The sequence below is a fragment of the Cynocephalus volans genome, chromosome 4 (assembly GCF_027409185.1).
Source record: "Cynocephalus volans isolate mCynVol1 chromosome 4, mCynVol1.pri, whole genome shotgun sequence".
NCBI classification, from domain to species: Eukaryota; Metazoa; Chordata; class Mammalia; order Dermoptera; family Cynocephalidae; genus Cynocephalus; species Cynocephalus volans.
The window spans coordinates 51246060-51316571 of NC_084463.1; the positions used below are offsets into that span (position 1 = coordinate 51246060).

The 70512-nt window shown below is 54.0% G+C and overlaps 1 protein-coding gene and 1 non-coding gene across 2 annotated transcripts; both read right to left on the bottom strand.

Annotated features, from left to right (window-relative positions):
* Nucleotides 1–10812: 10812 nt before the first annotated feature.
* WNT3A (Wnt family member 3A) lies at nt 10813–52277 on the bottom strand. The gene is made up of 4 exons (XM_063095271.1): nt 52207–52277; nt 36518–36759; nt 13404–13669; nt 10813–11292 (listed from the first exon to the last, which is right to left on the bottom strand). Exons 1-4 carry the CDS (start codon nt 52275–52277, stop codon nt 10813–10815), a joined length of 1059 nt encoding a protein of 352 aa, XP_062951341.1.
* Nucleotides 52278–62264: 9987 nt separating this feature from the next.
* TRNAI-GAU (transfer RNA isoleucine (anticodon GAU)) lies at nt 62265–62340 on the bottom strand. Its single transcript has one exon. It is a non-coding gene; the product is annotated as a tRNA-Ile (tRNA).
* Between the last annotated feature and the right edge of the window lie 8172 nt (nt 62341–70512).

A 70512-nucleotide genomic window follows, 5' to 3' on the forward strand; every position in this document is an offset into this window, starting at 1 on the left:
CTGCCAGCCCCGCCAGCGTGTGCCCCACCCCCATCATCTGGGCCCGAGGCCTGGGCCAGGGGCATGGGCAGGACCATTCTCATGGGCTAAGTGTCCCAGGTGAGCCACCCCCCTCTGGTCTAAATATGAAGGTGAGTATCCTCGGATACGCTGAAGCTCTGATGTGCCTCAGTATCCCTACCCTTGGGGGTCTAGGTGCCCTGCCCCTCTCAGCCTTCCACCGGCAGGCCCAGCTGGGTACCCACACCTAGGGAGCCCCTTTGTTTTGGGAGGGGGCATCTCCAGCCTCTGTTTTCACTGGGCACCACCTCTCAAACCCCACCATTTAGGACTGTAAGGAAAGAAGTGCCCAGGGCCAGGGAGGGTGGCAGGTGCTACAGGTGCATGCAGGGGGTGATAGCCCTGTGAGGGAGGTTGGGAGGGAGAGGAGGGGAGGGCGGTTGCACTGCCTGCCTGGTGAGAAGCCAAGGATGTCGGGATGTGCAAGCCTGGGGGCCTCACCTCCACCAGGCACGGCCACAGTGAGGAAGACGGGTGGGAAGAAGAGAGGGCAGAGGGAGACACACGCACAGAGACAGGTGGGCCTGGTCCCACCCTCAAAGTGGGGAGATGGCACAGCGTCCTGCCACAGCCTGCAGCATGGCCACCCGTGCAGATCCTGGGTGCCCATCTGGGTATTGCGTGGGTTGCGTTCCAGGCCTGGAGGTCCCCATGTGGCCAGGCTGTGGGCTGGGGGAGCAGGTGGACCAGGCCACCCGGTGCTGCAGGGTTGCTTCTGATCCTGTACAAAAATTATCTATTGTCAACAGGCAAGAACAATCTGAAAAACCCACACCACAGTGGCACGGACTCAGGGCTGGAGACAGTGCTGTGCTGGGGACCAGGTGGGGTGTCCTGCTAGGTGGCCCACTGCCTGCAGGCCTGGGAGCTGTGCTACACTGGCAGCAGAGGGACCCGGACCCCTTGTCCTGCAGGATGTACTGGCAGTTCCAGGACCCTAAGGTGACCTTCATGCTGAAACCAGGGAGATGCTTATGGATTGGGGGCCCTTGAGGGAAGAGGCCAGCATAGGGAGCAGTTCAGAGTGGACGGTGGCTTGTCAGTGCCAGGCCAAGATGACTGGGCCAGAAAAACTAGTGTTAGGCCAACACAGGGGGATTGCCAGGCCTGAGGAGAGGAGTGAAACTCACATCTTTACTGTGTTCTCTGCCAGACTGTGACAAGCACAGGGAGGAAGGGTGTCAAACTACCTATTTCATCATGGCCCCCACCTGCCCTGTCCCCGCTTGCACTGTCCCCACCTGCACTGTCCATACCTGCGCTGTCCCCACCTGTACTGTCCACACCTGTGCTGTCCCCATCTGTGCTGTCCACACATGCACTGTCCACACCTGCGCTGTGCCCTGGAGTAAAAACAAGCTTTTGCTATTTGTGATTAAGCATCTGGCAGAGCTGTGGTGCAGTCAGAATCCTGGGACAGCTCCTGGGTAGCCTTACCGGTGCCCAGCCATCTGCCAGGTGGGTGATTTGTAGATCAGGGGCTGCCACTCATGGCTGGGGTGTCCTGGAGCCTCTGCAAGGCCACAGCTTGAAGGACTTCCCTTGTCGGAGGTGGTGAGAAGGCCGTGGCAGAGGCTGGGTTGCGTGAGGCTGTGGGGGTCCTGGCAGGGGGGGAACTGCAGGTGGGACCAGAAGGTATGAGATGAAGTTCCTGCCCAGGGCTCAGTTTCTTGCTCTTTAGATTGGAGGCTCCCCTGCAGGCCAGAGTCAGACTAGATTGTGAGACATGCAGGCTGGGTCGCTTGAACAGGAGACATGGAAGGTTCCTGAGCAGAGGAGTTGCAGGCTTAGGACTGTACCATAGGGAAAGCTGCATGACCTACATCCTCCACAGGGCCCTGACCCAGACCTGGGCAATTAAGAATGCATTAGGGGAGGAAGCATGTGTGATCTCCAGGGCTCGTTACAAACTCCAGACATCAAATGGCCTTCCCCGAACTCCCGGCCTTGCCTCTCTGTGTGCCACAGGCCTGGCAGGGCTGAGCAGGAGCCAGCCTGCTTTATAAGGACCAGCACGGTGGTGGCAGGGCATTGCATGCCCATGCCAGGGATGGAGGGGGGACAGGGCGAGGCCACCTTGGCATCCCGGACTGGGCCGGGCAAGGCGAGGTGAGCTTTTTCAGCTGAGGAGCCTGGGGGAGAGGCTGCTGAGCTGCAGAGGTTCTGCACAGGCCTGCCCGCCTCTCCACGGCCCCGGTTGTCAGGTGAGGGGCAGACAGCTGGGGAAGTCCCCTTCTCCCAACAAGACCTCCCCACCCCCTGTCTGCCCATGCCTGGAATTCCACCATTCACTCTCCTGCATGAAGCCCTGGGCCTCCCAGCATTCCAGGTTTTAATTCTGCAGATGGCCTCTGGGGTGGGGATGGGGTGTGTGGGCAGAGGGTCCTGACACTGGCCTGCGGAATGTAACCGAGGCCTAGGAGGTGACGGGGGTGGCCAAACTCTGAGAGCACCCCAGGGGCATTGAAGGGCACAGGTGAGCCTCTAGAGCTTTTTAGATTCTTCCTGCCACAGAAACCTCACCTCTTCCTGGAAGTCCTCCAGGATTATGTGCAGTTCCCTGCCCTATGAACTGACTGGCCTGTCAACAGCAGGCTGGCCTCCCCCTTTAGAATGGAGAGACAAGCTCCCCCAGAGCTGGGTCTCAACGGGGTAGGAGGGGTGCCCCGTCCCTGCCCGTCCAGCGCCTCCCTCCCAGCCAGCCTGTGTTTGGGTGGAGGAGTCCTCCTGTCTTCACACCATAAACACCAATTTGCAGCGCCCCAGAGCCAAATGACTGTTTACTGTGTGCTACGGAGGCTCAAATAAAAAAAAAGAGGGAGAAAATAAGACCAGAGCAAGGAGTCAGTTTGGAGCTAAACAGCAATTAGCACCTTAAGATGAGCTCCAGCTCCCAGCCCAGCCACTGCTGGGTGGGCGGGGGCGGTGGCTCCTGGGCTCCTGGGCAACTTGGGTCCCTCCACAGGGCTTCCCTTGGCACCCTGGCCACCCCGCCTTGACCTGGCATCTGCAGGGATGGAATCTCAGAATTAAAGGAGGATGTTGGAGCCGTAGAAACAGCACCCCCATGCTCACCTCCTACAGGAAGCCCTCCCAGGTGACTCAGAAGGTAGCAAAGGGGCCAGAGTCCAACTCTCCAGGACCCCTTCCCCAAGCCTTGGATGTCACCCTGGGAGGTCGTGCACCGAGGGACTCAGGGCTCCAGACTTACGCTGGACTCTGGATATTGTCCAGGCCCAGAAAGGCTGGAGGGGCAATGTAGGCCAGGCGGGGGCCCAGTTCCTTTTCTGAGCCTGGGAGGCCAAGCACTGAGGGAGAGGGTGCTACTGACCCTGAAGGCTGTGACCTTTGGGTGCCCTGCTCTCAGGTGTCCCTCCCGAGGGGGTTTCTGAAGGGAGCGTGGAGGGTCCTTCAGGGGCAATCAGCCAGGCAAGAGGGCCCAGCTGCTCAGGGGAGGATCTGGGGACCTGTGGCAGGGGCTGCTGTAGGGAGAGCTGGAGGAGAAGGGCCCGTTCCAGGCTACCAGCCAGACCCCAGGCAGGGTCATGTCCCCCAGACCCCAGGACAGGGCTGTGTCCCCCAGACCCTGGGATGGGCCAAGTCCCCCAAATCTCAGGGCAGCAGTGGGTCCCCCAAACCCCATGATGAGGCTGTGTCCCCAAGACCCCAGGCAGGGCTATGTTCCCCAGATCCCAGGACAGATCAGTACCCCTTAGCCTCCAGGACAAGGTGTGTTTCCCTTATTCCTCAGGACAGGCCATATCCCCCAGTCCCTGGGTCTGAAGGCTCCTCTGGAAGGTCCTACTTCTCTCAGCCCAGCCCTTCAGGAACAGCACCTGCCCAGGCCACCTCTGCAGGGAAGAATCAGCCTGTTCTGTGACATTGGCTCCCAACCCAGGGCTCTCTGGGAACACCTTTCCTCAAACTGCTGACAGCCTCTCTGCATTAGCACAGGGAAAGCAGGGGCAGGGGGCAGAGCTCTGGGCAGACGGCAGGCTCAGGGTCCCACGCAGCTCATCTCTGGGCCCCTCTCTGGTGGATTCCCTCTAGTGACTCTTCGGCTCTAGACTTCAACCCCAGCTGGATTGTCCACTGCCGAGCCCCACCCTGGCCCTCTGGGGGCCTTGGGCCCCACACTCTGCAGATGCTCAGCTTGAGCACCAGGGCTGTTATTCCTGGCAATATGCTATCTGCAGGGGAAAGGGCCAGAGGGATCCACTGGAAGCATTTGGGGGCCAGGCCAGGCTTGAGAAGGCTCTGGGCTGCAATGTTGTGGGATCACCATTTCAGTGGACCCTTGTAGCCAGGCATGCCTTGCCAGGACTCAGAGGTGGGCCAGACGAGCTTAAGGACACACCAACTCCATATATTTTCAGAAGGGTAAACTGAGGCCAGAACAGCAAGCTGGGTCTGGCACTGCCTGCAACATCGTGGTCCTTGGAGGAGGTGTCCCCTGGGCTTCCCCCTTACCCCAGCAATAAGGTTCTACAGGATCTCCTCTCCAGGAGGGCCCAGGGACTGCAAGGTAAGCCCTGAATTTCCTCCTGCCCGGGGCCCGTTTGGGTGGGGGCTCATCTCTCCACTTGGTGCCCAGCCCTGCTGACTGCCCCTCTTCTGCCGTCCACACTCATGCAGAACACCATCCCACCAGACCGATGGTGGTGCCAGGCCCCCACTGGGTGTGGGCCTGGTCAGGAGGGGGAGAGGCTGCCCTTTGCTCCACTAATTGGCCTTTCACATCCTCACTGATTCAGCCCAGCCCACCCCAGAGGGCTGGCAACCCAGTGACCAGGCAGCAGCAAAGCCCAGGTCAGTGGAGCCTCGGAGCACACCCAGCCCAGGCCCAGCTGCCAGGAGCCATCGTTATGCAGGGCCGGGTGCTGGGTGTGGGTGGGCAGTGGGTCCTCAGCACCCTGTGACAGGTATGGGGATCTGGAGGTGGCCCCATACCTGCTGCCCTGGGGTCTCAGCCTTGACAGCAGCCTCTGGACTCCTCCCTGAGGGGAAGACACTGAGTCCCCAGGACGCAGAAACTGGGAGTCCAGGGGAGGGGGTGACAAAGAGAGGGAGGGCCTGTGGAGGCCCCAAGGTGGGGGCTGGCCACACCTCCTGCAGGACTTCAAAGCCCAGAGTGTGAGATTTGCAAGGGGCTGGGCCCAGGGGAGCGCTGGTGGGGTGGGGCCCCACAGCCTCTAGGCCTTTTATATGGTTATTCCTGTCCTGTCTCAACTACCTGCGAACAGGCCCACCAGGCCCATTTCCTCCCTCTGCAGGGTAGGGGGAAGGGGCTGTAAACTCCCTGGAGAGGTGGCTTCTGAGGGCCAGGCCTGGCTGCCGCGGGCTCTGGGGGGTGGGAGTGGCAGGGACTGGGGGCCAAGACTCATATTGAGGTGCCAAACCCATGGCAGGTGAGGGGGGTCAGGCCTGAGCTCCAGAGAGGGCTCTGATGGAGCAGTCCAGGTCAGCAAAGCCCTGGTCAGATCTCATCCTGTTTTCTGTTGCACAAAAGGGAAACTGAGGCCCAGAGAGGGATGGGACTTGCTCCTGGCCAGCAGTGAGCTGAGGCTGAGGCTTTTACCTCCCAGCCCCCTTCACCTATACGCTGGGGTCTCTCCTTTGACTCCATGGGCTGCTAACGTCCCCATTTTTCAGAGACACATCCAGGCCTTCTTGTGTGGTCTGCCTTCTGTCCACCCCCAGGGCCATAGTGGTGGGAATGGGGTGCAACTGAGTGGTCCCTCATGCTGGGCCTATAGGGGGGCTCAGGGCCCTTCACACAGATGCCAGAGATTTCTGGGACCCTGGCATGGTACGTACCCTCAGGCCAGCATCGCACCTTCTCTGGGCCCTGACAGCAAAGACAGCCTGGATGCTGGGGTCCTCCAGGTCCTACCATTCATAGATGTCAGGGTCTTTGTGCAGAATCTCCTCTTGGCCTCCAGACTCCCAGGGTGGCCCTGCCTTGTGTCTGGGCGTGTGAGCCCAGCCCAGTCCTGCCCTGCCGCCCTCTCTCTCACCCACCATACTCTCCAGCTCCTCAGGTCCCTGTGACCTGGTGGACATGCACACACCCTTGCCACCCCCTCTGCCCGCCCTCCCAGCCACCTCCCAGGCAGGCAAGTCCTTTCATCTGTGATGCCCCTGGCACCGGGGCCCCAGTAGGTGCCAATTAGGGTGGCTTCTGCCCAGGGCCCTGACTCAGAGGTGCCACACACCCAATCCTGTGGGGCGCCCATCACTCCCCCAGAAACTGACCCTTTACAGCTGTTGCCCAGGATGGCCTGAAAGCCTGAGTGGGCTCTGGGCCCTCCCCACTGCTGGTGACTCACCCCCCAGGGGGAAAATGGGTGTCTGTCTTTGGGCCTTGGCTGGGTCTGGGCCATTAGTCACCAGCTCCCTCTTTATAGGGCTTCCACCTGCAGCCCAGGCTGACCCCTGGGCCGCACCTGGGAATTACTTGGTGGCCCTGCTTGGTGGTGGGTCATGGCCAGACCGCACATACCCTGCAGCTTCAGAGCAGGAGGTGACCCAGCAAGGGTGCAGCTGGCCTCAAAGCCCCTACCCAATGACACCGTGGGATTGGGGTGACACTGGGATGCCCACCGGCACACCAGGGTGCAGGGGAGATGAGGGGGAAGGGTGCTGAGAGTCCAGAGCCCTGGACTTGGTCCCTTCTCTCTGCTGAGCCCTGACAGGCCCCAGACAGCTCTGTCCTTCCATTGCTGGTGGGATCCAGTGATGTGCCCATTTCTGGGACCACATGCAGCAGACCATGCCCCCCCGGCCGTAGTCCCCTCCTGGTCCTGGCCTCCTCCAGCTCCCGCGGGGAGGGCCTCTGATGCCTGAGGGTCTGCACCACTCCTGGGCCTGGAGGGGTGGGGAAGTGGGAAGCACAGGCCAGTGCAGATCCCCTGCCATGTGTCCCTCACCCATGTGCATTCCCCTGCCTAGCTGGCCATGGCTCTCTCTTGGCAGAGGGTGGATACTCTTTCCTGCACCCTCATGGGACACTGTGAGGCCTTCTACCCCAGAGTTGTAATGATGTGTGCAAGGAGGCCCTGGTCACTTGTTGTGGACAGAGATGATCCAGGGCCATGGGGACCAGAAGACTTGTGGGGGCTTGGTGGGATCCTTGCCCCAGAGAGGTGGCAGGGGTCCAAGGCAGTTGGCAGCAGAGCTGATGGGCTGAGGGGACAAGAGGGACATAAGGTGAGGCTGCAGGTGGGGGCTGTGATGTGGCCAGCGCAGGGGACTGACCTCCCATCCCCAAGATCCTGGGGCTCCTCCCAGGGCTCCCCTTAGAGGGCGGTAAGGCCCAGAATAACCCAGAGCATGTGTCACGCCGGCCCGACCCCATGGGCACCCTGGAGTGGGTGTGTGTGGGAGTTCAGTCCTAGCTCAGGCCCCTGTCTCCCAGCCTGAGCCGTTGTGCACCCCGTGGACAACAGTGTGGTGGGCAGAGTGGAGTCTGGAGAAGCCCTGTCCCACCCCTCGTCCCGGCTGGCTCTCCTGCCAGCTCCTGGGGCCTGGGGCTGTTGTCCCAATCTCTTCCAGGCTGGGCTCTCACTGCCCCCTGGCAAGGATCCAAGGATGCTGGACTGTGCCCCCATCCCCCGACCCCACAAACAGCTTCCTTCTGGCTTTCTCCCTCTGTCCCCGGCTGGCCAGTGAGGGCTTCCCAATTCCAAGACTCTTGGTGAATTGTTATAGCAAACAGACACCCAGGAGGTCCAGGAGGCTCCTCCTGCCCTCCTGCAGCCTGCTGTCTTCCAGCCACCTTGCAAATGGCCCAGGCAGGGTGGTTGTGCTGGGCTGGGGCCTTGGAGAGGGTGGTGCTGGGCCTGCAGCTGTTAGCCACCCTGGCCTCCTCAGTATGCTCCTCTGTGTGGTCTGGCTGGACATCAGGGTGGGCCCAGAGGTGGGGCAGGCAGGGATAACCACAGAGGAGAATGGGGACCCTGGGCAGGGCTCAGAGAGGTGAAGGTGTGGCCTCGGGAGAGACTTCTGTCTCCTGCAGCCTCAGTTTCCAAGGTGCACCCTGCACCCCAAGGGAGGCTGGGCATGGTTATGTGAGGCATCCATCCAGCCAGAAGGCTTGCTTGTCCTGGGGGCTCTCCCTGCCTGGCCTGGCTGAGGCCACAGATCACCTGAGAAGGCAGGCAGGAGTGTGGGGGCTCCCACAGGCAAGGCTACCCCTGCCCACAGCCCCAGGAGGGCCCTGCCCACTGTTGGGAATTTAAGGGACTCCTGGTGGCTGGTCGCATTGTCAGGTGCAGTGTATGTGACTGGGATCCAACTGATCCTACACTTAGAGGCCACCAGCAGCCAGGCCACTGTCCCCAAAGCCAGAGAGCCCAGACACATACATAGCTGGTACTTGGATGTTGGCTGAGTGAATATGAACTTTTGGGAAAGTGACTTGGCTGATGTCTTCCATGAACCACGGACTCCTATGGGGTCTCGGCCTGCCATCCGTGCACTGGGGATGTCATGGTGTCCTGGTCGCAGCAGAGCTACCTTACCTGGCTCCTACCTACCACCCTGTTTTAACTCTCCCATCAGAGGCTTCTGCCCTGCCTCTGGTATAGGTACAAGTGGCTGTCCCCTTCTTCCCTTGGTCTGGCTGTCCCTATCCCTTCTCCCTGAAATTCTGGCCACCTCCGAGGCACGCTGACAGCCTCCTCCCCACCATGGCCTGCAGGCAAGCCCGGTTCCCCCGGACCCAGCCCCTGAGCTGAGCCAACCCCTTCTCCACATCCCCAACACCATGCCGACCCGCCACCAAGACACTGGCAAAAACCACAGGCTTGTTTGGTTGCTTCTTCTTTTTTATTTTCCCCATGTTCGAAACTCACAAGCTATGACTAAAATAACTTCTTTCATAGAAAGAAAAGGGAAAAAAACAACACAACTTTTCGTCTAACTCCAGTGTATGGTAGACATAGCAGCATCGGAAATAAAATTAAAACCAAAAATGCAAAATTCGAGGCAGAGGACGGCTGCGTCCCCTCTTCGGGGCTCTCAGGGCCGTGTCTCCTCCCCCTGGCTCGAGGGTGGGAGCTGGTTCACAGTGGCAGAGGCTGAGGGGTGCTCTCGGTGGGGCCCCGGCAGGGTGGGGTCAGCGGCCTCTCCTTCCCTTGCCGGGAGGACAAATCGGATGTTCTCCCGACTGGAGGTTCCAGGACAATGGCTGGTGGCAGGTAGGTCTGGCGACCATCGCCTCAGCAGCAGGACCGAGGGTCAGTCCCGGCCACGAGGGGCGGAGAGGGACACCACCTCGCCTCGGGGCTGTGGGTCCTCTGTCCGCAGCATGGTCGAGGGCTGATGACCCCCAAACCTCACAAACAACCTCAAAAGAGGCCAGAGGCCCTGGGCAGCCTTGGGGGCTGGGGCTGTCTTCCTGTCTTTCCCTGACAAGGGGCTGTGAACAGAGGGAGGGGCTGAGGCCCAGAGAGGCGGGGGAAGGATGGCACCAGAGGAAGGAGAGTCGGGCACAGCTGGCCAGGCAGGGAGCTGGGACCAACCGTAGGAACATTCCCTGGGAAGAGGAGCTGGGTGTCCGATGCCAGGGCAGAGGCAGACCTCAGGGAAGAGGCCCAGGATTGCAGGCCCCTCTGCAGCCTGCTTCTCCCAGGACTGACCTTGGTCATTGGAGTTGGGGGCCGGGGCGGCTGGGGCTCTGAGGCTTTCTCTGAAGGGTTCCTGGTCGGGAGCGTGGGCAAATCCCAGGCCGAGGGAGGGGGTGCCACAGGCCTCCCCATGCCTGGATCACTCCAGAGCGCGGGACTTGGAGAGGGGCTCTCAGATCCTAAAGGCACGGGGTGGGGGTGGGGGGCCCGACCCCGCCTCATGGGATCTCCGAGGCTCATTCCGCCAGGAGATGCTACGAGGTGGCCGGAGGGAACCTTACTGGTGGGCTGGGAGCAAGGAGATGGTCGGCTAAATCCCCTGCTCAGGAGCCTCGCCCCACTCAGGACCCAGAGAGGAACCGTGCCCCCACTGTAGCTCCACCCTATCCAGGGAGAAGCCCCCCCCAAAGGAAACCCCATCCCCACTGGAGTCCAGTCCCACCTCGGAGCCCTGCCCGCAGAGAGAAGCCTCACCCGCAGGGAGTAGCCCACACCAGAGCCAGGCCCCATCCAGAGCCCCACCCCCACTGGGAGGGACCTCGACCCTTCAGGAGGAACTCTGTCCCATCCAGGCAGAAGTCCTGCTCCCATTGGCGCCCTGTCTCACCCAGGAGCCCCACCCCCATCAGGAGGAGCCCCACCCCTAGGTGGCAGCCCTAGCCAGTCCAGGGAGGAGCCCCGCCCCACCAGGGAGAAGCCCCTCCCCCAAGTAGGAGCCCCACCCCCAAGTAGGAGCCCCACCCCCAGGGGGAGCCCTAGCCAGTCCAGGGAGGAGCCCCGCCCCACCAGGGAGAAGCCCCACCCCCAAGTAGGAGCCCCACCCCCAAGTGGGAGCCCTGGCCAGTCCAGGGAGGAGCCCCGCCCCACCAGGGAGAAGCCCCTCCCCCAAGTAGGAGCCCCACCCCCAAGTGGGAGCCCTGGCCAGTCCAGGGAGGAGCCCCGCCCCACCAGGGAGAAGCCCCACCCCCAAGTAGGAGCCCCACCCCCAAGTGGGAGCCCTAGCCAGTCCAGGGAGGAGCCCCGCCCCACCAGGGAGAAGCCCCTCCCCCAAGTAGGAGCCCCACCCCCAGTGGGAGCCCTGGCCAGTCCAGGCAGGAGCCGGCGCCAGGTGCGCCGCCGCCGCCTACTTGCAGGTGTGCACGTCGTAGACACGCGCGCACTCTTGGCAGCTGACATAGCAGCACCAGTGGAAGACGCAGTGGCACTTCTCCCTGCGCCGCTCGGTGCGCGCGTTGTGGCCACGGCCGCAGCACAGCAGGTCGCAGCCGTCGATACCGTGCGAGCTCACGTTGCAGGTACGGTCGCGCGTGCCGAAGGAGCCCGTCTCGGGGTTGGGCTCGCAGAAGTTGGGCGAGGCCTCGTAGTAGACCAAGTCGCGATCCGTGGGCACCTTGAAGTAGGTGTAGCGCGGCCGCAGCGTCTCCACCCAGCCGCGCGACTCGCGGTGCTTCTCCACCACCATCTCTGAGGCGCTGTCGTACTTGTCCTTGAGGAAGTCGCCGATGGCGCGGAAGTCGGGCTGCGACCACCAGCAGGTCTTCACCTCACAGCTTCCCGACAGCCCATGGCACTTACACTTGAGGTGCATGTGGCTGGCGATGGCCTAGGGGGAGGAGGGGAAAGCACGCAGGAACGTCAGGATAGCCCCCCCCCGGGGGTCCCTGCACTTTGCCTGCATCCCACCTGCTCCATAAATCCTTGGGGATTCCCAGGCAGAGCAGGGGCCCTATCCGTGGAGCCCCAGTGCCACTCCCCTTCCCATGGTGCAGGTACCTGTGCCATGTGCCTCCCCTGCATACCCAAAGCCTGTAGAGGGCAGGAGCTGGGGGGGGGCCCCTCTCTCTATCTAGCCCTATATCTACCATGCAGTGAAGGAAGGAAGGTGCTGTAATGTATTGCTGTATACAGGAGGGGAGATATTCATCCAGACCTGAAGAACCCAGAAATGCTGACCAGGGAAGTTGCATATGAGCTGGGCGGACAGGCTAGGGGTCCTGAGCATGGGTAGGGGGACTGGCCCAGGAAGCTGGTCCCTTTATGGGAGGTGGGAGGCCTTGGGGGCCTGAGGACCTTGGGCAGGGCCTGGGTGAGGAACCCATGTTTTTTCCTGCAACAGTGGGGAAGAGGTAGAATGGAGGGTCCCTTCTCCTGGCTTGAACCCCTCCTTCTCACACTGGCTTTTTCTCATGTGCATCTGTAAAGTATCCCCTGCCCCCACCCAATCCAGTTTGTCTAATATCCATTTTCTTCTTTCTTTTGTGGCCAGGTTTTGGCAAAGAGGAGCCATCACCACCTATTTCTGCTTCCTGGGGAGCTCTTTTTATCTCATAGCCTTGATATATTTGTTGGATATATATGAGAACGTATCCTCCCATGTGGGTAGCCTTTTCAGTCCTACCGTGGTGTCTTTCTATGAACAGAAGTTCTTAATTTGAATACAGCCCATATTATTCCATTTTTCTTTCACTGTAATTTTTTTTTTTTTGGCTTGTTTAAGAAACCTTTGTCTACTCTAACGCCAAAAAGATATTCTCTTATGCTTTCTTGTAAATGTTTGATTGTTTTACCTCTCCCATTTGGGTTTTTAATTGCTTTTTACATATGGTGAGGTGGGGGTTCAAAGTTAATCTTTTTCCATATTGCTACCTGTCTTAGTCTTTTCTGTGCTGCTAACAGAATGCCTGAGACTGGGTAATTTATAGAGAATAGGGGCTGGCTGGTTAGCTCAGCTGGTTAGATCCTGGTGTTATAACATAAAGGTCAAGGCTTCAGATCCCTGTACCAGCCAGCTGCCAAGAAATAAAATAAAATAAAGAATGGAAATGTAGTCTTTCACAGTTTTGGAGGCTGGAAAGTACAAGATCAAGGTACTGACAGGTTAGAGCTTGGTTTTTCTACTTCCAAATGGCATCCTGAAAGCTGCATCCTCCAGAGGGGAGGAACACTATGTCCTCACATGGGAGGAGAAAGAGAGCAAGCAAGAGAGAGAGAATGCCCAATCCCACAACACATGTCCTTATATGGCAGGAGAGAGACAGAGAGACAGATAGAGAGGGAACTGGCCTCAGCAGACACCGAATCTGCCATGCTGTGATCTTGGACTTCCCAGGTCTCAGAACTGTGAGCAATAAATCCCTGCTGTTTGTAAATCACCCAGTTTAACATACTTTGTTATAGTCGTCTGCTTGGGCTAAGACACAAGGCTCACAAAGTGCTTCACAGGTTAGTTGCTGACAGTCTTTCCAGTTAAATGCTTTGTTCTTTGGCACTCCATACTCTCCCCAGACTATATCACTTGCAGTCTTTCACCTCTGGGCTGCCTGGGGGGTTCTTCCTCCACCCACCTAAATAACTGTCACATCTTGGCACCTTGTGTGTGTGCACTTTCTCATCACAGAACTCCCCATGATGCTCTGTAGCCACCTCAATGTCCCCCTCCCTGTAGTGTGCAGGGGCTTCTCCTTCCTGATGAACCCAAGTCCACAGGTGGGCTTGCTGCCCCCTAGGAATACACTGGATGCTTGTGGAGCAACTGGACAGTGCTGAGCTCAAACAGCCCTGGGCAGGAGGTGAGCAGACCCCCAGCCTGGCCACATAAACAGCCCCACTGCCCTCCATCCTTCTCCACCGGGTCACACACCTCCAGGGACCAGGGCTCACACCCTGCTGAGGAAGCTCCTATTTCCCTAGGGCCCTCGGGGGCTGCACACATACCTGGCGTCCAGCCTCATTGTTGTGGCGATTCATGGCTGAGCGGGCATCTGGCCGGTTCTCCCGGGCATCTGCAAACTCCCGAGACACCATCCCACCAAACTCGATGTCCTCACTGCAGCCACCCCACTTCCAGCCCTCGCCCGGTGAGCCCTGATGGCGGCTACTGCAGCCACAGATGGCAGCCGAGCCCTCCGCACAGGAACGCGTCACTGCAAAGGCCACTCCGGCTGAGGCAATGGCATGGACAAAAGCGGACTCCCTGGTGGCTGTGGAGAGAGGGGAGACATGGAGTTAGCAGGGCCCAGTGTGGATAGCATGGGGTGGCGGAGCCGGGGATTAGCAAGGGCTTGCCTGGGGGAGATGGCTGCACTTCTTTTTTTTTAAAAAAAAGATGACCAGTAAGGGGATCTTAACCCTTGACTTGGTGGTGTCAGCACCACGCTCTCCCAAGTGAGCGAACTGGCCATCCCTATATAGGGATCCGAACCCGTGGCCTTGGTGTTATTAGCACCACACTCTCCTAAGTGAGCCACGGGCCAGCCCTATGGCTGCACTTCTGAGCTGGGCACTGGGCACCCACGTTGGGCATGGGACAGCTGGAACCACACCACAGGAACCAGGAGTCAGGGAGAGAGGGCTGCAATGGGGAGGGTGGGTGTCCATGAACAAGGACCCAAGGAGAAGGGAGAATGTCGTCCAAGAAGGACATGAGGGGCCATCCAGCTCGTGGAAGGGTGCTCAACATCATACGTTGTCTTAGTCTGTCTTGTATTGCTCTAACAGAACATCTGCACTTGGGTATTTATAAAGAAAAGGGGCTTATTTGGCTCAGGACTGTAGGCGGGGAAGGCCGTGACTGGGTAGCTGTGTCTGGCAGGGCCACAGGCTGCTTCCACTTAAGGCGGAAAGCAGAGGGGAGTGGGCGCGTGCAAAGAGCTCACAGGGTGAGAGAGAAGCCAGAGGGAGAAACCAAAGAAGCCAGACTCTCTTTAACAACCTGCTCACTCACTCACCCCTGAGGGAGGGTATTAATCTATTCACGAGTGGTGAGGGGTTTGCCCCCATGTCCCAAACACCTCCCAACACTGCCACATGGGGATCAGATTTCAACATGAGTTTTGGAGGGGACAAACATCCAAACTGTAGCAGGCGTCATGGGGCCAATGCAGATTAAAGCCAAACACGGTACCACTTCACACCCCCTGGGAGGAATCATAAAGTCAGACTAGCAAGTGTTGGGAAGATGTAGAGAAACTGGGACCCTCGTACGTGGCTGGGTGGAAGGAAAATGGAATTCGGTTTAGCAGCAAGAAAAATAGCATAGATGGATCTCAAAATAATCCCGCTGACTTCAAAAAGGCAACAACAACAACAAAAAACCCAAAACAAACACAAAGATCCACTCTCCTGGTGCCCGGATGGCCCAGGTGGAAACCCCAAGTGTGGCGCCTGGCCTGGCATGCTGCCAACTTCCACTGTTCTCCACTATTCCCTTCCTCACCCTGAACACTAGGCACCTGCCTAGCCCAGCTGTAGGGCTGCCTCTTCTGGAACCTTCTCAAGACCAGTGGCCTCCAGCGTGCACTCTGCCCAGTACTAGCCCCATGTGACCCAGGATGCCCCCAGCCCCAAGCTTGGGCCTGCAGACTCTGAGAGCTGCAGGATGCCCGCCGGGGGCAGTGGCCACTACTCACCCCAAGGACAGGTGTTGAAGCTTCCTCCTTTCCCAGATGTGGAGACAGACTGAGAGGGGGATGTGGCATTATTTTTGCAAAAGTGTATGGAGTGGGGAGGGTGGCTGGAGCTTGGGAAGAAGTTGGTGAGGCCAGGATGACAGGGAGGCACAGGGCGTCCAGGCAGCCTGGGCTTTGCAGATGTCCTATCTCAAGCTGGGTTTCCCCTGGCATCATGTCTCTGTGGGACATGCATCTGCTCTGGGCAGGAGGAGGAGGGGATGGGCCCATGCAGGGCCCAGTTTTTGCAGATGGAAGGCACTCCTTCCTTGACCCGCCATCTGACATAGGTGTGCGGAGCCCCTGCTGTTTGCCAAGCGTTGTGTTCCTTGCGTTCAGAGCTGGGGAGCAGCAGGGAGCCAAACCTGATCTGCTCATTAGCAGGGACTTTACAAATGTAGCTTAAAAACGCTCCAGGCTTTGGAGACTGTAGGCCCAGGTCTGAACCCTGGCTTGCCCTCCGGGGATTGGTGTGCCCTTGGGCAGTTTCCTCGAGATTTCTGCTTCTGTCATGAGGGGTTCTGACCTCCACCTTTACTTGACTCTGACCTTCTATCTTCCCTTAGGGCCCTGGGCTGGCAGGAGACAGAAGGGAGCAGAAAGGAGGTCCCTTTGATTGGAACAGGAAGAAGGCCACTGAGGCTCTTTGGATGAGGCAGGGGTCTGAGTGTGTGCCCTGCCATGTCCCCCAGCTCCTCCTAGACAGGGGCTCCCAATGGGCCCCTCACAGTTACAGGAGAGTCATCACAAGGGGCCCGTGACTCTTTGCCCTACCGGGACATCCAGGAAAATTTTGTCCTGGGTGGGTAGGGACGGGGTAGGTGGGTTGCAGGGCTGCTCTCCACACTGTCTCCATCTGAACCCTGGGAGAGCAGCCCCCGGGGCTCACAACTGAGCTGAGTCCCAAAGCCCAGGCAGGCAGGGCGAGTGTGCACAACGAGACACACCAATACACAGCCATCCCTGAAAAACGCACATTTACTCCCGCACAAGAACACAGCGGAATGCGTTTGAGGCTGTGTTTTGTATCGGCTTCTCCCCTGGTGGGCGGACACAGGTCTCTTTGAGCCCCCCAGGCCTGCTTTTGGAGACACCCTCTTGACAGCCCTCTGCAGGCCCTGGCCACCTCCCCCTCTCCCCAGGGCCCTGTCCCAAGCAGGCCTGCACACCCCCAGCTGCAAGCCAAGAAAGGAACTCTCCATGTCATCTGTATCCACCTCCCACAATAGGTAAGGCCGGAAACTCGGCCTTGTCCCCACTGGCTTGCTCAGGCCTACTGAGGTGGCCCTGGGAACTCCCAGCCCATCCTGCCCCTCCTGGTCCTTCTCAGCGAGCCCATCTCCCACCTGGACCTGAAGAGGTTCCTAGTTGGGACCCTCACCCCTAGCCTCCTTCCCCAACCCCAAACCTCACATATGCACACACATGCTGCAGGCTGAGCTCTTTGCCTGATGCCAATCTGGCCGTGCCAGGCCCCTTCCTGAATTCTCAAAAACTGTCTCCTCGCCTTACCTTGCTGCCTGTGTCCCCACCCGCTCAGTGGGGTAGCAACTCGGGTCCCTGGTCTTGTCCACGTCTGGTGTGTGGCCACAGCAGTCTTTGGGGCCCTCCCAGGCCCTGATGAGGGCTCCCTCCGACACCAGCCTCAGCTGCTCCTCAACTGGGAGGATTTGCCCTCGTGAATCGTTCCCCAGCTGGACGTTTCCTGGGGCAGGGCCTGGGTCTTGCTCACCTTTTACTTTCACTCTGGAGCACAAGGCCCACTCCCTAGATGTTCGCTGGGGTCAGAGGAAAGGGCGGAAGCCCTGGCTGGGGAGGGACATCAGGTGGGTCTGAGCCCAACTTGGCAGGGACCTCTGCCCCTCCAAGGGGTCTTTGGATGGGTCCTTGGATGGACCCCGGACAGCCCTCCTGCCATCTCCTTTCCCAAAGAGCAGCCAGGCAGCCACGTCCGCCACACCACCCCGAGACACTTGAAGCCCCTAGCCCCAGCCCTGTTTTCCTTTCCTAATGTAATTCAGCTCACAAGCACGACTGGAGTGGCCTTTGGCTGGGCCCAAGGCACCTGAGTGAGTAAATGCTGACATGGGCTGGACACAGACCACGTCCTTCCATCCCTCCATTTAGGAGCCCCTGTCCTTATTTTGTTTTTAAAGGACTCAGGATGCCTCCTCCCTAGTCCTCCACCTCAAGCCTGGGTTAGAGGCCATGAGCAGGGCTGCCCGTCAGCCCCTTTTCCTGGACACATCCTCCAGGCAGCTCAGGAAGTACAGCTGAGCTATGTCCTGGGCACTCCTGGAACCATTCTCAGTGCCAGGCATCCCAAGCCCTGAATACCCTACCCTGGCCAAGCCTGCCTTCTGCCTGACTCCCAGGAGTCTGCCCCAAAGGCCGGCTCCTCCTTTCCCCACCCTTCTTTGGCTTTTGAGCAGACCCTGAGAGATAAGGGGAGAGCCAGCCTGGGGCCAGGCCTCTCTCGGCCTCACCCATGCCCAGAACAAGCTTGGAGGTCCCTGCTTATCAGAACAGCAGGGCTGCCAGACACACTTGAGGGGAAGGGTGTGCAGAGGAGGGAGGGTGGAGCTCGGGGCTTAAACTTGGAGAGAAAAGGCCTCATTCTTGCCCAGCTCTGTCACCACCGAGCTGGGGGATCCTGCCTCCCTGCTTGGCCTCAATTTCCCTTTCTGTCAAATGGGGAGGTAGGGCTCCTTCCAGATCGAGTCCTGGCAGCCAAGGCGAGCCAGCACAGCTTCAATTGGCTCATTAAAAAATTAAAACAAGAAGTCTCTGCAGTGAGGCTGGGACTCCCAGGACATAAAGCCCCCCTCTGTGAGGCCAGGATAGAAGCCATGGGCTGCAAGACCATAGGTGAGAAAAACTGAGACAGTGTGTTCTGATGAAAAGAGTCTGTTGAAGAGCTGAAGCTGCAAAGTCTCTAAGAAATTTCCCAAGATATTGATAAACTACGAGGGAAAAACTGTAATTGCACTGCAGAAACCTGGCAGACACCACCTTAAGCAAAGGATCGAGGTTAACGTACCAGGAATGGGACAAACAGACACCGTGTGCTTCCCGGATGATGCACAGAGAAGGATACCATATTGCCATCGAGGTATTCAACGTTAGACAAACCCACATTGAGGGCCGCTCTGCAGAATACCTGACCACACTCCTCGGCAATCGATTTTAGGGGCAGGGAGAGGGGAAGGCTGGAGGAGCCTGAGAGATGTGGTGGCTGAAAGCAACGAAGGACCCAGGATGGGATTCTGGGACAGAAAAGCGACATTGGTGGGAAAATGGGTGAAATCTAAGTCTGGAGAGTAGCTCATAGAACGGACTCTTAGTATTGAGGGATGTGGCACGTTATGTAGCATATCTGCAGTATGGGAGGCTGGGAGAGGGGACCCAGGACTCTCAGTACCACGCCTGTAAGGTCTCTGTAAGTCTAAAATTATTTCAAAATAAAAAATTTAAAGAGGTCCTAAGGCCATGCAGAAGGAAGACCACCAGAATGTCCAGGTGACATCTCACGGTGGCAGAGGGTGTTATTTTATTTTATTTTTTTGGCACCTGGCTGGTACAGGGTGTTAAAAGGTGGTATTCTAACCGACTGGGCTAACCAGCCAGCCTCACAGAGGATTTCAATCCCAGTAGGACTCTGCCCAGGGGTCTCTGGGCAGCTTTGGGGGGTTCATAACCCCATCATAATGAAATCATGAGCAGAAACGACAGGTTATGTCTGGAAGTGCATGCATTTTTCTGGAGAGAGAATCCATTGCTTTTATCCTGTTTCCACAGGGGTTTAAAACAAAAAGCTTATGAACCACCACCCTGAAGTCATCTCCCTTTACAGAGGTGCTGGGGGCAGGGCTCCCCAGAAGTCCTAGCAAGCAGGGCACAGCCAGAACTCACACCCAGGGTCTGGAGGGCTGGAGGCCTCCTTAATTACAGCCAAGTTCTCTGCCACGAACAACACCTTTGTCAGAGGTTTCTGCTTTTGTTGACACAACAGAGCAGCTAGGGATTGGGGTAGGGTGAAGATTGGGATGGAGGCATCCTGCCCGTGGGAAGTGCCAGCTGCCCAGGAAGCAAGGCAACCATGCTGGTCAGCAGTAAAATGCCTTCTTTCGTGAATGGGCTGTCAGAAGAGGAGGAGGGAGACAAGGGCTACCAGGGGATAGGGTGCTTAGAGACAAAGGCTGCAATGTGCCTAGTCACTGGGGCGGAGCCTGGATGAACCTACCAAGCTCCATAAAGCCTACCCTGCTCAGTCCCAAGATTCTTTCCCACACTGCAGTCAGGTGTTGGGGAAAGGAAGCATTAAGGAAATTGTGTGATGAAATTGCTCTATAAGAGAAGTGAATTCCACCCGGGGAAACCATCTTCCCCAGAAACTTCTTGTGGTCTCATTTAGTAATTATTGATTGAGTTCATGCAAAGGATGCATTATCTATCCTTCCTTCCTTCCCTCCATCCATGTATTACCCATCATCCATCCCCCATCTGCATCCATACGTGCACACATCCACCACCCACCCATCCGTCTATCCACCCACCCACCCATCCATCGTCCATCATCCATCCATCATCTATCCATCCCTTCATCCATTCTCCATCTATCCATCTATTCATCCATCATCCCTTCCCTCTATCATTCACCCATCCTTCTATCCACCCACCTCCCATCCATTCATCACCCATCATACATGCATGCATCCACCCCCTATCCACTTATCCACCCATCCAGTCATCCATCTATCCATTCAGAATCTTTTTTTTTTCTTTTCTGGAGGATCCGAACCCATGGCCTTGGTGTTATCAGCACCACACTCTCCCGAGCGAGCCACAGACTGGCCCCCATCCAGGATCTTATGAGTCCATAGTGACCCAGGCACTAGGCTTAGAACTAGGAGATGAGATGAGTAAGATGCAATGTGCCCTCTTTCAAGGATAAGAAATCTTTGAAAAAGTGTATTGTTGCTCAAGATGATGAAATTTCTAATACCTCAGGCTTTCTGAAAGTTGAAGGAGTTACCTCTCCTGGTGGTAATTAAGTAGAGGCTAGATGACCCACTGTCAGGTGGAGGGAATCCCTACCCTGGAAAGGAGGAGGATAAATCAGGGGAAGCCTTCTCTACCTGTAATGTGAGGCTCTGCTGATGTAGTCAGGTTCTTGACACTGGGCTGTGCCAAGTGGCCTGCCTTTGGGAGCTTACAGTTCACAAGGGAGAGAGTAAGGGGAGCAAGGGCACACCGCAAGGCTTGGAAACATGAGCTCTGGGTCAGGTCTAGGATGGGTGGATGATGGATGGCAGATGGATGAATGGGTGTATGGATGGATTGATTATGGATGATGTATTGATGGATAATGGATTGATTAATAGAAGGTGGATGTATATGGTGGATGGATGGATGATGGTTGGATGGGTGGATAAATGAATAGAAATAGATGATGGATGGTTGGTGGATGGATGGTAGATAGTGGATGATGGGTGGATGGTGGATGAGAGCATGAATGGATGTTTAAATAGATGGTGGATGAATAGATGAGTGGATGGAAGGAAGGTTAGATGGATGAATGAATAAATGAATGATGGTTTAGATCCCCATACTGGCCAGCCACCAAAAAAAAAAGTAAGACAAGAAAAGAATGATGGATGATGGATGGGTTGATGGTGGATGGATGAATGGATGATGGGTGGATAATGGATGGTGGAGGGTGGGTGGATGAATGTGTGATGGATAAATGGTTGGATAAATGAATGGATGATGGGTGAGTGGTGGGTGGTCGATAGATGCACAAATGCATGTATGAATAGATGGTGGAAGAATAGATGATTGGATGGGTGGGTGGTGGAAGGATGGATGGATAGTGAATGCTGGAGAGAGGATGGATGGATATGTGGGGAGATGAATGAATTGGATGGATGGATGGATGGATGATGGACAGTGGATGAATGGTGGATGGATGGGTGGGTGAGTGGGTGGATGGATGGATGAAGAACGGACAGTGGATGGACTATGGATAAATGGATGAATGATGGGTGGATAATGGATGATGGTGTGTGGATGGATAGAGGAAGGATCCTGGGGCAGGCAAGGGAGTCCTGTGTGGTGGGAGCTGGGCATCTAGGGGAGGGCAGTAGAGATGCTCAGTGGGGCTTCATCTCAGCTGAGGGCAGCCCTCAAGTGCTGGGAACCACGAGATGAGCTTTGGTAGTTACTTCTTCCTGGCTCTCAGAACTTTTGAACTGGAGGGATCTTAACAAATCCCTGTTTCTAGATTTAGATTTCGTAGGTGGTCAAGTACCAGAGATCATTTGGGGACTGAAGGAGGACTGCCAAGTGTTATTTTGTTGAGAGATGCTAAGAAATATAAAAAATGACTATCATCACAATTTCAGAGAAGGACTTTTGAACCACAGACAGAAAGGATGTATTTCCAGATTCCTATATGTTGAAGATCATTTGCACAAATCATTCCAAGGTCCTTGTCTTTCACATATCACCATGAAGCTCGTTGGTTGTCCACTGTTTATTAAGCACTGACTGTCTTCTACGGGGACAAGCAGGCCATAGCCTCTTGTCCCCTGGAGCTGACCTTCTCCCGGGTAGGTCACCCAGGAGGCCATTTCTGCAGGGATGGATGTGTTCTCAGAAGGTAGGTGCTGAGGGAGCACAACCTGGAGGCTGCCCTGCCTTGGGGCAGCAGTGGGGAGAGGGGGTCCAGATGAATAGTTTTATTTACCAATGAGAGAACCAACCAGCCCAGACAAGAAGATTCAGAGAGGGTCAACCACAGGCCTCAGGCTGCACAGCAGTGAGTACAGAGCCCAGACAGAGGGGTCCTGAGAGAGGTTTCTGCACCAGTGGGCAGTGGCTCTTTGGCCTGATCTCTACCCGAAGGCAGATCCCTGGGGCTCAGCCTGAGCAGGGGGATGTGCCTCTGCCTCTCTGGCTGTGCCTGGGGGCAGCTGATCTCCTTCCCTGGGAGCTCAGGACGCTGCCTGCGTACAGCTTTCCCCTTGCCACTGGCCCACGCTCACCTGGGCGTCCCTCCCCAGCCCTGTGACTCCATCTCTCCTTCAGGCAGTGCTAGCCAGCTGGCTGGATACCCCAGCTCCAGTGGGGGTGCGCAGATGGAGGGCAGGACAACCACGATGGCCATCCTGGCCCAGGCACGAAGGCTCCAGCTCCTATGTATTTCTCCACTGCCAGGCAGGGAAGCTCTGCAGAGTGCCCTCCTGGCAATTCTCGTCCCTGCCCATGACGACGGAAAGTGCATACTCCGCTTCTCACTACCCACGCCACTGGTCTGACCCCAGCCTGGTCTGAGAGCCCCTTCTGAGTCGTCCCCCAGTCCCGAATGCTCCACGCAGGGGGTGCACCTCCCTGTTGTAACTGCTGGTGCCCAGGGGCTGGCCTTCAGGAGTCCCAGTCAGAGGAGGGTCACAGGGAACTCAGGCCCCCTCACGGCTGCTGCACTGGCACAGTTACAGCACCCCCTCCTCACGCCTGGCATGCGCCAGGCCTGAGGGGACAGTGGCAGTCCCTGGAGGCACTGGGTCCCTTTCTCCTGGGGGCACCCCCTGTCTCCAGGACTGGGGGCTCGCTCAGGCTCCCGTCTGCCCACCTCACACCTGCGGGTCAGAGCCCAGCCACCCGCCGCCTGCTCAGACTGGTCAGGGGCCTGCAGGTCACTGTGGGGGCGGCCGGCGTGGCCGCCTGGACCTCTCGTCATCCGGGACCGTCCCCGCCCCCCCCCCCCCCGGAAAGGACAAACTCAGTTTTCCCCATTCCTGTCGTGAGGCCTCGAGGAGCTTCCAGAACATTCAACAGGTGGTCACGGCTTTCCCCACCCACGCCGAAAGCGGCCGGCCGGCCGGGCATCTCGGGCGCCCCACCTTCCCTCGCCCGGCGGCCCCTCCCAGGCGCGGCGGAGCCAGGCGGCCGGGAGGGGGTGTCGCGGTGGCATTGGGTCATCACGCGGCGGCGCGTCGCGCACAAAGGCCCGGAGCCACCTGAGAGCGGAATGCGCTCGCGCCCCGCCGCGGCCGCGGCCCCTGACACCGCCGGGCGGCGCGCGCGGCCGGGAGCCCAGCCTTCCCGCTGCGGCCCGGGAATGCGGCTTTGTGCGGCGCTGTCACGCCGCGTCAGGCCCACAATGGCCGGCGACGTTTTGTATGAGTTTCCCCCCGGCCGGTGATTAGGCGACGCCGGCCCGTCATAGCAACCTGGAAGCACGCGCCCCCCGCCGGCCGTCGGGCGCGGGGGAAATCCCTATTCAGACGCTCCCATTCAACGGTCCCGAGGGCGTGTGAATCGCCAGGAGCGCTCTCACTTTTCCCTTGTGCTTAATCTTGTCGTCGTCGCCGGGGATATTGTGCTCCGAGCGGGGCGCGGCGGGGTGTCGGCCGGGGTCCCCGTCCCACTGCGGAGAGTTAATGATATACTGCAGCGGCCGCTGGAACCAGGGACAGCCCCCACCCCCCAACGAAGTCGAAACGGCAACACTTTCCGATGGGGGGTCAGGGGTCGCAACCTGCGTTTGGGGACGCCGGGCCCCTAAGAGCCGCCCTGTCCGTCCCCGCCTGAGCCCGGGGCTCCGCCGCGCTGGCCGGCCGGCCCCACCCCCTCTGCGGACACCCCGGGAGGCGGAAGGACCACCCCCGAGGGCTCTGCCAGGGGCGGGATGAGGCCGGCCGGCTCCCCCCTGCTCAACCCCCAAGTAGAGTGGCGGTTGTTGGAAGTCGGGGAGACTGGGGGGCTTGTCCCAGGACTGACCAAGGGCTCGGCGGGGAGAGAACAGGGGTCCTGGCACTCAGCACACACGTACTGAGAAACTGCTCCGGCCTCACTGCCTGCCCTCCCTTGGGGCTCGAGGGACCCTGCGGAACCAGCCGGGATTCTGACCCTGATGTGCTTTGGGTGGAGTCAGCCTGGGGTTCCCAGCAGATGCAGGGCAGCCCCAACTCAGCCGCGGGACATGAGGTGGAGGCTGGACATACCTCACAGCACGTGAGGGCCGGCCCACTGCACAACCAGAGCTCCCAGGTACTGCTGTGGGACAAGTGGAGAGGGGATGCCCCACCCCAGGGTGCAGAGAGGGAACCCTGAGCCTGGAATCGCTCTGGAGGTGTCCTTGGGGAGTCTCACCAAGTGCATGGATGTTTGGATCCCCTATAACAGGGGAGCTGCCCTGGCCCTGGGGCCCGTGGGTGACTCTGGATCTGGCCAACATCAGTGGGGGCTAAGTGTGTGGGCACAGGCTAAGGCCGCAGCATCCGGGGCTTCTGGACTCTGAGCCTCACCCCCTCACAGCCCCCGTACCCTTTTCTAAGGTGCAAATGCCCCATGCAAAGCTCGTGCCACCTGAGATCCTGGCCTGCTGCGTCCACTGGTCTCCTCTGGGCATCCAGGCCCTGGCTGGCTCAGCCACTGTTTTACCTGACTGCCATCTGTGGGCCCTGGGCTCTGGGCCCCACCAGCCTTCTCCAGGCAGACCCACCCTGCCCTGCCTCTGTGCCTGCTTCCTCCCCATCAGCTTCACCTTGCCAGGGGTGAAGAGAGGGGTATCGCTGGCTCTGGAGGAAAGCAGGTCCTCCAGGTGCCCGGGGCCTGCCCTCGGGGACAGATAAGCTACACTCCATGCACTCAAAATTCTTCAAATGCCTTCTGCCAGGAGGCAGATTGAGTATGTCCTGCTACCTTTGGACGCGAGAGGAAAGACCTATTCAGAGCTGGGCTCAGCTTCTGTGCCAGAACCCCACGTTCCAGGGGCTGACAGCTTCTCTCAAGTTCAGTCTGCTGGAGCCGGCCCGGCCCCAGCCCCAGGCCCGACAATGGCAATGGGGCTGGAAACAGGAGGTGTGAGCGCACACTCCTTCCTTCCATTTTCACGCGCCCTACACACACACACACACATGCTCACATAGTGCACACACGCACGTGCACATGCACACACGTATAACACATTACGTGCATGCACACACGTACTAAGCATGCCCACATGCACACACTCAGGTGCATGCACACACACACACACACACACACACACACACACACACACACACACACACACACACACACACACACGAGGCTGGGCTCCTCTCCTCACAGCTGGCTGGGCGGTGTTAAATTCTGTTCAACGAGGCCGCCTCAGCAGGGGTGGCCAGCCACCCTGCAGTCCCTGCTACAAAGGCCAGGGTGACCTTTGACATGATTAGGGTTGCCCTGACCCTAATCCAATCAGATTGATTATGGTGGCGGGCAGGCCGGACCTCCACAATGGCCTCCCAAGCCAGCTTCTCTCCGGGGCACCTGGTGGGCTCCTTCCTCCCCCAGCTACCAGGAATCCAGCTGTTTCTGAGTCCCCATGGCAGGCAATGGGGCAGGAGCCAGAGCTTTCCCTTTCCTATTAAACTGAGCAGGGTGGGGGTGAGGGGATGTCTGAGACCCTGTTCATCAGTGGGAAAGAAGGAGGCATTCCAAGGGAAGGGGAAAGAAGAGAGGGCAGCCAGAGATGCAGAGGGGAGGACAGGTGGGGAGGGAGCCTGGAAACCGGGGTGGAGCTCAGATACATTTGCAGGGGGACAGTGGCCGGAATGCATCAGGGAGCTGGGACGCAGGCAGCTTTCAGAAAGTGAGGGGCGGGCACAGAGTATCAGGGGCTCCCTCAGGCCCCTGCCCAGAAGCTAGTGCTCTGCAAGGCCACTTGTCCCTGGTGAACTGCATTTATCTAAGAGCCCCTTTGGAAAACTCTCAGGGATCCTGAAGACCCTCCTCCACCGCGACCCCAGACACATGATGGGGAGGGCGTCCTCAGGAGTCTTAGCCCATCCCCCTCCCTCCCACCTGCACACTGCACCTGCCTGGTACCTCCTGTAATCCCTAAACTATGCTGTGTCATCACTGGTACCCACCTGGGGGGTCTGCTTGCCCCCACATCTGGTCTCCCCATGTCTGCCCCACCCTTTGTTTGGGCTGCTCCCTGTGCCTGGGGACTTTGGAACCAGGCTGTCAGGGTTCGAGCCCTGGTGCTTCTGTGTCCTCATTTGTAAAACAGAGTCACCACAGTGCAGGTCTTGCCAGATGGGTGTTAGGATTTGAATGGCTACTGTGCATCAAACAGTGAAACAGTGCCTGGAAAATATTATATATGTGTGTTTTACAGAAAGAAGGAAAGGAAGAGGGGGAGAGAGAGAGAAAGAGAGAGAGAGAGCGAGAGAGAGAAAGGAAAGGAAGGAAAGGAAGGAAGGAAGGAAGAATATCCTTCAAGATCCAACCCAAGTGCCACCTCCTCCAAGAAGCCTTCCCAGGATTCCCGAAGGCATAGCCCATTGACTTTTAGTCACTCACTTAACACATCCTTACTAAGCACCTGCTACTTGCCAGAGCACACTGTATGTGATAGAAGGATGCTGTCACACACTGACCCATGGGAGACCCCCGCAGGTCCCAGCTCTCATTCTAGGGGACTACTGGATCTTTCTGGAGCATGCCTAGCTCTGGTGTAGTGCCGGAAATCAAGAGAGGGGGCCTTCCATCATGACTGGGCCTTGTAAAAACTCAGGCACTTCCAATTCCATTTTCCACAAAATTTAAGGAGGACCTAATTGACTCATGCGCTGACAGATTTTAAAACCTTTTTTTAAAAAAAGTTATTTTGGTTAGCTCATGTGGTTAGATTGTGGTGCCGATAACACCAAGGTCACAGATTTGGAACCCCATGAAGCCAACTGCCAAAAAAACAAAAATAAAATAAAATAAAATAAAATTTATTTATACTTGTACATGTTTGTGGAGTACCGTGTGTTGTTTCAATACATGCATGTCCTCTACAATGATTCACTTAGGGCAGATAGCATTTCCATCACCTAACATTTGTTTTTTCATTGTAGGGATTACAGTCGAGATGCTCTTTTGTAGCTGTTTAGAAGTACACGATATAATATCACTAGCTATCATCAGCCTAGAACACCAGAACTTATTTTTCCTATCCACCTGTAGCTTTGCACCCACTAATCCACCTCTTCCCCTACCCGACTCCTGGCCTCTGGTAACCATTATTCTACTCTCTACTTCCATGAGGACCACTTTTTTTTAGATTCCGCATACGACAGAGATCGTGCGGTATTTGTCTTTCTGTGTCTAACTTACTTCACTCGACATAATGGTCTCCAGTTCCATCCCCATTGCTGCAGATGATGAAAACTTTTTGATAGATCACTATGTGATTTTTGGCACATATAACTCCAAAAAAAGTTCAAAGAATTGAGAGACGCATTATAACAAAGCTCTCCTATTGTACCTATTTATTTACTCGAATGAGGTTTCTCACACCTAGTCCTATAAAATTTTAAAAGAGAAAGGGCCCACAGAGAACTTTATACCCAATGGTGAAAGACTGAAAGCTGTTCCTCCAAGATTAGGAAGAAAACACAGATGTCCCCTCTCAACACTGTTATTCAACATGGTCTGGGTCTCCAGTGAGGGCAATTTAGAAAAAAGAGGATCCAGATAAGAAGAAAGAAATAAAACTATCATATATAGAAAGTCCTAAGGAATCCACAAAAAATTTATTAGTACAATAAATGGCTTTAGAAAGGTCATGGAGCACAACATCCGTATTAAAAATCAGTTGCGTTTCTATACACTAGCAATGAACAGTCCAAAAACAAGATTAAGAAAACAATTTCATTTACAATAGCATCAAAAAAAAAAAATGCTTAGGAAAAATTTTAATGAAATAAGTGCAAACTACAAAACATCATCGAAATAAATGAAAGACCTAAATAAAACAGATCAATATTCCATGTTCATGGATTAAAAGACATAAGATCATTAATATTTCCCCAAGACAAAGCAACCTTGAAAAGGAAGAGCAAAGATGAAGGCATTACACTTTCTGATTTCAAAACATATTACAAAGCTATAGTAATCAAAACAGTGTGGCACTGCCATAAAGACAGACATATAGACCAATGGAATAGAATAGAGAGTCCATAAACAAATCCATACATTTAGGGCCAATTGATTTTTTACAAGGGTGCCAAGAACCATTCAGTCAGGAAAACAATAGTCTTTTACAACATCTGGTGCTGGAATAACTGGATTTCCACATGGAAAAAAAATGAAGTTAGAACCCTACCTCCCACCATATACAAAAATTATCTCAAAACAGTCCAAACACCTAAATGTAAGAGCTAAAACTACAAAATTCTTTTCTTTTTGGCAGCTGGTGAGTGCAGGGATCCGAGCCCTTGACTTTAGCGTTATCAACACCACACTCTCCCAAGTGAGCTAACCAGCTGGCCCTAAAACTATAAGATTCTTACAAAAAAGTTAATAATAGTAAATCTTCATGACCTTGGGTTAGGCAATGGTTTCTTAGATATGGCATCAAAAGTCAAGCAACTAAAGAAAAATAGATACATTGGACTTCATCAGGACAGGTGTCCTTTTGCACTTCAAAGGACACCATCAAGAGAGTGAAAAGAGAATCCACAAAATTAGAGAAAATATCTGCAAATCATGTACTGGATAAGGGACTTGCGTGCAGAATATACTTTAAAAACTCTTACAACTCAGTAACAAAAAAGAGAAATAACCCAATTAAAACACAGACAATAGAACTGAATAGACATTTCTCCAAAGAGGATAGAAAATGGCCAATAAATACATGGAAAGACACTCAACATCAGTAGGGCATCAGCTAAATACAAATGAAAACCCCCAGTGAGATACCACTTTGCACCCACCAGGATGGCTAGAATAAAACACACAGACAGAAAATGCCAAGTATTGGTGAGGAACTGGAGAAACCGGAGCTCTCATCCATTGCTGATGGGAATATAATACATGGTTCAGCTGCTTTGGAAAGTTAGGCAGCTCCTCAAAAAGTTAAACACAAAGGTCCCCTATGACCCAGCAATTCCATTCCAAGGTATATACCTGAGAGAACTGAAAACACATGACCACGCAAACAGCAGTATCATTCACGATAGCCAAGGAGCAAAATCACCCCTCAGTAGAAGGATGAACAAACAAACACGGGCCGTCCACGCAATGGGATATTGCTCAGACTTGAAGGAGGTCCTGGTACATGCCCGGGCTCCCCAGCCCACGGATTCAGGGGCTCCAGAGCAGGACACGTTCGCAGTCCTCTCTTGTGGCAGCCTGAGGCACAGGCAGGTTTAGGACCCAGTGCTATAAACTGGCAGTGGGGTTTGCATCTGGCCCCAAAGCCAGTCTGCTGGCGGGGATTCCCACTGATGCAAACCTGCGCTTCTCCCTGGGAGGTGGTCCAATCCAGACACCCCTCAGGCAACCTCTCTGAGGCTCAGCTGGGGCAGAGGGGGACAGACCCATGCTCCTCCAGTGGGGGCCTGGCAGGATCACACAGACTCCTTCCCTGGCATCTGTCCCCTGTGTGTGGAATGACGGGGTCACCATGGAGCTGGCTCTCTCTGGCCTCCAGCTGGGCTCGGCTGTCCAGGGGCAGGGGTCGGTGAGGTGATGTGGGTGCCCTTCCCATCCCCATGAGTGAGAGACACCTGACGTTCTGGGTGCTGCAGCAACTCCCAACAAACTGCCCAGATGGTAGCAGGGCCTTTAGGGAGTGACCATGTTTCTCCCTGACCCCACCCAACCCAGCCTTCCTCCATCACCTGGCATGGCTCCAAGTGGGAGTGGCTTCCCTCATTCTTTCTAAATTTCCCAGGTTTCCTCCTCATTTAAGGAAGTGGGAGGCCCTGGGCACCCCATCCTGGATCTGGAGCCAGGCACCCACATGGCACCAGGGTATGTGCTGCACATGTCTCTCAGTCCTACACCACAGCAGGGGGACCCAAGTGGGTGGCAACTGCACACACACACCACACAATACAGACACATGCATACACCACAGACACATGCATACACCAAATGACACACATGTACTACACATACACACACATGCATGCACATCACACTTACACTCACATACACACATACCACACCAAACCACACTCACATGCACACACGGTGCATAACACTGTGTGTTGCTCTGACAGCCTGTGAGCCACCCACCCTGGGGACCTTGCCCTTCCACTGCACCTCAGTGGCCATCCCCACAGGGAGCCCCAGTGTGACTACCCTGACCAGCAGCTTTGTGAAGTCAGATGAGCTGCAATTATTTCCCCATTTTACACACAGAGATGCTGATGCTCCAGGAAACAAGCTGGTTCTCCTTCAAGGTCACAGGGAGGCCACCTCCCAGGGCCCCCTCAGCTCCAGCTTCTTTCCCTGCAAGGACCCCTAACTTGTCCCCCCAGAGACGACCTCCTCGTCCTGGGGCTGCAGTGACCACAGCCCGGGCTCCAAGCCAGACTCTCCCATCCTGACTCACTGCCCCACAGTGCAACCACCCTCCAAAGAACTCTGGCCTCTCTGGGGGCAGGGGCATGGCTGTGACCACAGGAGGTCAGGCAGAGGGCTCCGGCCCTTTGAGTGACCTCTGCCAGGCCCCACCACCCCTCAAGGCAGTGTTAGCCGCACATTCAGGAGCCCTCCTAGCTGGCCTCTGGCTTCTGCCCATCACCAGCGGCCCCCAGGGCCTGGGGCACCTTCCCTTCACATGACACTTGGTCCCCTTCCTTCCTTCCTCCTCATTCTGCTGCTGGGTCTGAGCAAGGCCATTCCTTCCTTCCGTGTGTGTCCACCAAGCTCCTGCAAGGTGGATCTCACCAAGCTCATGGGGTGGGAGGCAATGGATGCAGACAGCACAGAAAACTGACGGCAGCACGGTGGTGTGCTGTGAAGCCAGATGAGGGAGATAGGCCAGTGCAGAGAGTGCTACATCATACAAGGTGGCATGAGGACACTGGGAGGGAACCACACAGACGACAGGGGAAAGAGTGTTGCTAGCAGAAGGACAGTGAAATGGCCAAAGGTTGGACTATACTCCAGGTGTGAAGAGCAGCCAGGAGGCCTGTGGGGCTGCAGAGGGGGACAGGAAACATCTTAGACCGTGTGGGCTCTAGAACAAAGTACCGTGGTCTGGGCGGCTTATGAACAACAGAAGCTTATTGCCCACTGTTCTGGAGGCTGGAAGTCCAAGACCAAGGCATGGCAGGTTCAGGGTCTAGTGAGGCCACTTCCTGGTTCGTAGAAGGCACCTTCTTGCTGTGTCCTCACATGGAGGAAGGCGCCAGGAAGCTTTCTGGGTCCCTTTTCTTTCTTTTTTTCCTTTTTTTCAGGAGGGTGGCTGGCTGGTATGGAGATCCAAACCCTCGGCCTTGGTGTCATGTGGGGTCCCTTTTCTAAAGGCACTAATCCCATTCATGAGGGCTCCACCCTCATGACCGAGTTACCTCCCAAAGGCCCCACATCCTAATCCCATCACCCTGGGGGTTAGGATTTCAACCTGGGAATTTTGGGGGGACAAACACATGCAGACATAGCAGGTAGAATGGAGAGGAGGAAGAGAAAGGGGCAGCCAGGAGCCTAAGGATTTGAGAGAGCGGGGAGCCCAGGAGAAGCTGGTGAAGGAGGACATGCTCTAACTTGGCCAAGCAGTCACGTAGGGGCCACTGCACTGACACAGGGGAGTCAGGACAGCAGCGCAAGGGCTTGGCAGGAAGTGGCCAGGTTCTGGACTGGGGCTTAAGGCGCTGCCGATGGGACTCTCCAGGGGGAGGACTCGCTGGGGGCCCCCGGAGTTTTTGGCCTGCACGACAGAAGGCTGCAGCTGCCAGTTACAAGAGGAGGAAGCCAGGCTGTGGAGAGGTGAGAAGGACCATGGGCTCGACCATCCCATGAGCAACACCTCCCAGGACAGCATGGTCACTGGGGCTCCTCCTGCACCAGCAGCACTTCACCAGCCCACCCTGGGCTGGACGGTACTTTCCAGAGCAGGCTGTACCACGCACATTCCACCCTTCATACTGGTCTCCCAAGGTGGGCTTGACATGCCATCGAGAGGTGGGGTCTGTGTCTCTTCCCTAGAATCCACCCTAGAGCCCAGTCGGGAGTTCCGAGAGCCATCGAAACATCGTGCGAAAACAGTCTGAATTGACATCATCAGAACTCTGGAAAGCAGTCAAAGGTTTATGTCAACCAAGAAAATGGTGACTTTGGCGTGCTAGGAGAGTGGGGTGGCGTTTTCACTGGCCACGCTCCACCGCCCTCCCCAGGACAGTGAAGTCTTGAAGACAAACAGCAGCTGTCATTGCCCAGGTGGGTGGATGCAGAGTGGACTTCCTCACCCCAAGGAGTTGTGTTTGTCTGTTTTGACCTGTCTGGGTCAAGAAACGTTTTACCTAACTCAGAACTCTCTCAGGGCAGAACAGTCGCTAAGCAAAGGGTGTTTCTTGAAAACACTGAAAGTCAAAGAATAAGTAGCTGCCAGCTGGGGCAATCTGATAATGAGCACATGTGAAAAACCCACAGCCAACGTCAAGCACTCGGTGGCTGAAAGTTTTCTCCCTAGGATCAGGAGGAAGACAAGGACGTCCACTCTCGCCACGTCTATTCAGCACAGCACTGGAAGTTCTACCCAGGGCAATCAGATAAGAGAAAAAAAAAGCATCTGAATTAAAAAGAAAGAAGCAAAATTGTCTCTGTTGACAAATGACACCATCCTATACATAGGAAATTCTCCAGAATACACACACACACACAACACACACACACGCACACACACACACACACACACACACACAACTTCTCAGAGCTAATAAATTAACCAAAGTTGCAGGATACAGGATTAAAATTTTTTTAAAAAATTGTATTTCTATGTTTAAAAAATTGTATTTCTATATATTAGCAGTGAATAATCTGAAAAGGAAATTAAGAAAACAATTCCATTTACAACAGCATCACAAAGAAAAAATGTATTTAGGAATATATTAACCAAAAAGGTACAAGACTTCTACCCTGAAAACTACAAAACATTGTGGAAAGAAAGTGACAAAGACCTAAATATAGTCATGTGCTGCTTAATGATGGGGATATTATCTGAGAAACACATTGTTAAGCAATTTCATTGTTGTAGAAAGTGTGTCATGAAATAGAACAGCAATGAATTTTCCTGTTATGTACACTGGCCACTAGTTGCATGAGCGTGGGCCCTCTAATTATGTTACTAAGTCTCTCTGTGCCTCACTTTCCTCAACTGTTAAGTGAGGATTAGAATAATGCCACCCTTACAAAGTTATGAAAATTAAGTTATAGGTAGGGATTGTGCCTGGCACTCAACAAGCACTCAGTGAGTGGTAGCTAACTATTAACTATTATTTTGTTGTGGGGATGGGTGAGGCTTATTTAAACATGCAAGAATTCTAAAGTAGACAACAACCCTTCTACTCCAGGTCAGACCTATGTGTCAAATTCTTGGCTTTCTATCTTAAAGGTCTGAGCTATCTTTGGGAGGGTCACCTTGTGGTAAGCTAGGGACTCCTCCCCAACTTATTTTGCAGTAGGTTTGTTTAAATGAGTATTGCCACAAACACATGAGTAATGCGTTATGACGGCTACAATGTCAGTAGGTGATAGGAGTTTTTCAACTCCTTTATAATCTTATGGTACCACTGTCGTATATGCAGTCTGATGTTGACTGAAACATTGTTATGAGGCGCATGACTGCAAATGGGAAGACATCTTGTGTTCCTGGATTACAAGACAAAGCTGCTAAGGTGGCAATATTTCCCACAGCAATCTACAGATTCGATGCAACTCCCATCAAAATCCTAACAGCCTTATCTGCGGAAATGGAAAAGCTGATCCTAAAAATTAAATCGAATTGTAAGGGCCCCTGAATAGCCAAAACAACCTTGAAAGGGAAGAACAAAACTGTTGGAGTCATGCTTCCTGACTTTAAAACATACCTCAAAAAGTTTGTGGAAAATAGAATTAAAAGATAACGCAATTTTTTTTATGAACTTTTAAAAGTCCCCTCAAACTACAATCCTACATCAATTAAAATAGTGTGGCATTGGTAAAAGGATAGACATATAGACCTGTGCAATGGATTGATAGTCCAGAAAAAAACCCATATATCTATGGGGAACTGATTTTTGACAAGGGGGCCAAGACCATTCAATAGGGGTAAGAATAATCTTTGCATTAGCTGGTGCTGGAATAACTGGATTTCCACATGCAAAAGAATGTGGCTAGATCCCTACCTCACACCATTTACAAAAATTAACTCTAAATAGGTCAAACACATAAATGAAAGAGATAAACTATTAAACTCTGAGAAAAACACATAAATGTAAATCTTTGTAACAGATTAGGCAGTGCTTACTTTGATATGACATCTAAATAAATTGGACTTCACCAAATATAAGAACTTTTGTACAACAAAGAGCACTATCACAAAAGTGAAAAGACAACCAATGCAATGAAAAAAAAAATTGCAAATCATATATCTGATAAGTATCTAGTATCCAGAATATATAAAAAACTCTTCCAACTCAACAACAGAAAGATAGACAATCCAATTAAAAATGGGTAAGTGACTTAAATGGATGTTTCTCCAAAGAAGATATCCAAATGGCTGAAAAGCCCAGAAAAAGATGTTCCATATCATTAGCCTTTAGGGATGTGCAAACAAAAACCACAATTAGATACCACTTTACGCCCACAAGGATGGCTAAAAGAAAAAATACAGAGAATATGAGGGTTGGAGAAAATGTTGGGAGACTGGAATGCTTATGCATTGCTGGCAGGAATGTAAAATGGTGCAGCTGCTGTGGAAAACGGTATGATGGTTCCTCAAAAAGCTAAACAGAATCACCATATGACCCAGCAATTCCACTCCTAGGTATACCCAAAAGACTTGAAAACAGGTATTCAAGCAAATGCTTGTCCAAGAATGTTGATAGCAGCATTATTCACAGTAGCTGGAGGGGGAACAGCCCAAGTGTCCATCCACAGATTCACAGATGAACAAAATGTGGTTCATCCATACAACAGACCACTACTCAGTCTTAAAAAGCAGCAAGGCACTGACACGTGCTGCAGCATGCATGAACCTGGGGAACGTCATGCTCCATGAAAGAAGCCAGACAGAAAAGGCCACATGAGAGAGGATTCCATCTACATGAAATGTCCAGAATAGGCAAATCCACAGAGGCAGAAAGCAGATTGGTGGTCGCCAGGGGCTGGGGAGAGGGGGAATGGGGAATACGGGGTATTCCAGTACCTCAGTGGGTACGAGGTTTCCTTTTGGGGTGGTGAAAATATTGTGGAACTAGACAGAGGTGATAGTTGCACAATTCTGTGAATGTATCAAATGTCCCTGAATTGTACACTTTAAAATGTCTAATTCTAAGTTATGTGAATTTCACCTTGATTTTTAAAAACTTCCATTTTGTGCATGCTCTCTCTTTCTCTGTTTTTTTTGTCTCTGTCCCTCCACATCTCTCTGTGTCCATCAGTCTCTGTCTCTGTCTCTTTCCATCTCTCTGTGTGTCTGTCTCTCTCTTTCTCACTGATTCTGTCTCTTTCACTGCCTCTCTTACTGTCTTACCATCTCTGTCTTTGTCTCTCTCTCTCTGTCTCTTGCTGTCTCTCTCTGTTTCTCTCTGTCTCTCTCACTGTGTCTCTGTCTTCCTTTCTCTCTCTCATTGTCTCTCCATCTCCCTGTCTGTCTCCCTCTCTGTCTCTTGCTGTCTCTCCATCTGTTTCTGTCTCCCTCTCTGTCTCTGTCTCTCTCTCTCTGCCTGTCTCCCTGACTCTCTCTTCCTCTGCCTCTGTCTCTCTTTCTCTGTCTGTCTCTGACTCTCTCTCTGTCTCCATCTCTCTCTGTCTCAGTCCCCCCTTGCCTGGGATCCAGCCATCTCTCAGTAAAGGAATCCCAGCCACGAGCAGAGTCACACAGATGTCCTGTGCACAGCTGGCCTCACGCAGCATGGGTGTGAACAGGGCATGGGTGTGAACGACCCAGCCCTGCCCTCGGGTCGTCCTCTTCTTCCCCAAATCAACCCACAGCTCCAGCACCCTCGTGCCTCAGTGGATGCTGTTTCCCGGGACGGAGCCCCTGAAAGTTTCCCTTCCTGTGAGATTTTTTGGTCTTTGTATTTTCTCTCCAAGACCTGCCTAAACCCCTGGCTCCTGGGAGAAGCCTACCACAATTAGCCTGGGTCTGATCATCCCAGAACTGTCACTTCCCTTTTGGGGAAGGGGAAGGAGAAGGGATATCAGGGATCCCACGAGTCCGCGGCATTTCCAAGCCCCAGACAGTCCCCTCGTGGCGATGCCCATGTGCTGGAGGTTCCATCCCCCATCCACAGACAGGGACACCAAGGCCCAGCGGGATGGAGAGACAGGGCCCCATTCTGGACTCTACCCCCATCCACAGCCAGTGCCCTTCCACCCTCCCCTCACTGCCTCGCCTACCTTTGTCCAGCACGGGACCGAAGATGGCCAGGCTGTTGTTGACCGTGGTGCAGTTCCAGCGGCGGCCGCGGAACTGGTGCTGGCACTCCTGGATGCCGACCTTGATGCCCTCGGCCACGCCGGGCATGATCTCCACGTAGTTCCGGCAGAAGCGCAGCTGCTTGGGCACCAGGCCGGGGATGCTGGCGCACAGGATGGGCTGGGTGCCCAGGGAGGAATACTGCGGCCCGATGGCAAGGGACCTGGCGAGGAGGACGAGGTGGTTAGTGCGGCCAGCCCTAGCCCCACCGTGCCCCTGCGAGCCTTCCTTGGGGGAGCAGACCGACCAGACCCCTTACTATGGGGGCAGGAGCGCATCCAAGGGGCCAGACACAGCTTCCACCATGAAGGAAATCTGGTTTTAAGGAGAGGCCAGGACCCTGCCCTACCCTGTACCTGAGAATTCACTCTAAGTGAACGGCCAAGATGTGCAAGATGACATGCTGGCCCGGCATGGCAGTTCTGTATGAATGCTGGGATCCTGTTCACATGGGGCCGAGACAGCCACACCTGAAGCCACGGGCGAATGCAGAGGCGGGAACTGGGGAACCCAGGGTGGGTGGTGGCCGCTGAGGGGCCTCGGGGTGGACCCCAGAGCAGGAAGGCTGGGTTGGCTCCATTCTGGGGTTGGAGGATGAAAACTGGCTGCCAGGGTGGGGGCATGACTGCCAAACTCACGCCCACCATGCTAGCCGGCAACCCAGTGTTTGGCTATTTACCCCAAAGATGTAGACGTGTATCCAAAATAAGATGTGTTCAAGAATATTTACAGAGCTATGAGCAGGACAGTAGGCATTTCGAAGAAACCCAATTGCTGATCAAGAGAGCAGATAAGTCAATAGGAGAGTGGCAGTAGGATGGTGTGGACGCAGACATTGCAGGGAGGGGTTGGATCGCACCCTCGGGATGCTGAGGGGCCTACTCCACGATTCCGCTGACACGACCAAGAGCAGGCGCAATTCATCGGTCGGGAGAAAAGCCAGCACAGAGGCTACCTTGTTTTCTACAGACACATTTCATATCTGCTGTACGAAATTCTCCAGGGCTGCGGCGCTGAGCGGCTGCAGTGCTCTGGGTTCGGTTGGGGTGTCGCTCACGAATTGAACTGTGCACTGAAAGTCTTCCATTTCACTGTCCAAAATTACACCTCGATTTAAAAGACCAAGCCCTTTTGGGGACTGGAGGGGGCCAGAGGAGAAAGAGTTTCTCACGGTGACCACTACCTGTGGACGTGTCCAACCCATCTGACGCCTCCTGACCAGACCCCCAGTGCCGCCGGTCCCATGCATGTCCATGCACTGGAGATCTGGTCTCCCTCTAGCAGGCCCCCCTCCCTCCTGTCCATCCTCTGCTCAAATGCTGTGAACTCATGCCAGACGCCGTGGGCAGCCCCGGTCCCCACCCAAGCCGGCATCCCTACTGTGCACACCACTGCAGGGCTGGCTCACTCTTTCTCCTCCATTACTTCTTTCATTCCTTGAGGGGTCTACAGGCCAGGCATGACCTGCCCCAGGTTTCTGCAGTCCACCCGATGGTCCTGTAGACCCCAGTTTTTCCAGAAAGGCCAGCTGTGATACTGTCCACTCTTGATAGCTGTGTGATTTTTCCCTGCTGGCTCTGACACCACCTCTCTAGGGAGGTCCCTGTGTTGTGCCTTGCACAGGACAGCTCACATTTCCCTCTCTGGCTGGAGACCACAAAGAGCCCCTGTGTGCCACCTGGGTGCTTAGCTTCTGGCCACTGAATGCACCATCCAGGGCCCCTTGGGGTGTGGTCTGAGTGGACACAGGCAGGACAGAAGGAAAGCTCCTTGCCCAGCAGGTGCCCTGGAGCAGAGGGGACAGAGGACCAGGGAGGAAAGCTGTGGCCATCCCTTGTGCCCCCTGCCACTCTTGGCTGACCACCTTGCCCATCTTTTTCTTAACAAAACCAGAGTCTCCAGGTGTGTCTCCTGAGGGCTCATTTGCCCCATAATCTGGTCCAGCTCCTTGGGAAGCTTCATAGCACCTTCCATAGCCTGGAGTCCATTTCTCTGACCTCCCTGTCTGGCCCGGCTGGTCACTCTCCAGGCATCTTCTGCCTCAGACCAAGAAAGGGCTGCTGTGGCCAGTCCTGCGGTTGCATCAGGCTAAGGAGGTGACTGTGGTGGCCGGGCTAGTGGTTTTCAAACTTTGCATCTCAGAGCACCCAGGAGCCCCAGTGTAGGTGCCCCAGGGGCCCCATATGTGAGGTGAGGCTGGGGGACAACTGTCCCGGTTTGTCTGAGACTGAGGGGGCTTCCATTTCAAGCTGGGATGAGCTGGTCACCCAGGTAAGGCTCCACTTCAACCCATTCTACATGGTGACACCCCACACGGTTTGTCATTTGTACAACGTCAAACGCTATTAGTGATGTGCTGGCTGAAGTGTTCAGGGCAAAGGGGATTGACATCTGCACACAAAAAAGAAGACGGTAGACGATGGACAGAGGGGAAGGTCAGGTACAGGGTAACCAGGAGGAGAAAAATGTGAGTTGTGGGTACACAGGAGTCTCCTGCCCATGTCCTACATCTTTTCTGTATGTTTGAAAATTTTCCTAATGGAACGTTGGGGGGAAATAAGGTTTGGACATCGTGACTCAGGCGTCAGAGAAGGGCGGGGTCCTGTGGCTCTCGGGGTCCTGTCCGGCTTATACATGGTTGTCTACAGACCAGCTCACAGCCAGGGAAGGGGCGGGGGCATCCAGTAAGGAAGGAAAATCTTTACTAGTTGAATGTGTTTGTTTACTTGGAGAGTTGGAACAAACAAAGGAATCCGTGAGAGCAAAAAAGAGGACTTGGCCTCTCGTTGTCTTCAAAATAGTTAGTGCCCCAAGGAACATGGCCAGTTGCAAGCGGCTAGTCCCCCCGCCCCCCAGGCTGGGAGTCATTCTGTGGCGGTTGGTCGAGGCGGGGAGGAGTGGCTTTGTCCCTGGCCTCCAGGTAAAGTGGAGAGGGGGACTCCCAGGCTTACAGCCTCTCCCAGACTCCTTCTGCTCCGGTGCTGAGTCAGCGTGCCTGGCTCCCTGCTGCCCTCCTCCCAGGCAGGTCCCAGCTCGCCACCTCCCCGCGCGTGACCAGGGTGCAGGCGGCAGCTGCCAGCCCAGATGCGGCTGCAGCGGCTCTGGCCTCCACCAATCCTGACTGGATCCCTCCTGCTGCCATGTCCTCATGGACTTGGGGGTGGGGGGCTTCTTCTGCCTTCTTCAGATCCAAGGACCCCTTGAGTTCCTCGAATTGCTTCCTGAAAGGTTTCTCCTTCCCAGAGATCCAGGGCACTGAGAAGGCCTGGCCGTGCAGATGTGTCTGAGGAGGGTGTGGAGCTGTTGGGGCTCCCATCAGACGGGGGGGCAGGGAAAGGTTAAGGGGGTCACTGGGCGGCCGGATTTCAGCTGGGCTTAGAAGGATCAACAGAGTCCTCGAAAAAGAAAGCCATATAAAAAGTTCAACCTTGACATGCACTATTCCCCACCCCTGAAAGCCCCCAGGTTCCAAATTTCTAATCCAAGGAGGATGTAGATGCCCCAAATCTACCCATACTTGGAAAACCACGATCTATAACTTCTTCTTCCTGTAACCTTCCGGGAGGAAGTTGGGGGGCTCAGGGCTGGGGTTGTGGGCCAGGAGAGGGGAGGGTTGGAGGAGCCCTGGAGGAGAGCGCTGTCCACGAGGGCCGGGGCTATTCTGGGCCAGGCTGGCCTGGGCTGGTTTATGGACAGACAGGCCTATCTCTGGGTCTCACCAGGAGCAGTGGCACTGCCGAGTGGGGGAGGGGCTCCATAAACCGAAGTCATTCTGTGGGGAGGAAAGGGCCTGCATCCAGTCATTGTCCCCTCCTCTGAGCACCTACCCTACGCCATTCTCAGATATTTACGAGACACCTAGACCTTCTGAGACAGACTCTTGGGGTGGGGTTCAGCAGTCGGTGTCTTAACAACCCCTCCAGGTGATTCCAAGACAATCTCGAGTTTAGAAAACACTGATCTAAAGCTACACTAAATCAATACGCTTGTTTGCAAAGTTACAGTCAGACACGTGAGCAAATCTCACCTGGAAAACTTGGGTCGAGTCACTTCCGCTCTATAGACTGGGTAAATCTGGCCTTCCTGGGTATTTCTACATCTGATTCTGGGTCTGCCCTTTCGGGGCCATCTGCACAAAATCTAAACCTTCTTTCCCAGGTGGTCTCTGTAAACTGAAAAGTGGGACGTGGACATGTCTCCCCAGGGTCCTGTTCTCAGAACACATTCTCAAGATGCATCAAATATGACAGCATCCAACCCAACCTGGGCTTCTGGATCCAACCTCAAAATGGAAAAATATCATTCGTGTAAAAACCGGGGACGTCAGTCTGTGCTGAGCTGAGTACAAAGCACCAGCGCTGGCCTCTGGTTTTGAGAAACGCGCTGTCACAAGCAGGGGCGGGGTAAGGGTAAGGACGTGTGGAGCTCTCTGTGCTGTCATCAAGATATCATCCTGGAGGAAGAGTGGAGAAAAAAGAGATGCGGTTCTGAGGAACCATGCGGACTGACACACAGTTACGACAGCGACCGCCTTCGTGATGCAGTAGTGTAGGTGTGTCTTCGTGTGTCTTTATTAATGCCAACTGAGTGGGCTGAGTGGTTCGGGTACTTTTAGACCAGCAATGACCTTGCATTCTGTAATCTGGAATCTCTGCACCAACTGTTATTTGAGGTGACAGTATCTGCGTTCTCCCAGTGACAACGTCTCACAGATGTGGGCGCTGCTGTAGTTTATCACCTCCGTGCGCAACAGAAGGCAGGCCCGACTGCGGTTAGCGCTTGTGGAACCCTGGGTGGGAGCCCCACTCAGGGGCTGGTACCCAGTGGCATATGCAGAGGGATCTGGGGTTTGGGAATGCTGAGCTGCCCCCGCTGCTCACCTCAGCTCTCCTGCCACTGGCTGGACAGCGGGGCAAGGTCAGCCGGAGGGAGCAGGAGACAGTGGCAGCTCACCTGGTTAGCAGATAGCTCCCTGCCTCCCTGACCACGAGCCTCTCCAATGCCAGAATTCTGTCAGGGCCCCGAAGCCCCCATCCTGATGCTCAGGACTGCATAGGACGTCCATGTGCAGAATCTTGCAGATGTAAATTAAAGCTGACAATCTGAGTTCATTGAATTACTTGTATGCTTTCAGAGGTCAGAGAGATCCAAAGTGGCTGCTGGCTCTAAGAAGGAGAGGCCACATTCTAGGACCAGAGAGTGGCTCCTAGGGACTGAGAATGACCCCAGGCTACAGCTGGCCAGTGCTCGGGGACTCGGTCCTGCAACTCCAAGGAACTGCCCCTTCTCAATAATATCCTGTGATGACCCAAATGCATTCGACCCAGCACGTGCACGATAACATGTGCGAACGAGTTGGATATGAACGGCATGAATAAAACAGAACCTGTGCAGCCACCGTGTGGCTAAGAACACACACAGAACATTATGGGGTCACCTGCCTCCCATACAGCCCTGTTTCCATCACTGATGTGGGTATGGGTGGCGGTCCCCAACGGTCAGATCTCAAACACCCCTCCCCAGATTGGTTGACTCCAGCTTGCCACTTTGGGGCTCTTAGAGCCTCAGTTTCCCCAGGTGAAACAAGAGATCATTGGTTAGAATAGGGTCCTCCCAGGGTGTTCCAGGGCCAGTAGCCTGATCACCAAAGGCAGCACATGAGAAATGTAAGTCCTTGGGTGGGCGCCTTCCCAGACCTGCTGGCCACATGGTGCTTGGACATAAGCTGGTGTCGAAGATTCGCCAGATTCTGGGGTCACTGAGGCTTCTACCAACTGGGACGTTCTAAGGCTCCAAAGGTGCCTGCTGATGAGGAACCTTGTTTGAGCCCAAACCCTTTTGCTCTCATGGCCCCAGGTCTGTTTTTACTGCGGTCCTGAGGGTCCTTGGTCCAGGACCTTCCCCTCTGGCCCTCCTGTGTCCCTGCAGCCTAGTCTCCCGGGAGTCATCCGTGAGCACATCACCCCGGGGTGTCAGGACCCCCAGCTCTCCCCTCTGGAGGTTGAAAGGACCCTAAAAAAGAGCAAGGTCATAGCAGAAGCTCGTAAGGGGATACCCCAGAAGGGACAGAGACGGGAAGGAGCACTGTGAGGAGCTAAGGAGGGGGAAGCTGCCGAACAGCCCTGCACCCTGGCTGTCGGCTGGTGGCTCCTGCCTGCTTACAGGAGATGGCCGTGGGAGGAGCAGCCAAACCAGTGGCTTCCTGTCCTGTGCAGCACTGCTGAGACCCAGCCCCTCATTAGTCCCAGGAGCCCACCCTGAGCCCTCAGCTGGCTTTGTGGACTTCAGATGAGCTCTCCAATCCCTTCCCTCTCCCATGCTTCACAGGTGTGCAAACCAGTGTCTAGATGGGGAAGGAGGGGACTTACTCAGGGTCACTTACAAGAAGAACTAGGGTGTCCTGGCTTGGACCACACCACCACCTTTGGCCCAGGTGAAAATTGGGGGTGGGGAACCCTGTAACCAGTCACTCCCTGTTCGTACCCTGATGCTGTCTGTTGGGGTCACAGTGAGGTTCAGACCCTGCCTTGGGGCGAGGGGAACTCCAGGAGCAGGAGGGCCCTGCCCAGCCTCCGGGGAGGCTGCACTGCACCCATTTCCTGCACCTGGTCGCTGTGATTCACCCGATGAGGAATTCATTCCATTTTCCTCTCACTGCCAATGCCACGTGGAGGATGGAGTCTGTATTCCCACCTCCAGCTGCCGCCCAGCAAGGAGCTGGAAGTCGCACCCTGCTGTCCCTCGGGCCTTGCAAAATCAGAGTGTCCCAAATCAAATCCATCCCCTGCTCCTCCAAGACATCCCACTCTGTGCCTTTTCCCTGGAAGCCCAGCTCTGGAGATTCCTTCCACACAGCAGAAAAAGCCAACCACTGGGTTAGGCGAGTAGATTACAGCCCCTGAGCTGCATGGAGTTGATGTCTCCACCAGCATGATGGTTGAGAAGGTCCCAGAAATGCAGAAGATGTTTGACAGACAGAGGCAGAACATGAGCTGGTTTTGTCCTTAGGAAAAACGTGGATCTGTGAGTAAGATGAGAGCCACATGAACCGATGATGACGCTTGTGTCAGCGGGTCAGCTCATGGGCTTGTCTTCCTTCCAGATTTTCATAGCATTATTAGTTTCTTTCTGTTTAATAATAGTTTGTATGGAAGGGGAGGCCAGCACCTTCAACTCCTTCAATTCAGAACATGCCCCAATGCAGCTTCAGAAAGCGGCCGGGGTCCCCGGACTCACGGTTTCAGCCTGTGGCCAGGGCCACGCCCGCAGCCCTCAAGTGCTAATGGTTTTTTCCCCTCCCTCCCTCGCTCACTCACTCCTGTTGAAAGGCCGGGCGCCTGGCCAGGAAGACAGCAGAGATGCTGGCTGTGACATGCAGGGGAGGAAGGAGGCCGGCCCAGGACTCCGCGGCAGGCGGCAGGCCAGCCCAGCCAGGGCCAGCAGTGGCCTCCCTGGGACGATGGTCCCACGTGAATTTGACCATCCTTGTGCAGTGGCACTGGACAAGGCTCCCTAGCTCCGGCCCCTCCTCCCGCCCCAGCCACGCAGCCGTGGGGGTCCTGAGAGCCCAAGTCTTCATGAAGCTGGCAGGCTCTTAGGTTTTTCGAGTCCTGCTTTGATTTCTTTTTGTAGTGGAATTTAGCAAACCTGAGCTCCTGTGCACCGAGGACATGGCTCTGTGCTCACACACTTCCTGGTGGGACCTACCAGTGATTCTAAACCCAGAAGCAGGCATGTGGGCAAGGAGGGAAGGGCTCGGCAGGGTGCTGAAGCCAGCGGCATTGGGTTGGCCCTTGGGGCAGAAAGTGGACTCTGGTTCCAGCTCCCTTATTCACTTGTTTACTGTGACATCCTTTCCCCTCCTGTGCCTCAGTTTCTCCACCTATCCGATGAGGTGGTCAGAACTTATCCCATCCAAAGCTCCGAGAGAGGAGGTGAGTGGTGGACAGACAAGGCAGAGCTACTCCCAGATCTCCTTTGTTCGCTTTGGCTCCATGAGGCTCCTGACTGTAGAGGGGCTGGGGCACATCCCACCTGCAGGTCTTCTGGGGTCACCCCCTCTGGGAAGCGTTCTGCACCCCTGGTCCTGCTAGCTGCCTTCTTGGGACCTCTCTGACTCTCACCCACTCCTCCTGCTCTGTCCTCTCACACCTGGGGCAAGAGGCGCCTCTCCAGAGTATGAGGACCCCATCTTCTCTCGTCCTTTGCTGGCATAGAGAGCAGAGTCGGGTCAGGATGGACGGGATACAGCACCTGTCCCGGGCCCCGAGGCAATGAGAAGGGTCCACAGGGTCTCTGCCTCAGTGGGCCCTGTTTGGGCCAGTGGGTCTCTATCTTGCTGTTGAGATGAGGCCTCCAGAGTGTCCCTCCTGGCCTGGATTGCTGTCTTCTAAGATCAGAGCCTCTCCATGGGCAAGGACGAGGTTTCCGTCCTCAGACATGAGGACCCGAGAGCGTGCGGCCGTCCACCCTGCCAGTGGGTGGCTGCCCAGCTGGCCCGGAGCAGGTGGAGCAGAGCTGCCCAGGAGCCAACTGGATGGGGGCTGCCTCAAGGGTGCCAGTGTGCCCCTCGAGGCTCTGGCTTCTCTTCCCACCCACCAGCAGGGTCCCTACGAAAGGGGATTTGGAGGACCACTCCCTGGGACTCGGGGCACCACTCCCCAGGACCCCATGTTGGGGGCCACCCTTCCCGGCCCAGGGCTGCACGGCCCTGCCTGGAGCCCTCCTGGCAGCCGCCTCCTGCCCCACTGGGCCGCGCGGGATTACTGACACATACTTTGAGCGAGTCCCAGCAGGCGGCAGAGCCTCTGTGTGCCCGCGGCCATGCATTTGCCAGCTTCGCTGGGCGGCAGCAGCACGTTCCGCTGCGGAAGGAATGTGGAGGAGCCAAGGCATGAGACACCTCCAGGGTGTCACCTGGAGAGGCCGCGAGGAAGACCGAGGCACAGGCAGCATCCCCACCACTTCCAGCCTCCGGGTGGGGTGAAGGGGTTGTGGAAACATCACATCGTGTCTTCATGTCCCCCACGCTCAGGCCTCCTGATACAGTGTCTGTTTTTCACAGGGAAGATTCCCTTCATCCCTTCCTTCCCTTTTCCTTCCTTCATTCATCTGACAAACCTCCCCATGTGGGGAAAGGGAGCAAAGGGGACATACAGGAGGGTCAGGGAGCAGAAAAACAGTGCCTGCAGCTTGATCCGTGCATCCGTTTTGAATGCCACGGCCCCGATGGTGGAGGTGCCTACTTACAGAGGGAGGGACAGGTGTCTGGCAAGCAGACGGCAATTCTCCACGACCCAACGGGCACTCAGCACCACGCCACACTGAGTCTGGGCCTTGCTGAGTGAGGCTGGGTGGGGGCACGTCGTCAGGATGCAGAGGTGGGTGAAGCCACGCCTGGGACACTGTCTGTGCCAGGGACCTGCACCTCCTCTGTAAGATCAGCTCAGGAGCCTCCATGAATACAGCACTGCCAGGTCACCGCTGGGCTAGGTCTCCGTAGACCACACCTCCTGGAGTTTAGGGGTTTAGTAGGAACGACCGAGAGCACTGTCAGCTGCCACAGTGACCGGGGTGCTGTGCCGCTCTCCTCTGTGACCGGCATCCATGGGACCTCCCATCTGCATCCACGGCATTTCCCTTTCTCTCAGCCTCGTTTCTGCACCGCAGTGTGGTCAGCACCAGCTCTCATCCTTAGGAAACCAAAGTCTGTCTCCTTGTCCCCTGCAACCTTGGCTGCCAGCTGTCCCCTGTGGAGCCGTCCACATGTCTAATCCTTCCTCCCCGACTGCCTGTCGGAGACACAAAATGGGTCTTCTCCTGAAACTTCTCAGCAACGGAGGCCCCGGTCTTTCAATCAGTCTTAAAAGGGGCAAAGTGAAGTCTCACATTTGGGTCAAAAATCTGAACAATTGACAAGCGCTGGGGTCAGCAGTCCAGGTGGAAAGACACCCTCCAGTCACTCAGGGAGTGCTTCAGGGTGGCCAGCGGACATAGAATTGCTTCTCAGATGAGCTACAGAGGGACTTGGTTTGTGTGTATTTTTTTTTTTTCTTTTTGGTGGCTGGCGGGTACAGGGATCCGAACCCTTGACCTTGGTGTTATAGCACCATGCTGTAACCAAGTGAGCTCACCAGCCAGCCCGAGCATGTATGTTAATTTCCAACCCACTGTTGTAAAATACGTAGTGACGCTGCAGCACTGTTGAACCGCTGTACAGGTGCCAAGCACTTTTTTCCATTTCTGTTCCTATTTCTTCACGGACAGGTGATCGACTACTCACAACAGGCTCTGGCCCGGGGACCACACCTTGAGAAGCACTGATTGTGCTGCGTGGACAGTGGGGCAAACCCGAGCCCTGCTCTCTCCAGCTTGGGCCACACCCACGGGAAGGGTGGCAGCTCAGAGTCACTGGGAGATGGGAACTTCCCATCCCAATGGCCAGAGATTTGCACAAGGGACCCAGCAGAACAAGTGGTCACCAGGTGGAAGGTCCCCCTAAGACCATATTTGTTGTAATTTCATTCACTCCTCCTGTGTTTCCTGCCCCAAAGGGTTTTAGGATATTTGTGCAATAAAACAGAAAATCACTGAAAAAGAAAGAAGACACCAAGCCCTATGAAATGGTTGGGTGGCTAGCCTGGGGGAGCCCGAGCCCTGGCAGTGCCCGAGGGTCTCAGCAGCCAGCTGAGCAGGGCCACAGCAAGGCCGAGCAGTGGACTCCGGGGTGCGACACGGGTCCCTGTGGCGGGTGTTGATCCTGCTGGGCATGAGCTGAGATATCCTCCCTCAGATGTGTTAACTGTTTCTGACAGTGATGGCCCTCAGATAAGCATGGTGACGCGCAGTTCTGGAGAGGCAACTGTCCCCAGCTCCCAGATTCCCCAGCCCTGGAGAGGGTTGGCCTGAGTCTCTCGAGTCTGTCATTTTACGTTTTTTATACTAGCTACTGCCGTCCCCAGCCTCAGGGGTGCAGAGACAGAGCCAGAGTGACAGAGACAGTGGGAGACAGGGAGACAGATACTGAAAACCAGAGGGACAGAGACACAGAGACAGAGAGACAGAGATAGAGAGAGACAAAGACAGAGGGAGACAAAGAGATAGAGACAGGGAGACAGAGAGAGAGATACTGAGAAACAGAGTAAGAGAAGCAGAGACACAGAGAGAGGCAGAGACAGAGAGAAACAGAAAGACAGAGACAGAGATAGAGACAGGGGGAGGTAGAGATAGGTAGAGAGAGACTGAGAGACAGAGATAGAGGGAGAAAGAGAGACAGACAGATAGAAAGACAGAGAAAGAGATAGAGACAGAGAGACAGAGATAGAGACAGACAGAGAGAGACAGAGAGACGGGGGCAGAGCAGAGGGAGAGGAAGGAGGCGAGTGGAGGGAGGCAGGTCCAGGCCCGGGAAGGGGCAGGCAGGGGCGCAGCTCGGGCAGAGGCAGGGCAGCTCTGGGAGCCGCATCCAGGCCCTGCCTGCTGGAGAAGCCCAGACGCCTTGCTCAGCCCCCCACCCCCAGGTCCCCTGGGCTGCCTGTCCCCACCCTGCCCAGCTGGCCTCTCTGGGCCCCCACATCCACACACTGCAGTGCCCTGCCCACCATGGCAGCCTCCTGCACCCGCCTGAGCATTCATCCCAACTGACCTCTTCCCTCCACCTGGCACCCACCTCCCCAGGGCCCCGTCCACCCTTCCCTGCCCTCCCCTTCACCACCCCATATTCTACTTGGACATTTTGTCGCCATGAGCAGTGAGACTGACCCATGTGTCCTGTGCCCTGCACCAGGGCTGAGGAGACATGCATGAGGGGGAGCCTGTGGGTCCAGGCATGGTGGTCCCAGACTTGGGGGAGGCCTCTCAGGGGCCATGCAGAGAGGAGGTTCCAGAAGGTGGCAGCAGATGACGCTGAGCCAGGCCTTGGGGGAGGTTTAGAAAGGGGTAGGAGGAAGAGCTGAGCACTGGCTCCAGGTGGTGGTCTGCACTCACGAGTGTGGGGGGCAGGGGCTAGGGAGGCAGTTAGAAGCCAGGAGGGCCCATGTGCCGGGCAGAGGAATAGCTGTGGCCCTACACTGCAGTTTCGGCCAGCACGTGGGGACACGGGCTCAGTGGGATGCCCAGGGAGAAACTCGGACGGGAGCACTTCCAAGGCTATTGAGCTGGCCCAGGGGTGAGGAGGCGACTGGACTCGGGCCTCACAGTGGTCCACCTCCAGGTGCTCAGGGAGGCCACAGTCCAGCAGGGACAGGTGAGGGGCCAGACAGCAGGAGGGGGCTGGGCATGTGTTCTCCCTGCTCTGCAAGGCAGCAACAGCTGTGGCCACAGCAGGCAGTAAATCCAGGTGGCTGTGAAGCTGTGGGGTCCGAGGGGGGGTGGGGATGAGACTCGAGAATGGAGGTGGCAGAGGTGGGAGGGCAGCACTGCAGGCTCCTGACGGGAGTGGGGGGATCTGGGAGACGAGTAGAGTCAATCCTGCAGTCCTGAGATTGGCTGGGGCCCTGGGGATCATGAGGGGAGACGGAAGCCTGACCCCTGGGGAGGTTACCAGATAGCCCAGATTGCCATTAACCCAGGCGCGGGAAGACGGAGGGAGGTGCCCAACGTGCATCACGGGGTGCTCGGTGCCCGTGGGGTCTTGTTCTCCCATTGCCCGTGTGTCTCCTTTGAGCCCTGTGCCCGACCTCTGTTCACATGGGCTCTTCCCATTAACTCTAGTTCCAGGAGAGCTTGGCTTGGACGAGGCAAGTGGAGAGAGGTGGGGGCTGGTGCCTCGCTGCAGTGAGTGGCCCTGCGAGACACGGGCAGCCAGGTGCCCAGGCCTTGGTCTTGTCCCCTGCCTGGTGCCCTCTGTCACAAAAGGAGCCCAGAACAGATGCTCTTGGAGGTCTGTGCAAGTTTGGTCCTTTCTGGTCTTAAGACAGCCCATCTCTCTGCAGCTCTGATCAGCTCTGCTTTGGGACCTCCCAGCATCCCGGGTCAAAGACACCCCGAGCGAGCGAGCGAGCACGTCCTGGGGCGGCGGCGGCCCTCCGCATTCCCACACTGACGCGGAGTTGCTGGCAGCGGCGACACCTTCAACTCTCCCTCCACCCTTCCACCAAGAGACACGTGGACTTCAAAAGCCTAATTACTCCCGATTTGGGCTGTTTCCTGGTTTTGTTTCTCCAGGTGAGGAGGTTCCCTGTCACTTTCACTTTCTTATGCGAGGTGCAGGGGGGTGCCTGAGGGGCAGGAAAGCCAGGGCTCCGTGTTAGGGGGAGAAGGCGAAACCACACAACCCATTGGGGAGGCTGCGGGTGAAGGTGAGGAATTTCAAAGCTAGGACCCCGCAGGCCCACTCTGCTCCCACGCAGGACCCTCGTTCCTGGCCCCGAGGGGGGGATGCTCTATCTAGAGGAGGCAGGAGAAAAGACGAGACACCCCGAAGCCCTGCCGGGGGGAAGACAGGAGACCTTTCTTCTGCTCCCAAACTGTGCAACGTGACAGCCACAGGTCTCTGTTACACTTTCTTTCTCTGCGGGTCCTTCTCTCTCTACCGCCTGTCGTGTGTGCTCTGGCTGCAGGGACCGCTTGTCCTCCCCCCATCCAGCTTGCCCGGGGACAGAAGGCAGTGAGGAGGAGGTCTCGTCCCCAGGGAGCCAGCCGCCCCAACGGGGAAGCTTCTTCTCAGGAAGCAGAGAATCACCAAGTGTGAGAACCCCACTGAGAACAAAGTGGGGGTGGGGAGCCGTGCGCGCCACCCAGCCCCGTCGGTGTTAGGTGGGGTTCCCTGCCACCCCCTTCCCTCTGGGGCAAAAGGGCTGCCCTGGGCTCTGGATGGCAGGGGTGAGGAGAAGACCAGGGGCCTCACTTCTCTGCCCCTCCACTCTCACCCGGGGAATGCTGGGTTGCATCTGAGGATGTTTCAGGGACCACTCAGGCTGGAACGCGTATGGCCCAGGTGAAAAGGTGGCATACGTGTGCTGGAGGGAAACCAGGCCGGGGACCCTCGGGGCCGACAGGACAAAGCTCCCAGGGCGCGGGGGAGCCAGGAGGCTGGTGACAGAGCCCTTTTTTATGGGACGAGCGCGGGGGCGAAGGCGCTTCCTCCTGCGCCCAGGAATTCCGCGGCGGCGGCGGCGGCGGGTTCTAATTAGAAGCCTGGCGCGGGAGCGGGCAGCCCGCAGGGCTCTGTCGGACGCGCTGCCCCTGGCTCCCTTCGGCCGGCGGGACCGCGCGTCAGTGTCCCCGCGCCCCATCGTCGCCCTTCGCAGCCGGGAGCCACAGGTGCCGCGCGCGCACGGATGGGGGCCGCGTGGGAGCCAGGACGCGCGGGGGTCCCCGAAGCGGATTCCCGCCGCCTCGCAGCCTCCCCCAAAGTCTTCCTCCGGCCCAGGGCTGGCCGTCACGCCCGGCTGCGCCCAGTCCCACGCCCCCCTCCCCAGGCGCCCCCGCTCCTGAACCATCACGAAGAGAAAAATTATTATCGGATTAGATGTACCTCGGCTTGCTCAGTCTCCCTCCTTTCCCTCGGCGTAATTATTATAATTCCAGGCAAGCCGTCGGAGAGGGTTGGGGGGTGGTGGCGGCGCATATTTGCGGGGAGGCTTCTCTCCAACCCTGGGTCTCCACCGGCGGCGCCCCCTGGCCCCTCGGCGCCCACATTCCTCCCACTGTGTTCGTCACATCTCGGGCATCTCGGGGTGCCCTGGCTTTGGGGCTGCAGTGACCCTTGCCTGTGGGGCTTCTACGGACTTGCGTGTCGCGCAGGAAGAGTCGCCTGGATGACCTCTTCCCCCGGGATACGTGCAGTGGAGGCGCAAGGCCTGAGAGCGAGACCCTTAGGACACGTCCTTGGGTTTTCCAGACTGAGGAGGGTGTCCCCGCAGTTCGCCTCCTCTGGGGTGGAGGACGCAGCGCGGCCCTGCCTGGCGCGGGGTCCTGGAAACCCTGCCTCGGAAGCCTCAAACCCGAGGCTGTGCTCCGTCCTCACCTCTCTCCCCAGCAGCCCCTCCCAGCTCCTTGCCAGGCACGCCCGGCCGGGGGCTCTCAGAGGGGGCCGCTGGGGACCCCGCGCCCGCGCAGCGGCGGCGAGACGCGCAGGGCCGGAGCTGGCCCCAGTGCGCCCCGCCGCCGGCTCCCCGCCACTCCCTGCCGTCCCGGCTGTCTTTACGTAACTTGCTGCTCCGAGCTGTTCGGTCTTGTCTCGCCGACTTTGTTTTAAGGTGTATGTGCGTGTGCGTGTGTGTGTGTGTGAGTGTGAGATAAGGTCCTTCAGGAACGTCCCCCGCTCGCCCTCGTCTCTCGCCGGTCCCTCGGCTTCGGCGGTAGTGTCATCTGTGCCCACCCTTTTTCCTCCTCTCCCCGGGCCATTGCTCGTCCTGTCCCGGGACCTTCACCGTCCCACCCACCCCCCACCCCGGCCCGGGGAATCAATATCTCCGGAGGCTCCGCCACCCGCGTCTCAGCCGCGGCCCGAACAGTGGCCGCCAACGAAAACAACCCGCCCGCGGCCCGCGCGCGGAGCGGGAGGAGCAGGGGCGCAGGCTCCGGGCCACCGCGGGGGCCCGGCCCGAGGGGACGGCTGCTCCGCGGCCGCACAGGGGCCGGGGCGAACGCGGGAAGGCTCACTCACCACCAGATCGGGTAGCTGCCCAACGCCTGCTTCAGGCTGCACAGGACTAAGAAGTATCCGAGCGGGGCCATCGCCGGGCGGTCGAGCGCGGGCGCCAGGGCGGGCCGGGCCCTGCGAGCTGGCGCGGCGGCAGCGCTGGCCTCCTGCGGCCGCGGGGTGCGCGGGGTGCGCGGGGTGCGCGGGCGCGCGGGCTCCAAGGGCGGCGCTGCGCCAGGTGGGCCGGCGGCCGGGCGACGGGCCGAGGCCCGGGGCGGCGGGGCGGCGGGGGCGGGGCGGCGCCGCGGGGGGCGCCCGCCGGGGCCGGGACCGGGGCGGGGCCCTGCGAGCTGGAGCGGCGGCGGCGCCGGCCCCTCCTGCGGCCGCGGGTGCGCGGGGTGCCGGGATGCTGCGGGTGCGCGGGCGCGCGGAACCAGATGCGCCGGCGGCCGGACCCCGGGGTGCGTGGTCGGCAGGCGCCCTCTCGGAGCTCCGGGGACGCGCCCTGGGTTGGGAGCCCCGCGCCCGCTGCTCGCCGTGGGACGCACGGTCCACTTCTCCTGTTCTTGCTCTGTAGCGCGCTGTCTCTTGCCCTCAGTGTGTCTGGGCTGCGGCTCCCCCGTCATCCATCACTCTGCCCGGGGGAACGTTTGTCTGGGGCGGGTACCTCGGGCCGACCTCGAGCCTAGCAAGTCTGCCTGTGGCCCGACCCCCACCTTTGGGACCTGGGCGCGTCTCGGTGGGCGGAGAGGGGCCGGGAAGGGCGAGGTCTGCCCTGGGGACAGCGACTGGGTGGGCGTCCAAGGTGCAGCTACGCGTCAGCAGGTCACGTTTGGGGACAGGCTTGGGGGGGTGCAAGAATTGACCCTTCCCTCCTCTCCCTGCACGCCCCACCAGGGAAGAGAACGCGGAAGGCCCTGCTGCTGGGGGAGGCGTGGAGAAAGTGAGCCACTCGCCCTAGCTCTGGGACCAGCGAGCTCCGGTCTGCCCAATGCTGCCCAGTGTCTCCAGCTAGGGGGGTTTCTCACAGCGTAGGTAAGCGGTATCGTCACATGCTGACACAGAGGGGAAGACCAGAGAGGGAAAGTGACCTGTCCAAGGTCACACACACTCACTGGCCAGTTTCCCAGCTCTCAGTCTGCGGCAGGCAGCTCTGCTGGGGCCAGTCCCATATTCATTTGTAGCCCTGGGAGACGCCTGGGGAGTTTTGTAATTTGGGGAGGGGAAGATCTAAGTCGGAAATTGTTCCCAGCTCCCCCAGGGCGCCTGATAGCAACAACAGCGAAGAGGCACCCTCCCCACAGGTGGCTGGTCCGCATCACAGAGACGCCGTGACACAAGCTCTGCAGGGATTCTTGTCACCGCTTTTTGTTTGTTTTCTTTTGTTTTTTCGTTTTTGGGTTTTTTGGAACCGAGGAAAGAGGCTTGGAGGAGCTACCGAGGGCAGAACTGCAGTTAGAAATGACAACTTGACCGTCCACTCCCCAGAGCCCGGAGCCTGGCCTCCCTATGTGGCCTGCAGAGTGTGTGTGTCCCACGGAGAGGCCACACGACGGGCACATGGCCATTTCTGTGCAGTTTCTCGAGTCAGAGGGCGGCTGTGCCATCCTTCCAGGTTTAGCACTGGCTGGAGAATCAGCGGCGGGTCGCCCCCACCCCCACCTTGGTTTCCGTGTCTGCAAAGGAAGCCCGGGGTTGGGGACACCGTGGTCCTGCGGACACGCGTCCCAGGGGTCACCTGGCGGCTGTGTCAGGAGTCCCTTCCCTTTCTCCACCCCATCGTTGGGATCCAGATCCAGTTGAGTGTGCGCATGCCCAGTCCGTCTCCCCCCTCTGAGTCACAGCAGCCCCCCACCGTCGCAGGGAAGGAGAGAAGCATTCTGGAAGCAGACTGGGGTGGGAGGGAGGGAAGGCAGCCGGCTCATCCTTCTCTGGACTTTCCCTCTCTCTCAGTGAAAATCCCACCCAATTATCGCATTACTGGGGAACCTGGGCTGTGGGGTGGGGTGGGGTGCGGTGGGGGCTCTAGCCCGAGCGAGCGGGCCCCACTGCCTCCGCCTCTCCAGCTCTGGGGCCCGGGATTAGAGCTGGGATGGGGAGCTTCCCAGAGGCCGCTGGCTCCGGAGGCACGAAGGAGGGTGTCCGTGCCCACCTGCAGGACGAACCAGCCCCGGGGCTGCTGCGATGAGCCTCTGCAGCCATCCCACCCAACGGGGCAGGTGGGCACTGTCTTCTCTGTCCTTCCCTCCTGCCCTTCACCTGCCAAGTCCCCTCCGTCCTCTTTGCTGCTTCTCCTTCCCCATTAGGTCCCCCGTCCTCTGCCCATGCTAACTGGTGGGTATGAAGGGCATGCCACGAGCAGGCAGCCACCCCATGTCACAGAAGGTAAAGGGAGGAGCCGGGAACTGAAGGTCCCCCTCTAAGGGCAGGGCCCAGGTGAGAACTTGGCCCCACCCTGGTCACCGGCTCGCAGTGAGGGCTCCCTTTTCTGAAGACTTGGATCATCAAACATGGCTTCAGGACAGTAACGTGGGGGGAGCCGGGGCTGGTGGTACTGGGCTGGAGGCTTCCCCGCAGCCGGCTGTTTCCACAGCACACGTGCCATGTGGAGAATCTCCCTTCACCCCCTGAGGTCTTTGCAAGAGCCGTGGCCCCGAGTGGGGCTAGGGTGCGGTGGAGTAGACTGCAGAGAGGCGGTGGAGCAGGACAGGGGCCCCCAGATGGGAGGCAGGACCCTGGAGCAGGCTCACAGGGAGGTTGTGGGCAACCACCAAGGTGTGCAAGAGCGGGGGTCCTGCTCCTGTTTTCTGGGTCCCACTTAAGCCCCTGGAGTCTGATTGGACAGGGCAATGGCAGCCACTCTGTCCTGGCTCAGCTGGGCTTCCCCAGGAGCCCTGGAGCGTGGGAGCCCGGGCCATCCCCGTTGGTGTAGAGGACTGCAGGAGAGGCAGGTCTCTATGGAACCCGAGCATGCGGGACTCTTTCCTGCTCCCTACATTGCAGCTTGAAGTCCTGCAACCTGGCTTCCAGATGGAGTCCAGCCCCGGAGCAGGTGGCGCTGCCAAAGATGCTGCAGGTCCTTCCCCGTCGGTGCAGCTGAGTGAGGGGGCCTCCCTGGGAACGCCCTCTGCTGTCGCACAGAGGGAACTGTCTATGACTGGCCTGGAGTGGTCAGCGTCCCGTGTGAGACCATACAGCTGGGCACAGGATGGTGTCTGTGCCCTCGTCATGCTGGCAGGCACGAGGCGGGTGGGGGGCGCTTGGTAAGTATGCTGAAGGCAAGGGTGACCCAGCCCTGTTCCCACGGACCTTCCCATCGGCCAGCCAGACACAGAGGTGGATCTGACAGGGCAGGAGGGGGTGGTGGGTGAGACTTCGGAAGCTGGCATGGGGAAGGAGCTTCTGGGAACCAAAGGGGGGCATTTGAGAAGACATGAAGGAGGGAGCGGCTTTGGAGCTGAGCCTCGAGGGATCAGCCATGACTTTGATGAAACAAAACTCCCTATTTATGGGTGATCCTGGAGAAAACAACACTGCTGCCTCACTGTCGTCTGCGGCTGGAGGCCCCGGGGGGTAGGGGGTGTTTTTTCCAGAATAAACCCCGGAGAGAAAGAATGCCCTGCTTGCCGGGGGGGAGGGAGGCATCTCTGATGGGCAGTTTGCTTTGTGCGTGGGGAGTTCCTCGTCGACAGCGGGGTTTGAATCCCTGATCTGGGCAGGGCAGGCTGGATTTCAGATGTAACCCATCCACAGGGGGAAGTGACAAGGACAGGTGGGGTTTAGGGTCAGAAGAGGAAGTGCCGCCTCTACCTCCACCCCCACCCTCCAGTCTCTTGGGTGTTTAGTTCTTTCTGGAAGCTTCCCTGACCTGTCACGTGGGGGCCACTCTGCCGACACTTTCTCCACAGGGTCCTTTGAGGTCAAAGATAGAGGGTCCCCAACTTTCCCTCTGTGCTGTCATTTTTCTGCAGTGCCTCAGGCTAAAAGAAATACCTAACAGCTTTGTTCATTAAGTAATTAAGTCCAAATGACTTAATAATTAGTAGCTATTTGAAACAAAATAATTCACATTGGTTCAGAGAAATAAATAATACTTTATTTTGTTCTCAAATAACCACAGTTATCTGCCCACGGGAAGTGATACCTTGCCTTCCTATCCTGCGATGATGGGCACGTGGTAGGTACTCGCTTTCTTTCGATCACAGCAACAGTCCCCAAACCCCGCTTCACAAATCTTTGAAAGGAATATAGCACCATCCAAGCTGAAACGCAACTACTTGTAGCCAGGAGGTGTCTGAGCTGACGGGATGGCCGTGCCTCCCTGGATATTTGAAAACATTCTGCGGCACCCTGGGAATTTGCCGCAGTGCCATGGGTGCCTTGGTACACCATTTGGGAACTGCAGCTCTATAGAGAGCAGCCAGGGGCTGAGCCGCAGACGTCGTTTGGCAGAACTGCCCCGGGAAAAATGATGCTGCTGTACCCCCGAGCTGGTGCCATGTGATGGGTTCTCTGGACTACAGACCCATGTCTGCGGCCCAACCACCTGTCTCAGTTTGCTTGTCTGGTCTTCGTTGGTCTCTATGTGTCTTTCTGTGACAGCCAATGAGTCCTCCTGCAGAGTCACGATTGGCTCTTTCTGTCTGTGGCTGCCACTCCACGCTCTCGCTCTATCTCCACCTGCACCTCAGGAACCACTTCCACACTCACATCACGCCGGTCTCCCTGGGATTGTTGACACGGGTGCTTCCCAGCAGGGTCTTGCAAACGTGGCCTCTGGCTCAGTACTGTCTTCCTGCGGTCACCTTGTCCTCTGTGTGAGGCTGCTCAGGAGGTGTGCATGTCTGCGGCCTCTCTGTCACCCCCATGGTGGCACATCACCTGTTAAGTCACCTCAACGTGTTCCTCCTAGCTCATCTGGCTATGTGGTCGTATCTTTGTAGTTACATTTACATTCTAAAAGTCCCTTCTCCCCAGCCCAGATCCCTTGTCAAATTTCGCATCCTCTTTGCTCTCTGGAAGGTTCTTACTGGAAACTGTTGGATGATGTCTTCTCCAAGCCTTTGGAGTGGTGTGATGATGGCCCGCACCATGCTTTGAGGCCCACGGTGTGCCCTGTGTGGTCAAGGGAAGCAGATCTCACCGTCTGGGTATGGGAGCCGAGGCTGAGCGGGACGATGAAGTCGAATTGGGTTCTCTGTCTCTCTGACACTTGTCTTCTTTGTAGATTATGTGTTTCCCACAGGAGCAAGTCCCTCCTAGATCTGAACACAGATGCTCCTTGATTTGCGATGGGGTAACATCTGGATAAACCCAAAGTCAGTTGAAAATATTGTGAGTCAAAAATGCATTTAATGCAACCAACCTACGGAACGTCCTAGCTTAGCCTAGCCTACGTTTGGCGTGCTCGCAACGCCTCCATTACCCTATGGTTGGGCGAATCATCCAACACAAAGCCTGTTTCATAATTAAGTATTGGAGAGTTCATGTAACTAAGGGACTAGTGCATTGAAAGTGAAAACCAGTGGTTGTGTGGGTCATGTACGGAATGCGTATCGCTTTCTCACTGTCTTAAAGTCAAACCATGTCTTAAAGTCATGGACCATCTGTACTAACTTCAGGACTTGGGATTCAGAAGGCTGATAGTCCCACAGCCCCCGTGGTGGGAGACTGTGAGGATGGGGCTTGTGTGTTTGGCGTCTTTGCAGGCAGGACAGGGTGGGTGAGCTGGTACAAGCGTGCCCTTTGTGCATGGTTGATTTTCTGAGCTGGCCCACATGGGACACCCATTTTAATATTGATGGTGAGTGAGGGGCCCAGCTGGCTGGAACCCCTGTGGTCTAGTGGACAGAATATTTTCAGAGGTCTGGGGGAATCTCTTTGAGAACAAATCTAGTCTATCTCAAGATATCGCCCCACCATGGGCTCTCACCTCTAGCAGTCTCCTCTTCAAACAACTCCCTTAGAATTCCATGTTGACTTTTCATCAGATTAGACCCCATGGAAGTGACTGGATCCTTAGGTCAGTCCTCTCCTTGTACAGAGAAACTAGGCTCAGGGCAAAGTGGGAAGACGGAGGGGAAATGGGCCAGACCTTGTTCTCTAGACCCCCGCCCCTCGGGGATTCTTCCATGTCCTCCTTTTAGAAATATCTGTCAACCTGGGCCAGCCCATGGCTCACCCGGGAGAGTGTGATGCTGATAACACCAAGGCTATGGGTTTGGATCCCATATAGGGATGGCCGGTTACTCATTGGGTGAGCGTGGTGCTGACAACACCAAGTCAAGTGTTAAGATCCCCTTACCAGTCTTTTTTTTTTTTTTAAAGGAAATATCTGTCAACCCAAACACTCATCCCACACCAGTCTGTGCCTCTGGATGTCAGCTAGGAGGATACCAACAAAGGCTTGTCCAGAGAATGTCTCTTCATAAACCAAAGCTATCTGTATGTTCTCAGTGGACATCTCTTGAGCTCTCATGGCAGCTTTTGTTGATCTGGAAGTCTAGTCTGGGGTCCATCGGGTGTGCCTTCATTTAAGGCACAGCCACAGAGAAGAGTGCTTGATCTCTGCTGTTCTTGGAGGTGGACTGGTGCTGTGTGGGGAGCTGTGGATCTCTGTACGGAAAAAACAAACAAAGATGGAATCTGAGAGTCACAGAGGCAGGGCTATGAACTTCTGGCTCTCTATGTGGCTATGCGGTAAATGCTGATCGACTGCATGAATGAGCACCACCCAGTCACAGATTGTAGAACCCAGAGCAACTGAATAAGTAGAACCCTCAGAACCTGGGATCTTATTCTCCAAGCAGGGAGCCATAGATGGAGAGTCTAAGAATGGGAAGAAAATAGAATTTGGGGGTTAAAAAAACCCAACAGCAACATGGAGTTGTGGAATCCTAGACTCTGGTCATGGACTGTTAGGACTAATTGACCGAAATCCTGCCTCCCTGCTCCGTGGTAACATGAGGGTGTTGGTCTGCCCAGGCTTTCCTGTCAAAAGAGTTAGTTTGGTCGTGTCTGTGGCTCGCTGGGGCCACTTGTGTTTAAGTGGCCTCCTGCCAGAGTTCTGCTTCTGGGCCAACACCGCCACCACATGGAGATGCTGGGAGTAACGTGGCGTCAAAGAGACACCTGAGGTTGCCGCTCACCTGGAAGCAGTGGGTGCAGTAGGTGACATCTTCTCCCAGCCAGTGGGTGAGGAGTGACCTCAGGTGTCCCTTTACTAGTTGAATGTGTTTGATTACTTGGAGATTTAGGAGGCCACATCCTTCCCATCCCCCCATCACCCAGGCTCACCGTTCTTGGACTCCCTCAGCACTGGAGACTCTCCCCTTCACTCTGGTTCACCCCCAGCCTCACCTTTGGTGCCTTCCATCATCTGGAACTGCCCTACCTTGAGGATCCTGAACTCCAGGGATGTGGTGACATCCTCAGAGCCTGAGGCAGAGCCTCGTGTGCAGCTAACTGACATGGGAATATGGTCCTTGTGTACAGGTGAGTGGGGGGAGGAAGGTGAAGAGGGAAAGCCATTGAGCTATCCATTTATCCACTGGTGCCATCTCTCTTGGCTGAGGGAGGCTGAGGTGTCACCTCCCCAACATCTCTAGGTTCGGCTCTGTGGGCCAGTCATGCCCTTCGCAGGTGGGGATTGCTCCTGGAAGCCTGTGTGAAGTAGAGCCAGGGCAGGGGTGGGCGCAGGCTATCCAGGGTCTGCACTGCCCACTCTTCTTCCATTCTTTCATTTCGGTTCCAAGGAGATGGGATGTTTTGTTTTTGGCGAGACCATCGGCCCTATCACGGGCCTCCTGCCCTAGCTCCTCCACCTCCCCACACATCCTCCTTTGCTGTCAACAGGCACCCTACTCTCGTGTTTCATCGAGGGAAATCGAAGCCACCAGCTTCCCGTGTCTCCACCTGCAGATGAGCTTCTATCTCCCCAGTCTCAGAGGCTGAGATTTTCTCACCTGCTGTCTGCCAGCCCAGTGGGGTCAGAAGATTTGGCAAAGCCTCAGCAACCATGCCCTTTCTCTCCTGAGTCTTCCACCTTCTCTCTATGCCCACAACTTTGTCTTAGTACCGAAGCTAATAGGCTATTTTAAATGGAATTGTTTCTTTCCATTTCATGAGTTGTTGCTGGTGCTGATTTTGGTACATTGGTCTTGTATCCTACAACCTTCCTAAACTCACTCATTAGTTCCAGTAAATGTATTCTTTTTTGTAGAATCAGTGTGATTTTCTACACGGACAATCGTGTCATCAGTGAGTAAAGACAGGTTTACATCTTCCTTTCAATTATTGTTTTGCCAAATCTTTGTCTTTCATTTCCTTTTCTTGCTTTATTACACTGGCTAGAACTCCAGGACCATGTCAAATAAAAGTAGCGAGAGTGGATATCTTTGCTTTACTCAGTATTTAGGGCGCAAACACAGTGTTTCATTTAAGTATGATGTTAGCCATAGGTTTTTCTTAGATGCCCCTTACCAGGTTGGGAAAGTTCCTTGCTCATCCTAACTTGCTGAGAGTTTTTATCCAAATGTCAGAATTTATCAAATGATTTTTTTTCCTGCGCCTATTGAGACAGTTCTCTCTCTTCTTTCAGGAATCACTGTTTCTTTCCTATTCTTTGCTGTAGTTTTAGACAGGAGGGCAAATCCATTCCCTATTACTTCATCTTAGATGGAAGCAAAAGTCTTGATGTCCAACATTTCAATTTTGGTTCTTCTAGTGGGGGTGAAGTGGTAATTCATTGTGGTTTTAATTTGCAATTTTTCTAATGACATTCATATGTGTTCTTCCTTTGCAGCTTTGCAGTATCTGTGTAAGTGTTTTGCACATTGCTTAATTGAAATGATTGCATTTTTAATTTTTGATTCGTAGGAGTTTTTTTTTTTTTTTTCCTTTGCAGCTGGCCAGTACCGGGGTCAAAACCCTTGACTTTGATGTTATTACCGAGCTCTAATCCACTGAGCTAACCAGCCAGCCCTCCACGAATGTTCTGAAATACCCTCTCATATTGTGAACCCTTTTCTCTCAACCTGATAACTTGCATTTTTATTTTCTTAACAAAGTCTTTTGTTGAACAGCAGTTTTTAATTTTGCTATAGTGCATAACTTTTTTTCTTTTATGTGTAGTTTTTGTGTGCTCTCAGAGAAATCTTTGCCTCTCTTAATGACATGAAAATATTCTTCTAGAAGATATTTTTAGGAGAACTCTAGAATATTTTTTAAAGAAGAATTTATAGTTTTAGCTTTTATGTATAGATCTATGATCCATCTTGAATTAATTTTTTTTTGTATGCTTTGAGGTAGGGGTTGATGCTCATTTTCCATATGTTCTTCCAGCAATATTTATTAAAAAGACGTGATTTTAGCTGATTTTCCTCAATACCTGGTTGAAACTCAACCGACCTTATAGGTATAGGTCTATTTTTATACTCTCTATTATGTACATCCTGTACCTTGTTTGTGTAGCTTATATTAAGCCTTCCAACTTGTTCCCTCTCGAGTTGTTTGGGCTGTTTCAGGCCCTTTGCAGTTTCATATAAATTTTAGCATCAAATTGTCAATGTTTCCAAAAAAGCCTATTGAAAATGTGTTTGCGAATTTGATTTTTACAATTAACAGGCAAGGGGCTGGCCGGTTAGGGCACTTGAGAGAGCGTGTGCTGGTAGCACCAAGGTCGAGGGTTCAGATCCTGGTACTGGCCAGCCACCAGAAAAAAAAATTACATTAAGTTAATATACAGTAAAAATTAACTTTAAGAAAACACAGTTCTATGAATTTTAACACATGGATTTAACACATGATGTTACCACCATTGCAATGAAGATACATAAGAGTTTCATCGCCCCCAAAAAACTCCCTCGGGCTACCCCTTTTTAATCCCATCCTTCCCCTCTCCTAGTGCCTACCAACCACTGATCTGTTCTTTGTGATGATAGTTTTGTCTTCTTGAGAATGTCACATAAATAAAATCACAAAGTATGTAACATTTAAAAAATGAGAATCCGGAAGTGGACTTTTTTCTTTCAATGTTTTATTTGGAATATTTTTATTTATTTACTTTTTTGGGGTGAGGGCGTCTGACTGGCACGGGGATTGAACCCTGGACCTTGGTGTTATCAACACCATGCTCTAACCAACTGAGCTTACCAGCCAGCCCCTTATTTAAAATAATTTTAGACTCACAAGCAGTTGCAGACATAGTATAGACAGTTCCCAGGTCCTCTTCACCAAATTTCCCCCAATGATTACTTTTTAAAATTAAAATTTATTGTGTATATTTATGATGTACAACATGATGTTTTGAGATGCATATAGATGATGAAATGGTTGCTACAGTCAAGCAAATTAATGTATCCATCATCTCACATAGGTACTTTTTGTGTGTCTGTGTGTAGTCTCATGAAACTTTACCACACGGATGGCACTACTGCTGCAATCACACAGGACTGTTCTGTCACCGCAGAGAAACTCCCCTGTGCTACCGGTTTACAGTCACACTGCTCCCCCATCCTTAAACCTGGCAACGGACAAGTCTGTTCTTCACCTGTTCAATTTTGTCATTTTGAGAATGTTATATCAATGGAATCCCGTGCATGTAACCTTTCGAGGCCGGCTTCTTTCACGAAGCACACTGCCTTTGAGATTTACCCAGGTGGTCGGATTTATCAACAGTTCCTTCCTTGTTATCACTTTTTCCACTGAATGCAGACGCTATGGTTTGCTCGCCCATCTCCTGCTGATGGGGACATTTGGGTTCCTTCCGGTGTTTGGCAATTGTGAATAGAGCTGCTGCAAACACTTGTGTGCAAGTTTTTGGGTGAACAAATGTTTGCTTTCTCTAGGGTAACTACCTTGAAGTGAGATTGCTGGGTCTCAAGGTAAGTGTAGGTTTAACATTATGAGAAACAATCAAACTGTGGTACAGTGTCTGTACCATTTTGCATTCCTACCAGCAGTATAGGAGTTCCAGTTGCTCCACATTCTCGCTAGCAGTGTATATTTCGTGGTCAGTATTTTTTATTTTAGCAGTGATGTAGCTCACTGTGGTTTTTGTTTACATTTCCCTAATGGCTGGTGCTGGTGGGCATCTTTTCACGGACCTATTTGCCTTCCATATATACTCTGGGGTGATGTGTCTGTTCAAATCGTCACCCATTAAAAATCACTTTTATTTAAATATAACTATAGATCCGCAGACGATAGTACATAAAAGTCCTATGTGCCCTTCATTCAGCTTCCTTCAATGGTTATATTTCACATAATTACAGCACGATGTCAAGAGCAGGACACTGATGCTGGGATGATGTGTGCATAATTTTTACCATGTCATCACACATGTAGATCCGTGTAGCACTGCCATGGTTATGACACAGAACTGTTCCATCACCCCACAACCCCCATTCCTGCTCCTTGCTGTGGTAATCGCTGGTTTTGCTGTGGTTCCTTTGTTGTGGTAGCTGTTATTTGTTGTTTTTTGGTGTAGTAGTTTCCATTTGTTTTGTTGTTTGTTTTGCTTTTGTTTATTATTGTAGTAGTTTGTTTGTTGTTTGTTGTAGTAGTTTTTGTTCCCTTATTTGTTGTAGTAGTTTTTTGTTTTGTTGTTTTGTTGTAGTAGTTGTGGTACTTTTTGTTTTTGTGTGTGTTGTAGTAATTGTAGTAGTTGTTGGTTCATTGTTTGTTGTAGTATTGTTTATTGTTTATTGTAGTAGTTGTAGTAGTTTTTGTTTATTGTTGTTTGCAGTAGTTGTTTGGTCTACTGCTGTTCATTTTATTTGTTTTGCTGTTATTTGTTCCATTAGTGGTTAGTCCCTGGAATCCATGTCTCCCTCTGGCTCATGTACTCCAGGGCTGATTTTGCAAGAGGAAGCTGTGCTCGTCCTAACCTGTGATGCGGCAGGGATCTTGGGTCAATTCTACTCAGGCTCCTGCCCTCATCACCCGGCTGGTGCTGCTCCTGCCACTTCATGACATCCCAGAGCAGCATGTGGCGGGGGTGTTGCACTCCTGACTCCAGCATGTCCCACTCCCCCCAGCTTCCGCTGCTTCTTCTCAGCCCCCCTGGCCAGTGCCTCCATTCCCTGACTTCTTCCTGTGGACTGTCTATGGCCTCAGCCCCTGGGCTCTGCCTGCCATTACTCCCTGAAATGCTTTGACAAGCCGATGACTGTCTCCCTCAATTCCAGTGTTGATGTCAACTACCAAGGCAACACCTCACACTGAAGGTGCCCCAAGCATGCCTCCCTGAACCTGCTCAACCCTTAGTCTTCCCATCTCAGCAAACAGCAGTGGGACCTTCCACTCACCTGGACCCAGTCCTGGAGACATCCTGGGCTCTTCTCTTCCTCCCACACCTGCATCGGTCATTGGGAAGCCATCAGCTCTCCCTTCCGTGCAGCCAGAACCACCCCCTCCACCACCAGCATGCTGGGCTAAGCCATGTGTATCTCTTGCCTGGTCCCTGCCATAGCTTTCCAGATCTGCTGCTCCCTCCTGGCCCTGTGGCGTCTCTCTGATGCACCTCTACTCCTGGCCCTCTTGCTCACCTTACCCCAAACACACTGGCCTCTTTGCTGTCCTCCAACATACCCAATACCCTCCCACACAGCTGTGCACGGGCCCCTTCCTCCTCTGCGCAAATGCCACTGTCCCAGTGAGGCTTGCCCTGACTACTTTAGTTCACAAGTGGCTCCCCTGGTCTCCCAGTACTGCTTCCCTGATTTAAATTTTGTATGGCACTTATTACCACTTGAGTTCTTTCTTTGTTTCTTTCTTTCTGTCCCTCCCTCCCTCCCTTCCTATCTCTATATGTATATCTTTTATATCTATCTATCTCCTCTATCGACTTATACCTTTTAATTCAATTTTCCCATGAACCTTTTGAAATACCCTCATAGATAAATGATAGAGTAGGGAGATAGATAAACAGAGAGAGAGATACACACGTACACAAATGACAGGTACAGATAAATAGATAGATGATAGGTAGGTACACACGTGTAATATGAATCCATGAACTTGTGAGGTACGCTCATATCTATCTTCCATCATCTACTTATTTATCTATCGTCTGTCGATCACCTATCTATATATATCTGTCTGTCATCTATATATCTACATCTATCCAGCTACAATATCTATCTATGAGCATCTATCTATCTACCTAAAAGGGTACTTCAAAAAGTTTGTGAAAAATAAAATTAAAAGATAATGCAAATCTTTCCACGAACTTTTTGAAGTCCCCTTGTTACCTACCATCTATTATCGATCTACCGATCATCTATGTATCTATCATCTATCTGTATCTGTCTATATCTATCCATCATATATCTATATCTATTTATAATCTCTCTGTCTCATCGATGTCTGTCACCCATCCATCCGTCTGTCACCTGTATCTATCCCCCATCTATCTACCTCCCTCCTAACTTGACTTACTATTTGTCTCCCTATAGTATACCATAAGTTCCATGATGGCAAACTTTTTGTCTAATTTGCCCACTACTGTATTCTCAGTACCTAGAACACAGCCCTTAGTGTCTGATAAATACTTTTTAATCAAATGAGCGAATCCATCTGAATCAGCACTGACAAATAACACTCTCGGTGATGGTGGGAATGTTCTGTGTCTGTGCTTCCCATGACAGCCGCCCCAGGCACATGCAGCCGTCGTGCCCTTGACATATGGCTAATGCGGCTGAGGATCTCAGTGTTGAATTTTCGTTCATTTTAATGAATTTCAAGTTAAAGGTAAGTAGCCTCATGTGACCCTCTCCAGCATGTTTAGTAGAGAGCCTGGTACATGAGGAGCCCCTGTCTTCTTCCAGGAGGTGTGCTTTCAGACTCTCCCCTTTCCATAGTCTGGGCATGTGTGAGCTCACTTGCTTTGGTCAGCGAAGAGCTCACCTGTACGAGGTGAACGTCATGGTGGCCTGGTGGGCTCTGCAGTTAGCAGTTTCCCTTCACTGTGATGTGCAGGTGCTTCTCTGGACCTGCTCTCCAAAGGGCCTCCCCTCTGGCCCCGTTCTTCTCTTACTTTCCTGGGCAGGACCATGTGGTAGGAAATCCAGGAATGTCAGCCTCATGTCTTACAGGTGAGTGAACTGAGGCCAAGAGAAGCTATGGGCATGCCTGCAGATGTAGCACATAGTGACCTGGCCTGGACTGGATCCCCCTGCCCCTCCGGACCCTCCATCTCACCCTGTCATGCTGCCCACCTCCCTCTGCACATCCCTGGTTGGTTCTGTCTTGATTTTATCTCCACTCTCTTCCTCTTGTCCCTCTCTCCTGGGCTTTCTCTCTTCCCCATGGATCCATTCAGGCCCTTTCCAGAGAAGACAGAAAACCACAAGGGGAATCTCTTCTTGGCTTTGATTGCAGGTGCATGCATGCTCTGGATGTTTTCATCCTACCTGGTCCATCTCCACCTCCTCCCCTCCAGGATGACTATGCATTGGAAAAGCTGGTCTTTTTTAAGCCTGTAGATAGAGAGAGTGGAAGAAAGGCCTCCAGGGATAGAGTAAGAGAGATGCTGGAGTGTGGTAGGAATCTCATTCTCCAGGGAGTGTTTGTTGAGCAAGTCCTGGGTTGCTGTTGCCAAGATGGATGCTGCTGTTAACCAAGCAGATGTGGCTTTCCTTTCCTGAAGGCCTTCTTTTCTTTCTTTCTTTTTTTTATAAAGATGACCGGTAAGGGGATCTTAACACTTGACTTGGTGTTGTCAGCACCACGCTCTCCCAAGTGAGCCATGGGGCCGGCCCTTTGCTGAAGGCCTTCTTATGATTAATTCCTAAAACTGGGATGGTTAACCCAAAGGTGGCATGCACATTTAGAATTTTGCTAACCTTACTGGCCAGCTGCTAGAAAACAAACAAAAAAAGAAGGTTTTTTTAGTATCATTAAGCTGACATTTAGAAAGCTCTTTTTGCCTAATTTAGACTCCCATCAACTGCATGAGACTGGCATCTGCCCCTCCCTCCCCAACAACTTTCTAATCTTTGAGCAGCCTGATATGTAGTGAGTGCTAGGATCAAGGAGTGAATGAATGCCCAGGGGCTGGGAGGAGAGCAACTGGGGACTGGGTGGGAATTCAGGTCCCTGTTGAGAGGTGGGTGGATGCCCAGGAAGCAGGGTCTTGGGAGCTTTGATACTCAGAATGCAACCATTGCAATCAGTACACTAACTTGACTTATTGCTGCTGCCTAATCCTCCCACCAATTCAAGGTTTACCAGTTGTCCCAGTAATGCCCCAGGGAGAGACAGCATCCTGGTCAGAATCATAGATTTCATTTAGTTGTCATGTTTCTTTGGTCTCTTCCCACATAGCTTATTGGCCATTTGTATATTTCTTTTGGAGAAATTCTTTTCAAATCCTTTCCTAGTTTTTAAATTAAAAATTGTTTAATTTTAACTAATTGGCCATTGTTGTTGCTGAGTTGTAGGAGTTCTTTATATATTCTGGGTACTAATCCCTGATCAGATACACAATTTGCAAGTTTTTTTTTTCCATTTTGTGCATTGTCTTTTCACCTTGTTGATAGTGTTCTTTGATGCACAAAAGATTTTCATTTTGATGAAGTCCAATTGATCTTTTTTCCCTCTTTTTCTACCTGTGCTTTTAGGGTTATATCCAAAAAATTATTGCCACCTCCAATGTCCTGATTTTCCCCTGTGTTTTCTTCTAAGAGTTTTATAGTTTTAGCTCTTAAATTTAGGTTCTTGACCCTTTTTGAAATAATTTTTTACACGGTGTTAGGTAAGGGTACAATGTTATTCTTTTGCATGTGGATATCCAGTTTTCTCCATTGTTGAAGACAATATCTTTTCTCCATTGTGCAGTCTTGCTACCCTTCCTGAAGATCACTTGGTCGTATACACGAGGGTTTGTTTCTGGGCTCTCTGTTCAGTTCCATTGTTCTATGTATCTGTCTTTATGAGTGCTACACTGTTTTGATTAATGTAGCTTTTGAAATTGTTTTCTTAACTTCCTTTTTGGATTGCTCATTGCTAGTGTATAGAATGCAACTGATTTTTGTATGTTGATTGTATGTCCTGCAACTTGATTGAATTTGTGTATTAACTGTAACAGCTTTGTGTGTGTGTGTGTGTGTGTGTGTGTGTGTGTAATATTTAGAGTTTTTAACATATCAGATTATAATATCTGTGGACAGAGATAATTTACTTCCACCCCAGTGTGTATGCCTTTAACTTCTGGTTTTTTTTTTCTTTTTTTCCTTTAACCTAATTGCTCTATCCAGAACTTCTAGTATTGCATTGAATAGAAGCAGCAAAAGTGGTGCTGTGGATTGGATGTCCCCCCACCTCCAAACTCGTTGAGGCTTGGTCCCCACTGTGACAGTGTTAAGAGGGTGGGAAATCCTATTATGGTAATTGAAAGCTGGGGCCTTGAAGAGGTGATTAGATTGCAGGACCGTGCCCACGTAAATGGATGTATCCATTGATGGTTTTTGGTGGTCACGGGCATGGTTCTGAGGCCTTTAAAAGGAGAAGGCATGAGGAGTTATCTCTCTCTGCCATGTGACACCTGCTTTGCTGTGAAGAGTCACTACCCATCAACAAGGCCCTCACCAGATGTGTTCCCTGGACTTTGGACTTCCCAGTCTCTGAGACTGTAGACAATAAATATTGTTTCTTTAAAAATTACCCAGTGTATTAGTCAGGGTTCTCCAGAGAGACAGAACCAATAGGATATGTTATAAGTATACGAGAGGGAATTTATTAGGGGAATTAGCTCACAAGATTGTGAAGAAAAGTCCTACAATAGGCCATCTGCAAACTGGATGCCAGTAGCGTGGCTCAATCCAAGTCCAAAGGCCTCAAAACCAGGGCAGCTGATGGTGTCCTCGGTGTAAGTCCTGGAACCCAAAAGCTGAAGAGTCTCGAGCTCTGATGTCCATGGAGAGGAGAGAAGAGTGTATCCAGCTCCAACAGATCGAGAGAGCTTCACCTCTTTCCTCTGTCTTTTGCTCTCTGTGGACCCCCAGTGGATTGGATGGTCCACCCACATCGAGGGTGGGTCTTTCCCACCCAGTCCACTCAGACTCTCATACTAATCTCTGCTGGAAACACCCTCATGGACACACCTAAAAAGATAGCTTTACCAGGTTTCTCAGCATTCCTTCATCTAACCAAGTTGACATCAAGAATTAATCTTTACACTCAGTTTCTGGTATTTCTGTTTTGTCTTGTTCCTAGTCTTATCCATCTTTCACTATTGAATAGATGATGTTAGCCATGGGTTTTTCATATATGGCCTTTATCTAGAAGAACTTCCCTTCTGGTCATAGTTTACTAGGTTGCTTTTTTTTTTTTTTTTTTTTTATTAAAGAACATTTGATTTTGTCAAATGATTTTTCTTCATCAATTGCAATAATCATGTTTTTTCCCCTCTATTCTGTTAATGTAGTGTATTACATTGATTGTTTTTTGCATGTTGAACTGTTCTTGTGTTCTGGGAATAAATCCTACTTGGTCAGGTGTATAATTTTAATATGCTGCTGAATTCATTATGCTAGTATTTTGTTGAGGATTTTTTGCGTCAATATTCATAAGGGATATTTGTCTGTAATTTTTTTCCTTGCAGTGTCTTTGTGGGCTCTGATATCGGGGTAATGCTGCCTTTACTGAATGAGTTAGGAAATGTTCCCTTCTCCTGAGTCTTCTGGAAGAGTTTGAGAAGGATTTGTATTAGTACTTTTTAAGATGTTTGATAGAATTTTCCAGTGAAGCCCTCTGATCCTTGGCTCTTCTTGGTTTGGAAAATTTTGATTACTGATTTAATCTCCTTACTGGCTATAGGTCTATGCAGATTTTCTATTTCTTCATGAGTCAGCTTTAGCACATTGTGTGCTTTGGAAATTTTCATTTAGTTAGGCTATCCAATTCATTGGTGTACAATTGTTCATAGTATTTGCTCATCTTTTTATTTCTGTAAAATCAATAATAATGTTCCCACTTTCATTTCTGATTTTATTAATTTGAGTCTTTCTTTTTTTCTTAGCTGTTCTAGCTGAAGGTTTGTCATTTTTGTTGGCCTTTTCGAAGAAATAACTTTTGATTTCATTGATTTTCTCTACTGTTTTTCTATTTTCTATTTCATTAATCTCTAATTTAATCTTTATTTTTTCCATCCTCCTGATACCTTTGGGTTTAGATTGCTCTTCTTCTAATTCCTTAAGGGCAAAATTGGTTTTGACAGTTTTTGCTTGTTTTCTGATGTTTCTGTGGGGGATGAGAGCTCGGCACTGTCTCCTTCGCTGTTTGGCTGATGTCATGTCCTATTAGTGTAGTTTTTTCTGCGTTTCTTCT

Coding starts and splice junctions, on each gene's coding strand:
- WNT3A (XM_063095271.1), bottom strand. CDS start 52,277: ATGGCCCCGCTCGGATACTTCTTAGTCCTGTGCAGCCTGAAGCAGGCG. Junction 13,670..36,517: donor CGGTCCCGTGCTGGACAAAG/GTAGGCGAGGCA, acceptor CTCTCTCCACAG/CCACCAGGGAGTCCGCTTTT. Junction 11,293..13,403: donor ACAATGAGGCTGGACGCCAG/GTATGTGTGCAG, acceptor TCCTCCCCCTAG/GCCATCGCCAGCCACATGCA.